We start from the raw sequence: 72089 nt of genomic DNA, 5'->3' as shown, positions 1-72089 counted from the left end.
CTCATACAGACTATAGAAGAGCGTTTACAAAGCACTAGGGAAAATCTGACGGAAGTCATCAATGACCGACAAAGCAATATACAAATTCTAAAATGCCAACGGGAAGACATTATCAAAAGCATCAAAGGGGGGTCTAGCAAACAACATTTTGGTTTACCATTAGACTAAAAGGGAACATAAACTTAACACACAGAGCCAAACTAACGAAGTCCCCTACTTTATTTTAGTTCACTATTCCAATATTAAATATGGCAGGTTGGTAAACAAAGGAGTAGAAAAATCAATGATATCCCCACACCGGGAGACCGTTGCAGTGAAATTGAAATATTCTCTTTTCCGTCAAGATATTCTCATAACCAGGCTTCAAATCCAGAGCTATCCCAGTATCCAGAAACAAACTGTATATTCAAAATAGATATATGTAAAGGATACGGGTTTACCTACCAGAATGTTCAATACGTTTACTCGCTTTTCATTTACGACATCTTAACTCTGTTATGAACCTATACTTTCGACACATGGGTACTATTAAAGAAAGTGTTTAAAGTCAATTGCTGAGAAGTTTTTCAAGCCGAAAAAAACTTGTTGCTGACACAAATAATCAAACTGGTCAGAAAAAAGTGTCTTGGAGGTGCAGTTTTTGTCGCAATTTTGTCGCAGAAACCTGGTACTGCTATACAATGCAATGAAAGTCTTCCTTTTCTTTCTTTTGGCTTGCAATGGCATGTGTAAGACGAATATCGGCTATATAGAGTCAAAAACAAACTAAGACCAAATCAATTAGAATACAATAATGCACTGTTTCGTTATGTGCAATAAAATCAACTTTGGCCAATAACGAAGTGTTGTTTTTGCTATTTTCTTTGAACTGCATTTATTGCATTATTGGTATTATCTTTTTAAATTTAATACATAATTTCTGTTTCTAAACAAACTGGTAGTTTTCGTTGTAGCCAGGACAAGAAGAAATTTTAGAAATGTTAAGTGGTGTTCTTTCAAGATAATGAACAAATCCATGTTTATTTCAAATTTTGACAAGAACTGAGATATGGTTATATATAACTTAAGTCTACTAAACAGTTTTGTTTAGTATTATATAATCGATATTTTACTGCAAATGTTAGATATTAAAAATAATTTCAGAATGTGTTTTTTAAGTATTAGCTTTCTAGTTTTACATTTCGGTAGAGCCAAGGTCAACGTCGGCCTTTCATTTTGGACTGCTAAAAAATGAAAGTTATTTGCTGGTTTTTTTTTAAATATAGCTATTGATTCTAGTATGGGATGAAATTTGAGCTGATCTTTTGTAAAAAGTTAGGAATTTTTCTCACCAGCAAAGGGAAGTAAGCCATACAAAAATGATACATTATTTTTTTCTTAAAAAGCATGATTGACCTTCGACCCCATTTTGTTAGAGAAGTGACCATAATCGATATTTACGACATAGCTATTTCGATTGAGCTTGAAATACGCTTTCCATCGATATATAATATAGCCATATTATATTAAATTCTCAAATATCGATAGCCTGCTATCCTACTATTAATAGTCTTACTTTAACCTTGAATTGATGTAGGTCATGCTGTTGAAAACCCTAATAACATTAAGTCATTATTAAAAAAAATGTTTTAAAATAATGCCCCTTTAAAATGAAAGAGATGTTAGATTATATCAAACACTAATTCTTATTTTGTTTTTATTTTGTTCAGCTGAATATCTACCTGAAATAAAAAAAAAAACTCTATAATTCGAACTGCTATTGATTGTCCTATGGTATATTAAAAGTGGAGGGGCAGTTTTAATCGTTAAAACACCATAAGGTTCAATGTTTCAAAGATATGTAACTCAATTTTGTCACTTACAGAAGAATACAAAATTGCTACAAAAATGTCAAGAATGTGGCACGTTTTCAGATCAAACAAACTAGGGGCTCTAAAGAGCTTGTTTGCTCACCTAGTAAAATAGTCTTTTTTTTCTCGTTCATGGGCATTAACTTAACAAGGAATCGTCCAATGAATCGAACCCATTGGAAGTATTGTAGGACTTAGGATCATTTTATCAATTGAAAAGAGTTTATTTCCATCTTTAACAGTTTTTAAGTTTAAATATGAAGTCGTCATACAAATTTGACACTTGGCAAATAATGTAGGCTTTGTGAAAAGATGGTTTCAAGAACGAACGTTTCTTTGTATCTGATTTGAATTTGTCAATTATAAACTCAAAGTCGTAACAAATGTTTTTGTTTTACCTTCCAAGATTGATAAGTCCAATAATAATTGTCATTTTTAAATTTTGACCATGTTCGTAGAACTCTTCAAGTATAATAAGATACTTTCATTAAATTTCTAGTGCCTTTTAGAGTTTTTGAGTACTTGTAGATGTTATTGACTTGCAACTCATTGTGGTCTTAATAAGAACAAGAGCGGTCATATTTTATGCTTTATCTATATAATCGACACAGTATTTAAAGTATATTCTCCAAAGGTTCTGGTGATCAAATTCGGCAATAATATCTTCATGATATTATGCGGTTTCAAAGAAGATGTTTTAAGAAAAGCTCACGACGACGATAGACGACGGACACGATGACATTTTTTGGGGAAAAAAAAAGAAGAAAAAAAAGAGTTATTTTACAAGAAAAATGCGGGAAATGTATAAAGAAGCACCGTGGGAATAATTGTACAATATTTAGATACCTAGATACAGGGTAATCCTACAGAGACTAATTAACTTCAACTTATATATAACATAAATGTTATGGTATATCTTAAATTGATTTGAAAGTTAGCTGTAAGTCCAAATAACTAAACTTATGGCAAGGCATGTGAAATTATATAGTTGAAATTTCTGTTGACCGATGTACATATTTTTAGTTTCCTTTTGTATAAGTTATCATTATTACTATTACCGTCTTTTTAGATTATGATGGATACAGCAAGTACAAATTCTGACTGTGACATCTGCGAACTGAAAAATAAGGTAAATTCTGCTTTGCAATGGTGTCCCAAACGTGAGGAGAAACTCATGAATGTACAACCAATCACTGTTTATCAAAAGCCACAAAATATTATACCTTAATTGCTTTTGAAAACTATCAAAAGTTATCTAAATCAATGCTACAGGTTAAGAGTTTTTGAGAAGATTATGAAATGAAATACACTTCTGTACTTATCATGGCGTGTTATGCTGCCCTGCATGTGTTTCTATATCCGGCGCTCACGATAAATGCTCTGGAATTCTACCTCTTAAAGACGAAATACATACAGCAATGTCATCATCACTCCTACAGACCAATGAAGAGAGTTAATTAATAAAAATCTGATGAAAGTCACTCTCAGTCGACAAAGCAATACACAAATTCTACAACGCCAACGGGAAGATATAATCAAAAACATCAAAGGGGTAAAGGAAAAGATAATAGACCACCTGAATATGCTAGAAAATAAACTTCTAGCAGATTTACAAATCACTGAAGAAAGACAAATATTAAAAATGGTGTTCATTGTATCTAGAATGCAAGAAAACGTTAACAATATAAAATGCTACCAACAGGATGTGCAAAGCGTCAAAAAATTTGGCTCTGATCTCTAAACATTTCTTGTGACAAAAAAGCCTTGAAATTTAAGTTAAGAAAGTCAATATTGATTAACAAACTAAAACAGAAGGCAGTGATTTAGATAGAGTGGAGCTCAAATGTGATGTAAAGTAAAATGTTTCAACCTTTATCTCGGAATGCTCTGCGTTAGGGACAATATCAATAAAGCGAAAACCTTCGATTTTATCATTGACATCACATGATAAAAAGCAGGGGCAGATCCTAACAAATGTAAGAAAAGAACCTATTGCCATCAAAGTACTCAGGTTATCATAGACAACAAGCTTTCGATTGACAAATGTCAATATTGGCGGTAGTGCAAGTTTGTCGAACAAGAGGATAATTTTAGCAGACAGCAGGAGAAATCGTCTTTTATTGGTTAATCCAAATGGTTTAACAGTGAAAGAAATAACAGTGCCTAATGATCTGTATGATGTTACCGTACTTAACAACACCACTGTTGCAGCTTCTACTACAAACGGTGTAGGAGTCATAAATATTAAAACCAAAGAAGTCGACAAAACAATTAGTATCGGTAGCTAAAAAAGGCCTCAAAATAAATGAAGTGAAACTATTCATAAAATACGGAAATTTACCTAATCTATATAAAAATGTAAAACGGATAACAATAAACATAAAATCCGACGACAACCACTGGACTACAGGTTCCTGGTTTGAGACAGGCACATAAAACATATGGCTGGATTAGATATGTTCGTGAGAGCTAAACCCTCCCTTAACCTGACAGTGGTGGTAAAATACAACAATAAAACGAACTATAAAAACTGTTGAATTAACTCTTGAGATCGATACAGAATATCAACGCTTTAACGGAAAGATCAACAGACAACAAAAAGTCTAAGCGCTCAATGTCACCTTATATATTGTCTATTTTAATTACGCATCAGAAATTGGTGGCGACACAATTACAAGTTAAAGCCTTAGAAGTTATGCACAATTAACCATAAATGTATCTGTATGTGGTGTAGTTGTTTCGTAGATTTGGGACCTTTGGCAATGTACATCCTTAGATAAATACATCTTTTGACATACTGGATATACTGGCACCAATTTAGTCTTTAATATGTATTAATGAATGTAGAAAAAGTATAACTTGGCTCTTACTGAATTAGTTTTGTAATTACTGTACATTCTTGGTCTAAACTTTGTAAGTAATGAACAAATATTGGAATCAATTTCTAAGTGCTGAAGCTCCTTTGGTAGACCAAATGGCGCCCCTCAATTAGTAAAACAGAAAATTTTTCACTTTTAAGAATTTGTTTTAACCGAATTTAAGATGGAAAATACTGATCTCATGATTTTGGTATTAATTTGTTGTTAAAGCTAATAAACATGTGAACTCATATTTAACTTAAAAAACTTTTCGTTGTACAAAGCACCCAGAAAGTTGTAGTTTTAATACTGTCATATCGTTCGTTCCATTGTGTCCATCTTGTGTACAGGCAACGGAGAATTAAATATTGCCAAGATTTTACTATTCTTGGACGAAAGCTCTACTATTTTCTTTTAAAGGGCTATAATTGTAATTACCCATTTTCTTTTCATATAAAACTTCAGATATCAACACCAAAAGGTATAAACAAAAAAGTCTATTCAATCAATAAAATGCCTTTCACTAATTCTAATATTCTAATGAAAATAATTGCATTTTTCGAACAAATGTCTTTTTTGCTACGTCGTAACAACGTCTTATCATAGACGTCTTTTATAGACATAACTGAAACGTCTTTTTGCTGGCTTCTGACGTACTTGCACCGTCTTTAAGACCTCCTGACCTTTCAACCCCTTGCCCATATAACTTACACGACCTTTCATTCCTCCTTAAATCTCACTCATGACCTTTCACTTCTTTTTTGATCTGACTCAGTTTCGTTTCTGCATCCATCCAACCCTCTTGATCAGTATACTCTTCTCACGACCCCGTGTCCATACTTTAATGTAGTTCTCTGTCGACTTAAACAGAACAGTTGCTGCTTCTGTGAAAAAAAAACACATACTAAAACCAGTGCCTCAAGTAAAAATCAATCTTACAAATGTATATGATCTTTTCTAAAGGTATTCTCCTTGAAACACTGATCTTTTTTGTCAGATTATAATTATAAAACTTTCATGTAAAAAAAAACATCTAAATGACAGACAAACAAATCATTCTAAGCAAAAATTACATATTATCTTTTAGGTAATTAAGTTAAAGGGGCATTAAAACTTATGACAAACACATTTTACATCTGCCAGGAATTAATTTTTTTTCCTTCTGTATCTAAAGGGAAATTTGACATATTGGCATTAAAATGAAGTCAAACTTTTTTCAAATATTCTTAACCACATCTCAAGTCGATTAGTGACATTTTCATTAATGAACATATCATAACATATAATGTAATGATATGTGGTGAACTGACAATAGTAACCAATAAAAAACTTGAAATGAAAGAGGTTGAATCTCAAACATTGATTAAGCTTTGAATTTTGCATTACTTGTCAGTATTTAAAAAAAAAGTAATCAAGGGAACCAAGATTTTAGCAGAAATGAAAATAATGTAATCCAGGGACATGGGCCAGACATGGAAGAGTAATCAAGGGAACCAATGTTATAGCGGTAATCAAAAGAATGTAATCCAGGAACAAAGACCCGACATGGAAAGCAGACATACACAACAAAGAACATAAAGTAACTAAAATCATACATACAAAGTAACAAAACTAAATGAGCAACTCGGACTCCACTAAAAACTGGGAGCATGGACCAGGTGTACCGGTAGGGTAAGCGTCCTCTGCTTTTCTAGAAAACAGACAAACATAACAAAAATATATTGTAAGGCCATAAAGGTGTGAACAACTGGTTGTGCACAATGTATGTGATTTGTGGCCTTTGTTGTTATTTAGTTTTCTTGTGATTCTTATATCAGGGAAGTACATATCTATGATTTAAAAAAAAAAAACAAAAAGGTTTGCAACACAATACGTAAAATGATTTGATTGATTCGTTCAATAATAAGCTAATCCAAAATAAAGAGAAATTTCAAAACATTGACTTGATTGTGAATAAAATTAAAACAGGTCTATCTGCCAGTGGCTGATAAGCTGAATACTTATTTTCAACCAGGTATTGTAAATGCAGATGGCTAGCGTACCCACCTATGCTGCATAATTATGACTGCCTAGCTCTCATGTAGTTCCAACCAGCTAGCACCATCATCTGAAGTTTTCCATAACCAAGCCCTTCCTCACTTTTTTTCAATCGGCCATGGCTATCAATGCTAAATAAAATCCCAATGAAATTAAATATTAATCATGCATGTATTATGCTTTTTCTCAAAAGTTATGTGTTAAAACTATGAACTTCATTTTGAGTCTCAAACACTATTAATATTCAGATGGTTTTATCGAGCGTGCCTCAGCAAACCAGATTACATATTAAATATGAAAATATATATTTATTGATACAAAAATCTACATGTACATTATATGTCATAAGTTGGAAATACTAACCAGCACAATAGTCTGTAATTATCTGTACAAATGTATTAAAAAATAATGCATGTATTGCCAAATCGGGATTATATTGAAATATAGGGAAGCAACCAAAAACTGCTTACAACATATGTCGGTAAAAAAACTAAATAAAGCTTATGTTTATTATTATGAATTTCATGCCAACTCTAAATAAAACTTATTTATTTATTATTTATTTATGCCCCAACTGTATGAGGCCACAGACTGCATTTCAAATCAATCAATTCATATATATATAGTACATATATACTTATCAGCTAAAGAGTAATCAAGGGAACCAAGGTTATATCAAAAGAATGATTACCGCTATAATCTTGGTTCCCTTGATTACTCTTTGATAAGGTTTAAAAGAATAATATAATATTTTTTTTTACCAGTTTTCTCATAAAACTATATATGGTAACAATACAAACCTCTTTCAAATTGGACAATTTGATTATTCTTCAACGTGTAGACTGAACGTGCATATCCACTTTCTGTGATAAATACACAAACGTCGAGGGACAGTGGTAAATATAAAAACGAATACGTTAAAACGTGGCATTATGTTAAATTGTTACTTTTGTATTTTAAATTTTTTTTTAATATGAAAAATTCTTCCAAGGCTAAAATGAAATAATTGACACGTATGTGTTCCCATTCAGGCAACAAACAACGACAAAAATCTAATTAAGTCACTAATTAATGAACAATTCACCATTTAAAACAGATTTTGTAAATGGATAAAAATTGGTTTCACTTTACAAATAAAATCAAACTTTCACATTCTCGAGCAAAAAGATGTGAATTACAATTGTTTATTTTTAATCTATAAACTATGTTAGATATCTTTGTACGTTTGGTTTTATTTAAACACTAGAATATTAAGTTATGACTTGTTGCAGAAATTATTATTTGCCTCCAATATGTTCAACCTATGTTAAGTTAACCCATTGTAAAATATGTTTGCATATTTTAAAAAAAAAATACAAGTTGACTCAAAGATATGTTCTGCGATAAACTGGTCAGTTTTTGTTGCGGCAAAAAATGACTTTTTTTTTTATCAATATTTAATTTTTTAAACACTTTTTATACTCAAATTCTTTACTAGTTAAGAATATATTCCTAAATAATTGCAGTTTGAAATGTGAAATATAATACCTGTTTAACTTAAGCATTATGAAAATTTATCTAGTTTTATCTGAAGAACAAAAGTCATATGCTGGATAACGTGAAGGAATATTGTATCTACGTATAAATATAATCTTGATTCAAATACGTCTATATATCAACAAATACAACATCACGAGTGATAACATCTTTTCATTGGCCTTTATCTGTAGAAAATACTTCAAAGGTAAGTAAATGTCAGTGTTAATAAATGTATCAAAAAGTAATAGTGATAAAAGTTTCCTAATGGAAACTAAATGTAAATAGGTGCGTACTGTATGGATATTATAAATTATCAATCACTGTGCCTTTTCGTGGCATCCTTATCAGTCTATGTACTAATTCAAATATAAAATGTATATTCAATGAGCAAATGAGTGTTTGATCCTTTAAACTCACTCAATTTCCGCTATATAGATGACGTATTATCTTTTAACAATACCAATTTTGAGGATTTGATACGTCGCATTTACACCAAAGATCTTGAGACAAAGGATACTACAGACACTGTGAAGTCAGCTTCATTTTTCATTCAACTTTTCATTTATCTGTGGCAACATCCTTTCAGCACCTGCGTATGGAGTGTTCATATCACAACTCATACGTTATGCCAGAGCTTGCCGAAACTACGCAGACTTTTTTGTATCGCGTTAGAATTCTAATAAATAGGAAATAGGCTTCTGGAACATAGTTATGATGCTACAGGATTAAAGTCATCACTACAGAAGTTTTATGGTCATCATTAAGAACTCATGGATCGATACGCTGTATCCATCTGCACCATGAACACCGATTTGTTCAATTCAACGTGTCATAGTTTTCTTTTCCTCTTCCGCCTACCACGGACTTGACTTTTTATGAACAATTCGACCGGTATTTTAAGAAAAGCAGAGGACGCTCACACTACCGGTGCACCTGGTACATGCTCCCAGTTTTAGTGGAGTCCGAGTTGCTCATTTGCTTTTGTTACTTTGTTTGTATATATGATTTTAGTTACTTTATGTTCTTTGTTGTGTATGTCTTTTTTCCATGTCTGGTCTTTGTCCCTTGATTACATTATTTTTATTACTGCTATAATTTTGGTTCCCTTGTTTACTCTTTGATAAGGTGTAAAAGAATGATATAATATTTTTTACCAGTTTTCTTATAAAACTATATACACATGTATGATACACTACAAACATTTTAACAACTTCTTTCAAGGTGGACAATTTACGAATAAATGTCCTATAGATATGCAAAGGGAATTTTAGTATCTTGAAGAAAACAATAAAAACAGTTCGATGGCCCAAAATTTGTTTTTAGAATATGGAAGAATGTAAGGCAAGATTTGTTTAAAACATTTATAGACCGTATTTTATACTTTGCAAAATAACGAAATGTTTCCTATTCAATCTATATTAAGATTTGTAAAACAATCGCCAAAATGAAGGCTCTGTCATAATGAAATCATGTTTGCTGACTCAAGTTTTCTAAATTGAAGTTTCAAAATTAGTCATCATATTTGAGTAAAGTAAAAAAAATCTTCAGATTGAATCAAATATATATGTTATAATGTTATACAGTTTTTCAGTATAATTTTTTTGAAATTAAAGAAAGTAAATGCAAGTAAATATATTAAACTGCTGAATGGTCTTTATGTAATGCACTTATATGTTTTAGCAAACATGCCACGAACGTGTTGACAGAGAACATTAAAGTGAATATGGACTAAATTAACTCCGTGTTACATATTAAAGCATAATGCAGAGAAAGAGAAACTAATTAAACTTATCTATTTTTAGACATGTTACACTCGGGCATTTAAACTGTCTTTCTGAATGTACAGTTAGATTACATCGTCTTAATACGTCATAAAATCCCGGATTACAGAAACATCAAGATTCATTCTTCCTGCTTCAATTGGTCTTTTTCACTTCAAAGGTTATACCCGCATGAATATTGATACTAAAAGGTTTTATATACTTTTATGTAATCAAATTACAACAGTTTAAAAACCATAAACGACGGAATTATTATATAATCCGAATAACTTTTTTACCAAAATAATCTTATTTATATTTAGCTTGGTCGTTAATGACTGCATCAACGTTCGATTAAAAATGCCTCAGCAAAGGTCATAATTATCATGACTATCCCAAAGGATGTAAGTGTATCTTATATTCATTTTACAGGTTCTAATTTTGTTAAGAACTGATAGAGTAAATGATGTCCCATGATGTAGACCTAATGCCTTTTTTAAAAGAAAGATAGTGGAATTCAAGATTCAAGGGCTTAATTCATTAATTTTGTTGTGCTGCCAAATGCGCATTCCAATGTAGACTTGAATGCGTAAGCTCAGAAACGTATAATTATGCATCTTTCAAAGTAACATTTAATGCACGTTTAGTACAATTCAAATGGGATTTGTATCCGTTAATTGTATAATTAGTAGTACTATTATTCGAATTTATTCGCATCGCATGTGCTTGCATTATACATAGGAGAGAAAGGCATATGTTGAATGGACATGTGTGACTTTGAACTTGAGAGTAAAACTGCCCGATAATAAGTATAATAGTAAATGGACATTCTTCGCTTCTTTAAACATTTCTACTGTTTTCAAGTCTGTTGGGGCAAGGCTATGTTGCCAATAATTATGGTGACACGTCATATATTGTATGGCCGCCACCATGACTAGACGGACTAGCTTTTTTTCCAATATGATCAGCAATTCCATCTGTCATTAATATCTTTCCTCTTAAATCGATTTGATCTTAGATGGTTCAAACTGTTGGTGTCTTGCGAGAAACAAATTTTGCTCACCCTTCCTGAACACAAGATTGTACTATGCTTTGTGTTGGGTTCATGCTGTTCAATTTTTCGGTGATAACTTTTTATTCTTTAATATCATATTAACAAACGCTCCGACCAAAGGTGAATAAAATCCGCTGAACAAATTGCACAACAATTAACTTTTACTTTACTCATATCTGTACTGTCCTGTTACCAAAAAAAAAAAAATAATGATAAGTAACAGGAATTTTAAGGGTATATTTTGCATGGTAAATATATTTTTTCGCGTGCACTTCATTTGTTTCAATTTTAATGTTCTCACTAAAATGCATTGTCATTGAATTTCGAATCGCTTGAATCTGCGATGTTCAAAGCGATCGGAAATTCAATGACAATAAATTATAATGTTAACATTACTACTTCTTCTATTAACACCCTAAGATGAAGTTCGTGGGTACTTTTAATCGTTAAAACACCACAACGCTCAACGTTTCAAAGAATAATCAAGGGAACCAAAATTATAGCGGTAATCAAAAGAATGCAATCCAGGGACAAAAGCCAGACATAGAAAACAGACATACACAACAAAAAACATAGAGTAACTAAAATCATATATACAAACAAAGTAACAAAAGCATATGAGCAACTCGGACTCCACTCAAAACTGGGAGCATGTGCCAGGTGCATCGGTAGGGTAAGCGTCCTCTGCTTTTCTAGAAACACCAACCGAGTTGCTCATAAAAAGTCAAGTCCGGGTAGACAAACGAGGAAAGGAAAATTATAACCCGTTGAATAAATCAGTTTTCGTGGTGCAGATGGATACACAATAACGATCCACGAGTTCATGATGACGACCATAAAACGTCTGTAGTGATGATTTCAATCTTGTAGCAACATAACCATGTTCCAGAAGCCTATTTGTTAGAGTTGTAGCACGATACAAAAAGTCTGCGTAGTTTCGGCAAGCTCTGACATAACGTATGAGTTGTGATATGAACACTCCATAGGCAGGAGCCGAAGGGATGTTGCCACAGATGAAAGGAAAGTTGAAAATTCTGAATGAAAAGTCATCACGTTTGTCGGAAAATTTGGTCAATAGTTTTCCTTTACCATCGATTTCTAAGTGTAGGTCAAGATATGAGGCTGACCTAACAGTGTCTGTAGTATCCTTTATCTCAAGTTCTTTTGGGTAGATGCGATGTATCAAATCCCCGAAATTAGGATTGTTTAATGATAATACGTCATTTATATAACGGAAACTGAGCTTAAAAGATCTAGCCAAACGATGTTCTTTATTTCGAATCAAATCAGCTATAAAGTCGACCTCATAAGAGCGAAGGAATAGGTCAGCAAGTAAAGGAGCACAATTTGTTCCCATTGGAATGCCGACCGTTTGTTGAAAAACACGTCCAATGGCAATGCATGTAAAATTACATAGTTGAAATTTCTGCTGAATAATGTATATATTAGTTTCCTTTTGTATACTACAAGTTATCATTATTACTATTACCGTCTTTTTATATTGTGATGGCTACAGCAAGTACACATTCTGACTGTGACATCTGCGAATTGAAAATAAGGTAAATTCTGCCTTGCAGTGGTGTCCCAAATGTGAGGAGAAACTCTGTCATGAATGTGCAACCAATCACCGTTTATCGAAAGCCACAAAATATCATACCCTTATTGGTATTGAAAACTATCAAAGGTTACCTAAATCAATGCTAAAGGTTAAGAGTTTTTGCGAAGATCATGAAATGAAATACACCAACTTCTATACTTATTATGGCTTGTTATGCTGCCCTGCAAGTGTTTCTACATCCGGCGCTCACGACAAATGCTCTGGAATACAACTTCTTAAAGACGTAATACATACAGCAAAGTCATCATCACTCTTACATACCACAGAAGAGAGTTTACAAACACAAAAAACACGAAAGAAAATCTAACGAAAGTAATTAACGACCGACAAAGCAATGCACAAATTTTAAAACACCAACGAGAAGACATAATCAAAAACATCACATGGGTAAAGGAAAAGATAACAAACCACCTGAATACGCTAGAAAAGAAACTTATAGCGGAGTTACAAAACACTGCAAAAAGCCAAATATTAAAGATGGCGTCCATGATATCTAACGTGCAAGAGAAAGTTAAGAATATAGAAGGCTACCAACATGAAGTGCAAAGCGTCAAAGAATACGGCTCTGATCTCCAAACATTTCTTGTGACAAAAAGCCTTGAAATTGTTGAGAAAGTAAATATTGATTTTCAAACTATAACAGAAGGCAGTGATTTAGATAAACTGGAGCTCTCAAATATGATATAAAGGAGAATGTTTCGACCTTTATCTCGGAATGCTCTACGTTAGGGACAATAACAGTACAGAGCAAACCTTCGATTTTATCATTGACATCACATGATGAAAAGCAGGAGCAGATACTATCAAATGTAAGAAAAGAACCTGTTGCCATCGAAGAACTCAGGTTATCATTGACAGCAAGTTTTCTATCTAAAAATGTCAAAATTATCGGTATTGCAGTTTTACCGAACCAGATGATAGTTATATTAGACAACAAGTTTGATCGTCTTTTATTGGTAAATGAGGATGGGACAAAACAGAAAAGGATTCCAGGGTCTAATGATCTGTATGATTTAACCGTAGTTGACAACACCACCGTGGCTGCTTCTACTACGGTTGGTGTAAGTGTCATAAGCATTGAAACAAAAAAGTCAACAAAACAATTAATATCGGTATGTGTTATGGACTTGAGTATTAACAAGGGTCCCTCATTTGCTGTGTTCCTGGCAAAGGAGTATTATCTGTAGACCTATCCAGCAATACCTTTGCCACATTAGTCATGGTTTCATCAACCTTTGGTTGGTACTACTGCACAGTGCACGACCACAAAATATATGTCTCGAGACCAGACAATAACACTGTCACTTGTTATAGAATGAAGGGTGACAAGTTATGGGAGTGCAGTAGTAAATATGTGATTAACTTCCCAATCGGTATAACAGTGGATACCATTTCTAACGTGTACGTGTAAACCCTGTTTCAGAAGCTTAATTGTAAGAAGTCTACCGCAATACAAAAAGTCTGCGTAGTTACGGTAAGCCCTGGCATAACGTATCAGTTGTGATATGAAAACTCCATACGCAGGTGCTGAATTAATGTTTCCACAGATGATAAGAAAGTTGACAATTCTGAATGAAAATTCATCACGTTTGTCGTAAAGTTTGGTCAAGTTATTCCTATATTGCTGTAGACATTGTACAATAAAAACATGCACTCAAAATAAATTCCTCTATCGTGGCGATTTCACTTAAAAACAATCTTTTGACTTTTTGTGAAGAGATCGACGTTTTATTGATGAAAAAGTGTATTTGGAAAAAGGAGATAAAAGTGAGCAATTCGTGGTAAGGAAAGAAAAAAGAAAATGAAAAATAGTGATATTTCATGTATACATGTATCTTGAAATACTGCTTCATAATGAACGATTCCAAACAGACTCAGAAACAATTAATTCTAACAGGGCGGTAGAGCTTTCGCTTTCCTAATCAAAATCTTAAAATCCAGTTGTATTTCTAACATATATAAATAGGAGATGTGATATGATTGCCAATGAGACAGTCATCCACCAAAACCAAGCAACGAACAATTAAACTTCTTCCAAGTCACCACATGGTCTTCAATGATGGATAAAACCCATACCATAACGCAAGCTGTAAAAGGCCCCAAACTATATGAAGTGAAACCATTCATAAAAGACGGAAATTGACCTAATCTATATAAAAACGTAAAAGGGATAACAATGAACATAAAAAATAACGACAATGCTAAGTAATGGCCTTAGAAGTTCTACACAATTAACTTTGTAGATATCCAGAAATACATCTGTATGCGGCGCAGGTGTTTTTGAGATTTGGGACATTTGACAATGTACATCATTAGATAATACTCAATACATCTGGATATACGTTATTACAAATAAGACCAATGTAGTCTTAAATATGTATCAATGGATGTAGAAAATGATAACTGGGCAATTATTGAATTAATTTACTGTACATTCTTGGTCTAAACTTTGTTCTCGATGAACAAATATTGCAATAAATTACCAAGTGTTGACGATTCGTCTTGTAGACCAGTGTTACCAAGTTGGCGTGCCTCAGCTGATAAAACCGAACAGTTATCATCTTTCAAAATTAAGTTCAAACCGAGTCTTAGATGGAAAAATACTGATCTCATGATTTTGGTATTTAGTTTTTGTTAAATCTAAAATAAAGTGTACTCAAATTTAACTTCAAAACTATTCGTTGTACAAACAGCCAGGAGATAATAGGGTCTGTGGTAGTTTTAATACTATCATATCGTTCGTACTTATGTATCCAGCGTACAGGCAACGGAGAATGAAATATTTGCCAAGGTTTTAACATTCTTGGCCTAATGTTCTACTATTTTATTTTAAAGGGATATAGTTGTAATTTTCTATTTTTTTTTTTATAAAAAACTTTTACTTCAGATATCAATACCAAAAAGTATTAACAAAAAAGTGTATTGAATCAATGAAATGATTTCCACAAATTTACATTCTAATAAATATTTTGAACGAATAATGAAACACAAACCATCTTTTAAATGTTTTCTTTTTCTCTAGACACAGTAATTAAGTTGTTAATATCAAGATTCGTATGTCGAGTTAAATTGGCGAAGAAGAAATACAACACCTACAAAAAAACAGCTACAAAAAAATGATTAGTTTAAATTATTGATTGAAAAAGCTGAAAGTTTGGACGGCTTGATATGTTACCACAGGCAAGTTTGATTGGCAGAAAGTCAGACAGATAGATGTTTTTTTTTTGTTACAGTTGTGCTTCCGTTTATGCGCATGTATATCACCTATTTTCATTTCCTTTTATACACTTGTTATACACTGATATCAGAGAAGGAACATTTGCATTGAGTCTTTAGATTTGTTAATTTGGACATTAACAATGTGATATACATTAATTTAATTTTCGTCGGAGACAAGATAGATACTCTTAAAAAGGTTTTGGAATGATTTTTAATTGTTTTTGTCGGTCAACGAGGAATTAATATCATGTTTTGCATTCAAAATAACTCGCGTAGCAAGCAATTATCAAGTATACATCATTTGCATTGAGGTTATTTTGAATATATAAAAAAGTGATTCCGTCGCATTTTCAAATAAAATTTTTAATTTAAAATATAACTAGTAATCAACGTTACAATTATACGATAAAATAACGACTGTGTGCCTGACCAGATTAAACCTCGTGTTCTAAAAGAACTATTGCCATTGATATATCACAAATTCTTTGACTTATTTATTAAAATGTACCATCCGAGCTCTCTCCAATTTACAAGTACTGGATCTATATATAATCCTGAAAATTATAGACTAATGTCCTTGATATGCATTTGCTGCAAAATCTTAGAACACGTTGTAGTTAGTGCCATCATGAACCATGCAGATGAAAATAATATTCTATATCCACTTCGACATGGCTTTCGGCAACAAAGATCTTGTGAAACACAACTTCTAGAATGTATTGATGATGTAACTAACAATTTTGAAAACTCTTTTCAGACAGATTTATTAATCATGGATTTCAGTACGGCATTTGATAAAGTCAGTCACAATTTACTCACTCTCAAACTTAAGAAATATGGTATACAATGTAAAACTAATAAATGGATACATAGCTTCCTATCTAATCGTACTGAAGCAGTTGTCCTTGAAGGTGTAACATCTGGCTATGTTGACGTTCAGTCAGGGGTACCCCAAGGTTCTGTACTGGGACCCAGTCTGTTTTTATTTTATATTAATGATATTCCAGTAGGTCTAACTTCTACAATACGTCTATTCGCCGATGACACCATAGCCTATCTAGCAGTTAAATCTAACTGTGACTGCAAATCACTACAAAATGACTAAGATAAAGTAGGAGAATGGGAGCAAAAATAGCACACGGCATTCCACCTCGACCAATATAATGTTCTTTCGATTAGTCTAATTTAGTTAGCATGCGCACAGAAAAGCGACATTATCTTCAGCGTGTAGAAGTTGGTCAGGTGATTGTAGAAGTAGAAGTACAGATTAAAATGCATTTTATGCAGTCTTGAATATGTCGGTGAAACACAACGAATGTGCAGTCATTGCTCGGGAATTAAAACAACCAAATTCCAGACAGTTTATCAACATTTTAATTAACATGATAATTCAATCTTCTCTATAAAAGTTGTTATTCTTGAAAAAAATAAACCATCCAACGAACAGTCCTTCCCTAAGTAGAAGCTACGGTAGGGGAAGAGAGGAATATTGTATACACAGACTAGGTACACAGGCAAATATTTTTCACGTGAAATTCATGTTAATCGAGCTTCACAAGAAAATCATGTGAAATTCACATGACATTAGCATGATTTTCATGTGGAATTCACTAAACACGAATTTCATGTGAACATTTTGTGTGAATTTCACGTGAAGGCTCCATTCACCCGAATTTCACTTGAACTCTGTCACTTAGTTTATTTGCTCAATTCAGGTAAAAATCATGTGAAATTCGTGTGAAAATCATGTGAAATAATTTTGCCTGTATATCGCAATACCTTACGGGTGCAATGACATCATGCATCAAAAGTATAGGAAACCTTTCAAGCCGATATAACAATAACATAAATATGATGAATTTATTTGACAAAATTCCAATACGGATAAGGAGTCATGGCCATCGCCATTATACATATCCTAAGATGGATGATGTCTCCATAGATGGTCTTCTTCCTTTCATAAAAACCTCTTCGACTTCATCACTTTCGAACTATATTCTTTACCTCTCATTCTGCTGCACCCCTGTTTTGGAATCTATCTCATCATTAAACTTTTGGCCATCATATTTTATTTTGGTTTCCACAGACTCATTAAATCAGCTTGTGTTAAAGGTGAAGATGAAGAAAAACGATAATTTCTTCCACTACCGTTTGTCCACAAAGGTATAGATACAATTAGTTTGTCGAACATCCTCCGTCACGAACAAATTCCCCAATATTTCAAAGGCTAAAAAAAAGAAAATACACCTAGATAGAAATAGATAGTTCTTGGCAGAGATTCCTAAAAAAAAACAATTCCAAATCATCTTCCAAATATACTTAAGACATAAAGATGTTTTCAAAATGCTTCATCTTTTGATCGTCAACTTATTTGTCCAGTGTGGTTGATGAGTTTTTCAACAAACAGTCGGCATTCCTATGAGAACCAATTGTTCTGACCTATTCCTTCACTCTTATGAGGCTGACTTTATGGCTGTCATGATCCAAAAGAAGGAACATCGTTTAGATAGATCCTTTAATCTCAGTTTCAGCCATATGGATTACGTATTATCGTTAAACAACCCTAGTTTCGGGGATTTTCTACATCTCATCTACCACAAAAGAACTTGAGATAAAGGATACAGAGCTTACCGTAATTACTTCTTGTATCACGCTAGACTTCTTAGAATTAGGCAGGGTTATGTTGCTGCAATATTGAAATCATCTCTACAGTAGTTTAATGAGATTTATCATAGACTCGTGGATCGTAACGGTGTATCCATCTGCACTATAAAAACTGATTTGTTCAAAATGTCATAGTTTTCCTTTCCTCTTTCGTCTACCCTGGACTTGACTTTTTATTTGCAACTCGTTGGGTGTTTCCATAAAAACAGAGGTCACTTACCCTACCGGTGCACCTGGTCCATGTTTCCAGTTTTTAGTGGAGTCCGAGTTGCTCATTTACTTCTGTTACTGTGTATGTATTATTTTGGTTACTTTATGTTCTTTGTTGGGAGTGTCTGTTCCCGTGTCTGGTCTTTGTCCCTGGATTACATTCTTTTAATTTCCCTTGATAACTCTTCTAGTGTCATTTTATCATAAAACTTATTATTTTGAATCTAACGAATATACAGCGTTACAATTTTACGATAAAATAACGTCTATGTGATGAAACGAAAAAAAAATGTCTCCCAATCAGAAAAGATGTAACATTAAATTTTACTTGTAACCGTGAAAGTCCAAAGGTATTTTCTTACAAAAAGCAAAAATTAATTTGTCTTGTCTTTGAAATCTTTTAAGGGTTTATGGTCGTCGTCATGAACTCGTGGATTGTTATGGTGTATCCATCTGCACCATGAAAACGATTTATTCAACGTGTCATATTTTTCTTTTCCTTTTTAGTCTAGCCCGGACTTGACTTTTTATGAGCAACTCGGCGGGTGTAATTAGAAAAGGAAAGGACGCTTACCCTACCGGTGCACCTGGCACATGCTCCCAGTTTTGGGTGGAATCCAAGTTGCTCATTTGCTGTTGTTACTTTGTATGTACGATTTAAATTACTTTATGTTCTTTGTTGTGTATGTCTGTTTTCAATGCCTGGTCTTTGTCCCTGGATTGCATTCTTTTGATTACCGCTATAACCGTGGTTCCCCTGATTTTTCTTATCTCTATACAGTGTGATTAAGTTGTTCATATCAAGATTCGTATGTCGAACATAACTTGTGAAGAAAAAAAACATGTACTACATCAACAACAACAAAAATAAAAATGTATTGATTTTAAAAAAGCTTAATGCATGGCACATGAGGTTAGGGCAACTAAAAATGCTTGAAAGCGAAGGCTTAGTATATTGCCTCATGTAATAAGGAGAAAGACAGACAGATAATTCTTGGTAAAGAAGTGCCCCGTTTACGAGTATGTATTTCATCGATTTTCTTCTCTTTTTTATCGAGTGTTTTGATCACTCTTTATAATAAACACCGTTCCAATTATACGATAAAATAACAACTTCTATGAGATGAACCAAAATAGAAGACTCCCAATCAGAAAATATGTTATATTCAAATTTACATTGTTCTCTTATATCAGTTTTGAAAAAATCATGTCGTTTCGTTTCGTTTATTGCCTACATAAAAAAGTCAAGATAGCTTATCGTAGAAATAAATGTTTACAAAAAGTCGCTGTCCTAAATATATTCTGACTTACTTAGAAATGTCATGATAGCAGTAGGATGGCAGTAGGATTTGAATATGATTAATTCAAATGATTGCAATTACATTTAACTTTTATATTGCCAACAATGGACATTGTTTCAAAATGTATATCCCGTTAAATCTAAATATCGAAATGAAAATATTTAAAAAAAAAATTAATGCATTGAATATACATGTATATTAAATAAGGCGGATAGGATGGACAACCAAGATTTGGAATGGACGAAACAGTGATGGGAGATGTGGAAGATGGAGGAAAAGAGGTAGTTGTAAAGAAAGAAAGGATAATAGATAAAGGGAGAAGGGAGAAAATAAAAAGTAGTTGTAAATAGTCTATAGTGGATTTTACAGATATCACTTTAAAGGAGAAGATCATGTTACTCTGCAAGTCATAAATATCGGAACTAATCTGTTAAATATTCATGAAAATTAAATTGAAACAAAATGATTTCCTTTTCTTAATTAATTAATCGAGATTTATTATTAGGAAATTTGAATTTCCCGCGCCTATGGGCGCTACTATGATCGGTTGATTTGTGACGTCACGAAGTCGATTTGTAAAGTGAAAGTAAATAGGTAATTGATTACGATGTCCGAAGAAATCGGGAATTGGGAAAAAGAGAGAAAAAGAAATTGGGACTTTCCCCCTCTAAATTCAACCCAAAATAACTAGAAGAAGAGATTGAGGCACAACATGTAAGCAAATGTCAGACATCATTGACGAACAACGGGATTTGCAGCCAGATGGCTAGTATTTTTAAAGAAAATCTTATGGCTACTTCCATGACTTCCGAAGAATGTTCTTTTATCATTCGTGCAATCGTAAGCTTGACAAATCATTATGTTTTGGTGATTCAATAAACACGATCGTAGAAATATTTTCGGAATATTCTTTGTTTACTTATTATTTGCAGTACTTGTATCAGCACCAAACCGACTTGGTGACGTCACGAGCCGATCGGAAACTATCGGTAAAAATCAATAAAGTCTGACTATGATCTTCCTTCAGATAGGAGAGTTCTACAAGATGGCTATCCACTTATATTTCAAGGATTTCGAACTTTGCATAGCCTTGAGCATTTTATAAAAGCGCATTTTGCATTAAAGGTTATTTATTTTGGTTTACGTGGGTATGATTTATCATAAGAGACTAACTTAATGCAAAGGTGGACTTTCCCTTTAATGTAAGAGTAATCAAGGGAAACAAGGTTATAGCGGTAATCAAAAGAATGCAATCCAGGGACAAAGACCAGACATGGAAAACAGACATACACAACAAAGAACATAACGTAACTAAAATCATACATTCAAAGTAAAAAAAAGCATATGAGCAACTCGGACTCCACTAAAAACTCGGAGCATGGACCAGGTGCACCGGTAGGGTAAGCGTCCTTTGCTTTCCTAGAAACACCCGCCGAGTTGCTCATAAAAAGTCAAGTCCGGGGTAGACAAACGAGGAAAGGAAAACTGATTCTTGGCTGATTCTACTACAGAGGGTGTGCGAGTCAAAGATATTGAAATTAATCAAGTTGACAAAGTATCGGTATTGGTAGAAGTGATGTGCAAGAGGTTTCCTCATTTGCCGTGTAGCAATATATGTTTGTTGTTGTAATTTTTTGGGGTAAATAATTATGACTTATCTCCCTTTGGAACATAGCCTTTTTAGTTTGTTTGTTTGTTGGGGTTTAACGTCCGAGCAGCAATTTTAGTATAACAAGTAAAAAATTAAAGAAAACTTCAAACTTCTAAAGAGAAATGTATAAAATAAATACAAAAACATGCAATAGTATGAAGCCAATGATAACCATATGCATCACATTTGTTAATTCTATATATGACTTAACTTCATGTTTTCTTTTAGAATTTTGGCTAAGGAATCAATAATTTTCATTGGATTTTCAATTTGTGATAAATCTTATTTAATATGCGCAATTTGGAGTGGGAATAGAAATATGTAATTTAAAGTAAGATGTTCTATCATATAGCAACAAATTTCTGCCTATTCAATTCAATAGAAATAAAACAAGTACTATCTTATAAAAAGACAGCCCACATGGTAAAATTTGTTCTTTTTACATATAATGTTCTACATTTCATTCAGGAAACAACATGTGGCACGCAATTTCAATTTCCAATACAGTTTTTTTCGAACGACACTAAGTTATCAGTATTTGACCAATCGGGGAACAAAATTGCAAACAGACGATTTGCGTTTCTTTAAGGTCAAATAGGTAAAAAGCAAAACTATGCCGACTGCGTCGGAAAAAAATATGCATCAATATTTTACTTCGTTTCTCGCTTTTTTATATACAATGTCTTGTATATTCCAGGGAAAATGCGGAGAACGTTCCAAATGTCGATATTCTTAATGCATACTTGTCTCTGGTAAACGAAGTAAAATGGTGGGACATTACAATGCCTGTCTTTTGAGCAAGAGAGAATTAGTCGAACCCGTAGAAAAAGTACAAACCGAAGTCAATTAAAAAGATGACAAGAACAAAATTAAGGTTTTATAGATCTGCAAAAAAAATTGTACCAAACTCTGGTGTACACGTGGCTGGTATCAAACTTTGTCAAACTTGAACGACGTCCGTTTTGAGTAACTATACATTTCAATGTTCTATAAATGTTAAAGCAGTGTACAAGTGAATTTAACCGACCAAGAAAGTAAATGAAAACTTTGCCAATATATTCATTTCCTGGTTAGCAGGACTGAGTGAAATTCAAACTTTTTTGGTCATGTTTCAGTTAAAAGTGTAAAAAAGCAACGCTTACCCTACCGGTGTTATTGGTGCATACTCCCGGGTTATTCATTAACTATTTTTTCTTTGTGCGTATTATTTCTGGTTATTTTATGTTCTTTGTTATGTGTGTCTGTTTCCCTGTTTTGTCTTAGTCTGTGGAGTGTACTCTTTTGATTTCTACTGGAATCTTGGTTCCTTTGATTACGGTTTTAAATATATTCTTCTCAAATGGAGGACTATTCAATTTTTCGAAAGGTTAAACCTTCCTGCATCTTTGTTCTCTCTCGGCAATTTCTCAATTTTGAATTTTATACCATGTTTGATATAAAAAAAAGTAAGCGTATCATAATTATGTTTGCTGTCAATTAAAATCAGACCTATCAATTAATCCATTCTGTCCTACATGCAGTGATTGAATGGAACACTCGAGAGGTCATTTCCATTCAGTCGTACATGCTGAATGGAACACTCGATAGGTTATTTCCATTCAGTCCTACAGGCAGTGATTGAATGGAACACTCGACAGGTCATTTCCATTCACTCCTACATGCAGTGATTGAATGGAACACTCGATAGGTCATTTCCATTCAGTCCCTACATGCAGAATGGAACACTCGATAGGTTATATCCATTCAGTCCTACATGCAGTGATTGAATGGAACACTCGATAGGTCAATAATTTCAACATGATTTGTGTACTGATATTTACAAATTGAATGCAATTATTAAGAATTATTATTTTCCCTTGAGATATTACATCAGGCTTTTTATGGGCATTCACGGGTTATGTCGAGAATTCAAAATTTTGTTTTTTGTTTGTTTGTTTGTTTGTTTGTTTGTTGTTGGTTTTTTTTTTTTTTTTTTTGGGGGGGGGGGGGTGTGTTTGTTTTTTGTTTGTTTTTTTTTGTGGTGACTGTGGTACATTTCTTGTGCAGTTTTGAACTTATATTCATTTATTAACGTAGAATGAGATTTTGTATAGATATATATTTTCAAGGGCGTATCAAGTGATTTTGAAAAGGGGTTCCAGGTAAAAATAAGGGGTTTCTATGCTATTCGTGTTTCTACTAGTTTTTTTAAGAAAAAAAAACTTTGCACCAAATTAACACATCTTTTCAACAAAATGGGAAGGATTACACCCTTGAAATCTTGTGCATATCTTCATATGGTAGTCTGTGTTTGTGCGAAGTTTGGTTTAAGTCCATTTAGCGGAGTTCTGCGAGGAAAAAGAAATTTAAAACAGAAGTAAAAAAAAAACAATTTGTTCCCCAACTTCGTTGAAGGAACATAAGTATCGAATTTTTTATTGGTGTACTTCGTTTTTAATAACGTAAATAGACGGCCGATCAAGCTTTGAAAAAATAAATTATGGCTAAACAATTTTTTTATATTTGCACAGCATATTGATAACCGAATATATATGCGTAGTACTACTGTGTAATCGTATTAAAACCCGAATAAATTTCACTGGAAATGAATCCCTCGTATTTCACATTTTTAAAAATCGTTATCAATGTACTACATGTACTATACATCTTCCATGTGGTTATTTACATGCCGGTGTTGGCTAATACAGTGAAAGAAGGTCGTTTATGTACATACAATTACAGTAGAAAATAAATTGATAAGCTATATGTTGATACTACTCATGTTAAAAGTCAGGTGTCTTGATCTAAATACAAATGCATATAGTTGTTACCAATCACGGAAAATTCAATAGATTTTCAGGTTGGGAACCATATACTTTGATATGGAGGGATACCAGACGAGATTCCTCAGAAATGAGGGGTGCTCGGGATATTTGCTATTTTTTTGGTCAATATTACACATGAAAATGGCAAATTTTCTAATAAAAAATGGGATGTCAACTCCCCCTGCACCCCTCAAGATCTGCCACTGGATTCGTAACCGCATTTGATGATAATTCAGTTTTGCTTTAAATTACCAAGGACAAGGTTTTATCATACATTGTAGCAAGTTTAATGTGTGGATGTGAGTGTGTCTGCGCGCGCATCCCTCCACCATTTTCACCCGAACGTCCTTCAAATATTTCGATAACTCTTTAAGAGAATGTATTTTTTAAGGCGCGGATCAAAGGACGGGTGTATCGGGCGTACGCCCCCTACAGTGTAAAAACTAACATTCATTTTTTAGAATGAAATATTGATTTTTAAATTTTACTCCCAATATTGTCTTGACTCGCTTCGTTCGGCATTTGATTTTATTTACACCCTAACCTGAAACTCAAGATCCGCCCCTGATATTTATTATTTAATTAATTAAGGCTTACGGGACATCTTATAACACAAGACTTTATATGTATGTATACTCAGAAAATAATTCGAACAGTTAATGCCATTTGCATAGTCCATTGCATTTGCAACAGAGCGGGTCAATATAATAGCGTCCTGACACTGCCTTACTAGTTACAGACCTCCATAAATAAATCAAATAACATTTTTAAGCACTTTATTAATTTTTATGCATGATTCTTACAAAGATTGACATTTTATCAAAAATAAAAGAGGTTTGTAAATAAAATTTATACAAAACTCGGTCAAGACGTAGATACAAATATGTAGTTTTAGATTTTGAGTTTCATACCAGCCGGCCCTTGTTTACACCTTCACAGAAATTTCTTCAAATAGGTACATTTACAATGCGTAGTGTGAAATAGGCCATGGCAGGACGGTGGGTGATTAATGTTGTTCTCTATTGTTTCTTATCAGGTAAGGAAATAACATTTTTCTATCATGTAATCAGTATTAGGATTCTACATTATCATAATAATTTGTGTGGTGACCCGACTATAGTACTTGTATGGTAATATTCGTAGAAGAGGCGGGACCTTTTATTAAAATAGATCCATCAGGAGATCGGATATCTAGGGTTTTAATGCTCATTTATGCCCTGATTTTGCACACAGCAACAAAATATATCAACCAAAAAAAAGGGGGGGGTCATCCTTCGGAACCTTTTTATACGCCATTTATGGCCCGACAGCATGCATAAGTTTCAAATACATTGTATATATTTGACCTAAACAATATTAGCGTGTCTTGTTTTTTTCGTTTACGAATGTTTATAAAATCAAATAAACGATGCACAGCAGATCGTCCTATGTTTATACTGTAAAACAAATATTCAATGTCGTACATATATGATAGATTGTGTCAAAGTTTGCATTAAGTATAAAACAACCTTGTAAAGAATGAATTATTATTCGTGTACAATTTTACCACAGGGGATTGTTAGTACTACCGAACATGCACTCTGACTATTATTATATATTATCTGATAGTGGGAGCAAGCCTGTGTGGTTGAATTGTAAGCCGCTTAAGGGGATAGACCTAGGGTAAAGGACATATATCTTGAAATCAGTGTTATGTTTGTATCATATTCAATTTCACAATAGGCTATTAAGCTTTCATTTGAAACCGAATGAAATCAGTCCAAGTTACTTTGATGCTTACATGAGATTGATGTAAAATGCAGAATACAAACGTTCCAATGATTTGTAAGAGTTGTGTACTTACCTCAGGTCTACCTCCGTAAGTCTTAGTAGCTTCGTTCTACTCTTCATTAGTAAGCCTCTCCGGAATAAAAAAAATCTGCTGGTGCATGTATTGACCAGTTCAGGTCCCGTTTGGACAGAGACTGTAATACCTTTGACATTTACGTATTGAAATAATTATATATGTTAAATGGTTTACTACATGTAAATGTACGTTCTGACCATTTAATTCAAATACACTTATCAATACCCCATGAAAAATGCTTTACCCGGAAGTACATTAGAAATCGGTTCCAGACAAGACCAGAATGTTCATAAATATTCCTATGAAAACCTTCCAAAGCCAACATTATATACATGTAAAGATAATAATATTACTTCAAAAGCCAATCTCAGAATATAGTCAGTCTTTGATTATAGAACTTCGTACAGTTTAATGAAATGATCCTAGGAATAGATGAATAAAATTAACATTTTTCGTGTAACTGATATAAAAGTATTCCTACATGCTTGATATTCACCTACTTGTGCACTTCACACAAACCCCCAGTTATTGTGAAGTTTTAGTTGCTTGTTTAAAATTTTTATATGTTTGTGCGTGTGTGCGTATGATCTCTTTCGAATTCATGATTTAAATCGTGTGTTTAATTTGTTACTTCTGACTATTATACCATTTTTGTCAAAATACTTTTGAGTTTCGTATGCATCTGCAATTACGGTGTCGTTTGGTTGCGCATTCAAGAGCTGCATACAAATGTACATATGCATGATCATATCCTGTGTTTTTTTTGTTTGTTTGTTTGTTTTTTTTTTGTTTTTGTTTGTTTATTTTTTTTTTATTTTTGGTTTGTTTTGTTTTGTTTTTTTTTCATGATTTCATGCATAGAAGTCATTGACATTATTGGTCTCGTCATCAATTGTTTCAGTATTGTGCAAATGCAACTTGCGCCTGTCGCCTAGTTTACTTAAACTGATACTGACGCTGCATTTATATGGGACCGAGTGCTAGCGATTTCATACAATATGTATATGTAATGGATCTTACACATGAATGATTAAAAAAAATATCGCTGTTCCGGAAATAAGGTAATTTGGAGATAATTGTTGGAGCTGTGTGGTTTTTATAAAGAAAATAAAAATGCAACCAGGGAAGTGAAATTACACTTAATATACTAAAATATGCAGGGATATAGACTGTGCTATATGTAAAGAATGTCTCGCATACACGTATATGTAACACTGCAGGTCAAATCGTCACCAATAGCAGCAGGGCGGTGCATAAAAGTTGTTATTCAGAATAAAGTGTATTAGTATTTATATTTACGGTAAATGAAATGTTTTTGACAAAATGAATTATACAAGTCACATTTATATTTTTCAAGGCACTGAAACACTTCCGATTAAAGTTTTTGGAAAACTATTTTGCATGGGTTTCAACCGAAGATAGTGGCTCTTATATGTACTACTTGTAGCAAGTTCAATACGAATGGCTACATTTCTCGTAGTGTTTAATTATACTACAAAATGAATTGTGAAACATTTTACAGGGTTAACAGATGGACAGATTGCCAAACAAATAGATTTAGATGATATCGCTAATAATTTATTGGTTCGAGTGAAAGTAGAAGACAATCTTCAGTTTGATGGCAGAAAACATTTATTTCGGGTTACTCTAGAAAATAACGGATCACGGTCATTATCTGGGACGAATTGGAAAATTTATTTATACAGTTTTTTCGTGCTTGAGGCAGACCATATTCTTGTTGACAAGGGAAACTATATTCTTCCCGAGGGTTATATTTTGGAGGATTATAATCTCAAAGTTAACCAAGTCAAGGGTTGTCTACATTCTCTTACACCAGTTGATGGGTTTCAGGAGATCAAACAGAAAGAAAGTCGAGAAATTCACTTCTTTGCTTCTCTTTGGGCTGTTTCAAAGACTGATATACCTCCAAACTGGTATATCGTTGCAGACGGGTTATCTCCCCGCGTCATTGGTAGCACTTCCGGTGACTTTGTTGACGATTTCACTGAACCTTATGAATGGAAGAGAGGTAAATCGGATCTCTACAATCCGTATACTCCACTTGAACGATTTAATCGATATGAGGCTACCAAAGAACATCCCCAAATGAAAATAACTATTCCGACGCCAAAAAAAGTTGTTGATTATGACCGCTACGAAATATTAGATATGTCTGGGGATGTTTATATACTATCCAGCTCATTGCAGAATGAAGTTTCCTATCTCTCTAGTAAGTACAATACACTATTGGTAGTGGTAACTATCTGTTTTACCCCACCCACATTTTTATACCATTACATTTGAAATTACAATGAAAATCTACAATCTAATTAAGTTACAATTTTACTTTCTCAAATATAGTTTTTATCCTCCACTTTAATTTGGGTATATTGATAGCTAGGGTACCCGTCCTTCCTTTCTTCCGTCCGTTTTGCAGTGGCGTACCAATTTCTTATCCGTTACTACTCTTATACTACCTAAAGTAATATTACGAGGCGTTCAAAGTATCTTAATTCGTACGTTTTCTCATTGTGCACATCTTTTTTTAGATTTTGATCCAAATCAGCTTGGTATTCAAAAGGTGCATATTTTTAAATAGGGAGTTGGGTACATGTATGAAGTTAGTGAGCATTGCTCACAATTTTTTTTTCTAGTTCGAAATGTCTCTTTTTGTCACTACTAGTAATTACCATTGCTCGCATAACAATTTCTATTTCTAAAGATAAAACCGGATTTCAGCCTGCCAATTCTAAAGTGGACGGAGCTGTTAATATTCTGCTTAAATTGGATAATGCCATTCAGTCAACTGAGGGGTACGAACTAAAGACAGACGTCAATTTAAAAGAAATAAATATAACAGCTAAAACAGAAACTGGTACATTCTATGGAATTCAGACGCTCTTGAGCATGTTAGTGGAAAACGGGAATAGAGTTCCAAGGGTTCGTTTGTACGACGAACCTCGTTATGAGTTTAGAGGAATGCATATTGACATTAGCAGAAATTTTCAATCGAAGACAACCCTTTTAAGGACGATTGACGCAATGGCTACATATAAATTAAATAAACTCCACCTCCATGCAACGGATGATGAGGGATGGAGAATAGAAATAAAAGACTTACCGGAACTAACAGAGGTAATGCAGATGTACACACCCATGAAGTTATCCATACCTAGTGACAATTTTAGTAATTAGTCTCCTACCAGCGACTTCATGCAAAAACTTTGTTTTTCGGGGTTTTTTTTGGAGGGGGTATGCTTGTGAATATACATTTGATACTTTAAATCAGTACATTATTTTACCATGACAAGTTCAAATGTTGCCGTTTGATTTTTTTTATGGGTATGACCCTTAGATTTAGATAAAGATATACAAAATATCAGTCTCCCGGAAGTTTCATGTTAGCAAATTATGCATGAAGTTTGCATTCTGTTCAAAAGATTTTCTTTCTTTAGGGGATTTTGTATTGCCATGCAATATTCTCAGAATGCCTGTACGTTTTGTTATGCGCGTACTTTGTTTTAGAACCATATTTGTCCACAATAAATTGTTTTCCAACTAGTTTTCTAAATCATATCTGATTTATTAAAATACATGGAGTTCAACACATTTTATTATGTAGCAGAAAGAATAAATAGAATAAATCTAAAGAAGCCCTTCGGTAGAAAGGTTTTAAAAATATCTTTTATTTTATAGACTTTATTTTCGAATTTTATAATTATCATGTTTCATGCAAATCCCAGTTTTGAACCGTTTGAATCATGACTTTTGTCCATACATCATGCAAGTAGTGAGTATTGGATTGAGATTCTTACACGTATCAAAGCAATCTAAAAACTTCTTTTATTTTATAACACGAGCAGTTTTTTGCAAATATTTCATTTGTTTTGAATTCACATGTTCGAAAAAACATTTTTTCCTTTACAAAACATATAATTATATATGTTTTTCATTCGTTTTTACATGTATTAGACCAACTTGTGAAGCTATGAATAACATAACTATATGTATAAGTTAAAGTGAAAAACACATATTTGTCTTACGATTTTAAACCAATATATTTTTTGTAAATTTTTTATACACAAATCCTCAATTGCCATAATTTCACTATAAAACATGCTTCTACGGTTTTAACTGACAAAAAACATATGCATTATTTTCCGTGTATGGATAATAAGCTGTCTAAACCACCTCCATTTTCCATATCAGTTCTTGCTTTTCATAGAAATCAAAACGTTTGGTGCTTTCCATTATACCCTTTTGTGCTAACGATGGGGTAGTCGATGAGCATGCGTAGAGCATGCTCCATAAACACTTCCGCGAGGAAAATTCTTTTGTTCTACCCAAGCCCTACCTCGCGGAAGTGTATATTGAGCATGCTCACCAACTTACCACAAAAGGGTCTATTATACGGTTCGTTCCACTTAAACCACAGATTCCGTGTTCCATTAATGGTTCGTACCATGTGTTTTTTCTAAGACAACGAACCTGATGAACCGGAAGTTGTAAATAGAAATTTGGTTCGTACCGGTTAACGGAAAACAAGCAATGTTTCCAGATCAGACACAATTATAACACATTTGTACATACACACGTAGCATTAGCAGCAACAAAATAATGTTAGGTATTAAGAGCTATGCAGAGAATTATAGTCCGAACTTTCTTAATAGTGAAAATGTATCGGGTATAACCCATTAGTATTTTGAGAACCAACCAAATCATTGACAAGTGGAGAAAAAAAATACTGGTTGTATATGCGTTTGCGAATAAAAAATGGCGGGATATATTTTTCAATAGAATTTAACTGATCTGCTTGGACTAGTTTTTTTTTCTTTCTCAACATTAAAGAAAACTTTTATTGATTTTAAAAGATATCACTTTCTAATTGGTTTTAGGTTGTTTTGACAGTTGGAAGGGAAGGAAAGAAATTAAAATCCCCCCCCCCACGCATTAAAACACTTGTATTAACATAATGCATTAATTATTGCAACAGTGTTACAATATTCTGACAGATGACATCATGAGCCTGTTTCTATTTTTAGATTGGATCTAAAAGATGTCATGATCTTGAAGAGAAAACATGTCTACTTCCACAGCTAGGTTCAGGTCCAGATATATCAACTTCCGGAAGCGGCTACCTGTCCACTGATGAATACATTGAACTTCTGAGATATGCAAAAGCTCGCCACATTGAAGTTATACCAGAAGTTGACATGCCAGGCCATGCACGTGCAGCTATTATTTCAATGGAAAACAGATACAATAAATTTATCAAAATAGGAAATCAAACTGAAGCAGAAAAGTATAGATTATATGATCCAAATGATCATTCAAAATACCTTACAAACCAGTTTTTTGCAGACGGATCCCTTACACCATGCCTGAATTCTACTTTTCGCTTCGTAGACAAAGTTGTTAAAGAACTCAAAGCCATGCATGAACAGGCTGGACATCCTTTACGAATATTTCATTTCGGTGGTGACGAAATCGCGCGAAATGCATTGAGCAACTCTTCAACTTGTCAAAAACTGGGATATACCGGAAAGAGTGCGAGAACGCAGTTGAAAAACTTAATGGTTAAACGCATTGCAGATATCGTACACAAATACCACTTGGATTTACAGGGTTGGGAGGATGGATTTATTGAAAATGACGGAATGCCGTTTCATAGGGAAAATTTTCCTAACTCTGATGTTATCAGTAATGCATGGGATAATGTTTGGGAATGGGGAGAAGGAAGAAGAGCGTACAACTTCGCAAATGCAGGATACAAGGTATGTTTAAAAAACACAGATAAATGATTAGCGCGCTAAAGAACCTTGTTTAACCCCATATTTATACCGGAAATGGGCCTGTGATTTGCATTTGTTATATGAAGTCAGAACCTTTGCGGTGGTTTCTAAATTTCCGGTCTTTATTTTGATACAATTTGTTATACGGACTTTCCTTTTTTACTTTTTGACTATTGCCTAGAGTTTATCTGTTCGGTAATTTTGTACTTACCCTTCATTTATAACTGGAATTACGGTGAGATAACCTGCACCACTTTGGCATGAATTTGCACTAAGCCTCCTTATTGAATCTAAGATTTTTCATATAAACCAAAATCCTATTTAAAAAGAAGGTCAAAATAAAATTCTCGGAAACAAAATATATGTATCAATATTCGCAACAACTTTTGTTTCAAAATCAAATTTAGTACCCAATACCATGAAGAATCATGGAAACGTCTGGTTGATTCACAAAAATTAAAAAAATATAAAAAAAGTACTTGTTGTCAAGTGCTAAATGATATTTGATTCTTGATACCATTCCTAGAAAGATTCATAAAAACACAAAGCATTCAGGGGTGTTGTATATTAAAATTACTTCTTTGCTAACTGTTTAATTTTACTCAATATGATATGCCTACACGAACCATCATTTCGTTTAAGTACAGTGTTTGTATTTCAGTTGAGAAGTATAAAAGCATAGTTTATTTCAGTATATACTTCATTTGAATGAAAAATTGTGAACTTATTTTTATATGTGTTTAATGGCAAATCAAACAATATACATTTATCTTTAAAAAAAACCAGCTGAAGCATTTACTCGCTTTGTTTATTCCAGATCCGATGTAGACTGTGTGATAGATCACAGTGATATGTTTGGCATTTCAGTTATTTAATTGATTCAACAAATAAGATCTTTTTTAGGTTGTTATGTCACATGCAACACATTTATATTTTGACCATCCGTATGAACCAGATCCGGAAGAGAGAGGACTATATTGGGCAACACGATTTGAAGACTCGTACAAAACATTTCGATTCCAGCCGGATACATTATATGAAAATATTGGTGTCAATAGATTTGGAGAGAAGCTAAAAAAGGAAGAAGTATGCGCGCCAAATAATACAAAATGCCCACCACTCGAGAAACCGGAGAACATCATTGGTAAATACTACATATTATAATACGCTCCCGAAGGGAGCCTTTATGGTTGTATTATCAACTTGGTTCTGTTTCCTTATGGCAAGAAAAAGCATCAATATCCGGTTTGTACCTGCATTTTCAAGAGCCGAAAAACATCATAATGGCAGCTTCATTTGCGTATACTTGTAAATGTGTGATTGAGAGCAAAACCAGTGTCGGAAAATATTTGCTAGTTTCGATAATTAAATAAAATCGAATCATAGATTTTCCAAGATATGGTTGGCATTGTAGTCTGCAGTATGACGTCCAGATGTTTACGAAAATTACAAAATCAATATTACCCATAATTCTCGGGTCATAAAAATTGCGAAACGAACCAAAACGAAACGAAGATAATCGATAAAAGAAAGAATGGAAACGAATCAATTCGATAAAATGAATCAAATCGTTATAAAAACATAATTTAAGTATACAAAATGGAACGGAATGAAGCGAAACTAAATGCAACAAAAGAAATCTTTGAAGACGTTTCGCAAAAATAAGAACCATAATGTTAGACATTTCGGACCATGACACCCAATAATTCCTTATGAATGCCGGACATTTCGCCCAATAGACATATCAGACCACGACAATGAGTATAATGCTTTAGGATAAATATATATCATAACAAAATTTGCCATACTTGAAAGTTATAAGTATAAAATATCTAATCAGAACTGACACAAATTATCAAAGTTGTTTTTAATCCATGTTTTTTTCGGGAACGTTAAAAGGTTTTACCTTCATCATATTACTTAATATAAATATGAGACAGGTGAAACCTGAAACTCTCCCGAAAGACATAATTTCATACACCTTTTATTTTGTTAGCCCTGTTATATTATTCCTTATACCTTCGAATATGGTATAAGTCGTCTTCATATATTGTTTGAATACATACTAAAAATTGTCATTGTCCGAAATGTCAATGGACCGAATCGTCTGGCAATGATTAGCTGATTACATCATTTTCGTAAACATTTGGGCGCCATTTTTAGTTTTTAAAAGGCCAATAACACCAAAACAAAGAAACGGATACTTACAAAAATGTAAAGCATATCTTATGTAAATAGATAAACAATTTTTCAAATTAGCTGGAAGCATTTTTATTTTTTTTTGCGCAATATATGGAATAAAAACCCTTTCAATGAACCCATGATTTGATAACATCAAATCAGAAATATATAATCAATAAAGCTTTTTTATTTGTCCCTTCCGAATTTATCACGACCATGATCTAACCTGTGTGATATGAAACGGAACATGATAGAATGAATGTGAAAATGAGACCTTTGAATTTACTCGAGTTGATGACGACCATGGTAATTCTGTCCGATATAAAATAACAAATATCAAAATGAATGTAAAAAAACGAAAATGAATGTTGAAATTTGATCTTGCTCTCCGCCGATCCCCCAAACATTTCCGTTTTAAGATTTTTAGAATTTCATTTTTAAAACAACATCCTTAAAATGTAACCTGTAATACTTTTCAGTCTTTTAAAAAAAACCAACAAAATATCGAAAAAGGAGAAAAAACAACTAAAACTTCTAAACTGTCCCATATTTTAAATTGCAATGCAAATAATGGTGAAATCAAATCTTCTGTAGTTCTCAGGTCATGTGTTGAATTCTTGAAGATGAATGTTATGAATATATTTGTCTTCTTAAACTAATCTCGTATAATGCATCACTTCCAACTGTACTATTCTACCAGTATAGGAACATTTGCGCTCCGCCATATGAGGCTTAATTGCCCGATCCTAACTACCTCTCCCTATTACCACTGGCAATCGAAATGCATCAACCCTATTGTCCTTGTGTCCTATCCCATTTTTTTCGTTTTACCACCATTTCATGTTCATCGCCTGGATAGAGCTGAAATATTGCTGCTCGGGCGTTAAACTCCAACAATCAAATAATCAATCAATCAATCAATCAATGATCATTGACATCATGGTGTCCAATTTGACAATAAATGTACAGAGGTTTATTTAATACTTTTCAAAAAAGCTGCTGGCTAATAGTGTACAGAGGCTGAAAGAAAAATGACATTTGTGACAGTTTTCATAAGATATTTACAGAATTCAAACCTCACGCGAATTTCGTATGAACTATTTAAATTTCAATGTTTGTTTTGCACTATAAAAGGAATGCAAGGACATCTGTGGAGTGAGACGTCACTGAATGATAAACTGTTTTACTACATGGTTTTTCCAAGAATCCTGGCGCTTGCAGAACGAGCATGGCACAAGGCATCATGGGAAAACATGGCATCAAACGTCACAACTCGTGGTCAACAAATGACAGAGGATTGGGATGATTTTACACATACAGTTGGTAATAGAGAATTGAAACGATTAGATGAGATGGGAATAACATACAGAGTGACCCCACCTGGAGCAAGGTATTATTTGGGAAGAGTAGATAGTACTGACCTCTCAAATCATTAAGAACCCCTTACACTTACTGTACGATCGACCAAATGATTTTTTGCAAAACAAAAAAAAAATGAATCAAATGTATACTAAACATCATAATAAAAGCACCCCTTCTTTTCTGTCGTAACATCGTATATTCCAAAGAAATTAACGTCAGTTGTGCTATACTTTTGTTTTATTTCAAGAGAAAGTAAAAAAACTAATTTTGCCATACTAAATCGGTAATTGTGTCAGCCGCGTGTCTAAACCATACTGCATCAATTTTTTTGACTTCCAAAATAGTATGAATTGGCCATGGTGAATTAACGTATTTGTCACGTATCTTTACACATTTTCTAAACTGTTTTTTTTTTTTAAACTGGCTATGATCTGTGAAATATAACCAAATCATCAGCTTTGCCTACCTAAGTCGACCTTGCGGTTACAATATCTAGATTATTGTACAAAAGTTTACGTATGTACGCATTAACGCATATAAAACTACATAAAGCTGTCTTAAGTGTTCTGCCGTTGAGCAAGAATGAAAACTTGTTGGTATTCCATTACTACAAAGTAATTGTATTGTAGAAGTAACACTCATCCTTATTGGAGAAAACAAATTTCGTCCGTCATCTCATTCACCAAATATTGTAACGTGACTGTGACGTCATCAGCATTTTTTAATGATTTAACCGTTAAGTTTTGTTATTAAAACCAAAATGACTGATATATTATTTCTGTCTATTTAATAAAAATTTAATTCCCACGTGTGCATCACGTAATTGTTGCTATTTCTTCATATTCAGACGGAAACATATAACAACCAAGTTTGAATGATTTCAAATAACAGAACGCCATTGTCATTGGCGACTAGACAGATGGAATTTGATTTTTTTTGTATGCTTACCGTACCGGTTCACTTGGTCCATGCTCCCAGTTTTAGGTGGAGTCAGAGTTGCTCATTTGCGTTTGTTTCTTTGTACGTGTTATTTTAGTTATTTCATGTTCCTCGTTATTTTTTCACTGTCTGGTTTATGTCTTCGTATTATATATTTTTTTATGTCTGCTCGAATATCTGTTCCCATGATTATTCGTACAGAATCTACATGGATCGTTGACCTGAGTGTTAATTTTTGAACAATATAGAGGGGATTTTACAGTAGGTCAATTCTTTATAAGACCTCTCCTGGGAAAAAACAGCAACGAGTTTGTATTTACAATTATACGAAGCTTGATAAATAAATATATACTTTTGACGTTTTTGTATTTTCTTGTGCAAGAATAGTTCTATCCACTTATAAATTACACAAATATCTTTGGGTGCAGTTTTGTACTGTTGGGTATTGAAAATGACATTAAATAGAATTTTGAAAATGTACGAAGTGATTATTTTTGGAAACCATTGTAGACTGTTTTAATACCCTAGTATGTGAAAATATGGATGGGACTACCTATAAAAACTGGCTGTATAATTATCTTTGAGTTGTCAAACTATCTAAAGCATAAATTCTCTTTGGTTAAATAAAAATTGAATGAAAAAGAAAAAAAATCATTGAAGGCATGACCTACGAAGCAACTAATGTATAACATTTTTTTATTCTTTAACTCTAACAGACAAATGTTTCGCTATAATTAAAGTAATGTGTGCAAATTGTGTTCAGAAAATGCATTCTTATAGTAAAAAAACATTTTAAATAAAATGAAAATAAGATTACAAAAGATTTTGGAATCAAATGTTGACTGCCATGTAAAATTACTACAGTTACTTTCTTAGCACTACTGTTTAAAAAAAGAGAAGAAATAAGAGGTCACTTGCAGTTTTCTCAGTTAGGTGTCCCACCTTAAACTCTACTTCTTACGGTTTTATATTGTTCATTATTTGTATCAATAGATATTATAAAAGCGTTTGATGTATAAACAAACGAGATAAAAATGCCTTAAAACCATCAACATTCCTTAACATACAAAATTCTACTGATTAACATCATCTCTGTTATATGATAACACTTTTAAGTGGCAGATGGGCGACATTTCTAAATTGCTACCTTTCTAAGGTAGAAAGTCATGTCATGATTTGTATACTAGTAAATAATTTTATTGTACATTAAAATGTAAGCCACTTTATTGTTAGACTGAAATAATTTATGGTTCAATTTGTTTTATTTTTAGTTGCCGGACACTCTTAGCTTTAGTCATTCACTTGATGACATCACTGGTTATAGTGAACCTGATTACCTTTTTTACCAGCGGGTTGTTGCTTCAGTGAGCTAGCACAATTAAAATCCGGCTCTGAATGTCGGTTTAGTACAAAACAGGTTGTGTTCGATTAATAAAACGTTCTCGTCGTGTAGTGCATTCAATATCTTCCAGAGTCGTAATATTCAATTTTATCAGATAATCGCAAGTATTTTTGTAAGAATGTAAACCATTATCGAATTATCAACACATATTCTTATGTCTATTTGTTAAGACAAAAAAAGGTCCCTGTAATATCTGTCACTGAAAGCTTCTTTGCTTTTTTACCCATGCGAAGTTTTTTTTCTCTTTAAGTTTATATTGGAAGTTTATACTGAAAACCAAATGGATTTCTGCAGGTATTTTCCTACCATATGCAAATATATTATTTTGTTGCAATGCGTTGCAAATGGTCAACAGGTAATGCGTACAAATAAGGTATCTGGTCTGTCCGAGAGTAAAAATTGAGGTAGACTATCGTCTGGAGCAAGCATGAAAGCCTAATCCAGTTTTGCCCATGATTAACCAGAAATGCAATGAATGAAAAAATACTTAACTATATACAGCTAGTATAAAAATGCATGAAATAAAACCTTATGTTGCAGCCTCAAACTAATCAAATTTAAACAGGGTCAGATGGCAAAAACTATTCTTTGCAGTTTGTTTTGCAGGCAGAGGTTGCTTCATCTAGCGGATGTTGTTAAATGAATGTTCACATGGTTTCAACTGTAAATTGCCGCAAACTTTGTTATTTCATATAATATATTAAAGTGTTAAAGTGTAACAAGAAACAAACAGAAACAAACCACGAGAATAATAAAAAGAAAAAACAAAAATCAGAATACGAAATGACAAAGCAATCCAGACTCTGGTCACATGATTCCGTGGTTTCATGAAAAAGGGTCCTAATCTACCATGGAAATTTGTCACTAACATAGCCTTTTATTCAGTATTAAAAACAAAACATTTCGTGTTAAAATACCGATAAAAATGGCAAATGTTTAGGTCTTCATGATTAAAATCTTAAAAAGAACAAAAATACAAGATTTTGCATTGTTATGCAGCCTTTCGAGATCCTGAAAGTAAAGTATAAAATTCAGATCAGTCTTCGGATTTCAATACGTTCAGCATCGGAATTTCCGGAAAGAAAAATTAAACCAGAACAAGACTTACAAATGTTATTTAGATGACAATGTTTTTTTCATTGTTGCAGGGTAGAAGGAAATACAGCTACAGTGGAATGTGAATTCAAAGCTTTGTCTGTAGAATATAGCCAGGATGATGGAGTAGCATGGGAAGTGGTTCCACGTACGTGGAATCTGCCTAACAAGTTCAAAATGTTGCTTCGTACGAGGTAGTTATTTAATTTCTGATATATGATTTATGGTATTTATCAGCGTGAGACACTGAGTTCAGGTTTTATTTATTCTTACATTTGTACATATATGTATAAAATACAATAATTATATGAACCAAATGCCCTTAAGGAGGTATACGTAGGGTAAGGGGCACAATTTTTACAAATCATTTGAACGTTTGTATTCAGCTATTTTCATCAATCTCATCTAAGAGTCAAAGTAATTTGAACTGATTTCATTCGGTTTCAAATGAAAGCTTGATAGGCTTTGGTGAAATTGAATATGATGCAAACATATCACTGATTTGGAAATTTATGTCCCTTACCCTATGTCTACCTCCTTAATTTTGTATTGAATTCCCTTAAAACATTGGCATCTCATATGTTCAAATGCGGTGTATCCGTCTGCGCCACTAGAACCGATTTGTTTTCCGTGTTATAGTTTTCCTTTCCTATTTCGTCTACCCTGGGCTTAACAATTTATGAACAACTCTGCTGATGTTTTTTTTAGAAAATCTGACCGCGAAAATGAGCAACACGACGCGAATTTTTGTCTTTAACATTACGGGTTTTTCCGTTGTGTATATTATATACTGTAAACGTATTAGTGTTTGCGGTGTACTAATTTTGGCTATATTTGCGGTGGACATATAAACGTAAAACGCAAAAAAAGTAACCGCGAAACACGTATTTAATACTTTGGAATGTTTACTGTTTTTCAGCCCGCTATAATTGATACCCGCGAATGTAACCAATGGACGACAGAATCTGCGAAAATGTTCTTTTCACTCATTTTTTTTTCTACTTTTCATTCAGGAAATAATACTTGGCACGCAATTCCATTTTTGATACAGTTTTTTCGAACGCCACTAAGTTATCAGTATTTGACCAATCGGAAAACAGAATTGCGGTCAGGTGACTTGCGTTTCCATGGAAGAGCGTCTTTAAGGTCAAAGGATAAAAGCAAAACTATTCCCACTCTATCGGAAAAATTGAGTGCTTCAGATCTGTAATCTTATAATATATATAATCTTAACCTACTCGATAACAAATTTAAATTGACTGAAAGATAACCCTTATTATCCATTGTTTTATGAAAGGTTAAATATTATGTGTAAGTATCTTTCTGTGTAAGAATCAGGCAATGGGTGGCATTCCGTAATTCTTAATTTTATTTTTGTTATTTTGCCTCAGATATATTCAATATGTCTAGGAAACAACAGAAAAGCTATTCAAATTTATCTTGTAGCATCTGTGACGTAGGTATGTTTTGACTGCTTACATACGGAAAAGTGCGGGGAAATTTTCCTGCATTCAGACATAGAGACATCCTTTGAAAAAAAACACTAATGAAGTTAAAGTTATTATACTTTTAATCTTTGTGTACCTCAGATATGCTTTCATAATAGAAACTTGGTCAGTGGAAAATCACAGTCACAGTTACAACAAAATAAAACAGGAAGTCAATTGCCGAGACAAAACAAACTAAATAACGAACAACATCTCGATACCAATTTTAGAAAATCAAACACCCTATTGCTAATGTAAATGAAAATAATTAATTCATGACACTACCAGGATAACTGTATTAATGGTTCTATACTATTACCGGATTACAATCACTTGCAATATGGCGGAGCACGATATGCTTACTCTCTGGGAGCACTTGATGTTACTCCTGTTTTTTTTTTGTTTTTTGTTTTTTTGTTTTTGTTTTTTTTTGGGGGGGGGGGAATTCGTTCTGCTAGTTGTTTTGAGTTAATGGTGTCCTGTTTTGTTTTCCTTATTTTTCAGTTTTATATGTTGTATATTTTATATCGTTCGCAACATTGTGTATGTAGATCGTCCTTGTTTCCTTATTAAATTACCTTAGGCCCCATTGATGTGCAATTATCAAAGTAAACAAACGTTATTCTAGTTCGCTGTTAATAACGATTGTTTCTTTTGCAGATCTGCTGACGATAAAAGAAGAAGTAGAGCGATTAAGTTTAACCCAGGTAACTTCATTGCTTGTTAAAACGTATAAAGCATTGACGTCTTAAGAAACATAACAAAACAAAACCACACCACCAAAAAACTAAATAAAACACGTCCGCTCACATATCAAGCTATAATTCATTGATTTTTTTTCTTATTGTGTGTCTTTTTTCTTCTAATTTATTATTATATTCCATTGAAAAACTGTTTGTAATGAAATATACACATGTATTTACGATTAAATAAGATGGCAGTTTTTTTATTTTTTTTCGGAAGAAGATTTCTTTTAGTTGGTGGCTGATTAAGATTTAAACATATTTTCTTGGAATACGGATCGGAGTGTGTAGTATACACCTTTAGGGTCGTTTGCTTCGATTCGAATTTTCGGAGGAGGGTGACAAAACCATATTTCGTCATAAGTTGAAATTTTTGTACGGAATCTACGATGGTTTAAGATAAATTGATGCAATGACATAAAAATATTTTTTCTCATCGAAATCAGAAAACCTTATATATGTGTACGAATAAGGTTTAAAACACCTTTTTATCTTACAAGACAGTATATCACTTTATTTGTCTGAAGAAAGTGCACAAAACAAATACTCATTAGTAAGACGAATTCAACATGTTTGAAATTCAATTCTTTTTTTACATAATTTTACCATGTGACGCAAGTTTATTTAAGGATTGTTTTCGATTGCTGGTTAAATTATGGGATATAAACGACTTTAGGTCGATTCACGCTGAATAAACCGCGAAAACGCTTTATGTTTCAACGTGAACCGACCCAAAGTCGATAACCCATAATCTAACCAACAATTGAAAACAATTCCTATATTTAATTCAAAAACATCAGAAAACAAAAACGAAATCACAATAAATTGTTTTTTAATATGGTAATCAGCATTTTTAACGTTGATTAGTAATGTCAACTGTCAATCTATTTTGCCATTTGTAATTTATATGCATGCCTTATACATGTAGTTCTGATGTTAGGGAGCGGGGCTAAAATACCAAGTTAGGTTGTATAAAATGGACAATGTTCAATGTTTCTCGATAACGCTGGCAAATTTTCACAAAAAATAAAACATTACCATATAACCTTGATGTTTAACCTATGAAATGCTCCTATTGGCTAATAAATGAATGCTTTGAGTTCTTCGGGAACAGCATTTGTCTTCCTCCTATTAGCAAAGTCTGTTTTGATTACCGCTATAATCTTTGTTCCCTTTATTATTATTGATTTCATTTATTCTCTGAAAATCGAAGTACATGGATTTTTTTCCCCTAAGAAATATAGACGTTACACTCCATGATGATTCAATGAGTACAGAAAACAAGCTGAAGATAATTTGGGCAAGGCTCATATCCGTTTTAGCATGAGGGTTTATATAGAGGAGTTAGAGAAAATGGTCATAGTGATTCACGAACATGTCGAAGCAATAAAATATTTTTTTTTTTAACTCTGCGCATGTATCACACATGTTGCCTACAGAAGTTGAAGTGACAAATGTGTGTGTGTGTGTGTGTGTGTGAATTATCACATGAAAAATAGATTCCAACTCAGCATACCGAACTGTTTCAAAGCGAGGGTTGCTTGATCGCCCTGAAATGCATAAAATCAGCGATGGAAAGTTTCACTTTCTTTAATCAATCAATCAAACAATCAGATGGAATTTTTATCGTATATATTTTATGTTGCAGTTAATCAGGAGATGATAGACTACATGTCAGAGGAAATGAATATCAAATTTGAAGTCTTAGACAATTTAGTGGACGATGCAAACAGCTTCTTGCAACGCGTTATAATTGGCAACAACGGCAATGTTGATATTTTACCTGGTGATTGGAGTATATTTTTTTACCATATTCGAGCTATAAATAAATTAAAGTCACTTCCGCTTCCAGACTGTGGAATGGTGATTGACCACGTGGCAGGTAGTCTATACAAATTGTCGCCCTCAAAAGCTTCATTTAAAACTCTAAAAGCCTCTGAAAAAATACATTGTGATTTCCATGCAAAATATTGGTCTGTAGCAGTTACTGATAATATGCCAAACTGGTATGTTTGGAGTGAAGGAACAGATCCGAAGATACTTCGATCAACCGAAGGTGAACAGTTAAACTTTGTTGGACTATATGATACTGCAAATAAATGGAAAAGATACCAAGCAGATACGTACGACCCATTCCTTCCCAGAACGAGGTACGTTCTAAATGGTAATGTGAAAGACCTTGGTATTGGCAACAAAGTGGTAAAGGAAGGAACATACATCATACCCACACCTGTAGATATAGAAGTTGATACGGATGAGTTCCTTCATGTAAAAGCTGAAGATGGGTGGGTTACGGAGGAAAACACCAGATTTTCCAATGAAGTTAAAATGATTGCGGGTAATAAACATAAACAAACTATGAAAAAGTGTACAAGTTTTTTAGGTTTAGTCTCACTTAAGTTTAATCATTGTTGTAAATACAATAAGTATTCCAAATTGCATTTCCCATTTTTTACATTATTTTTTAAACTTCATGTAGATCTGTAATCATATCTTGTAGACTAAAATTGATCTATGACAAACATTATAACGGGCTAATATAATTTCATACGCGTTTGTTAAAACTTTGACCTTTCTTTCTATCGACTAAGTACTTTTCGTGCTATCAAAATAAGCTGCCTGCTTGTTTGTTGTAGATTTCTATTTAACTATACATCTATAAATGAAAAAAGGGTTTTTTTGGTACAGATTAAACAAAAAAAATAAATAAATGGAATAACACATAGAAAATCACATTGTTCACAGTGAGCGCTTTCAGCCCCTTGACTCTTCAGACAATTGATGAACGTCGTTAATGGCAACGTAGATTGTGACCCAAAGTTATTAGTGTACGGTAGCAGAGTACTTTCACTTTCGATTAAATGACAGTCTGAACTTTTAATAAAGTGATTTTCTTCGGCCGAAAGCGCACACAGTGAACGATGTGATTCTATGTGTTATTCGGCTGTTATTTATTCTATCATATGCACAAATATATGTACATATATATCTAATTCTTAAAAACAAAACGTAAGTAATTTTATCACTCTAGGAAATGTTTTACCACCGAATTTATTGCAGTTCTATTTGCTATTATAGGGCTTTTGTAAACAAAATATAAAAACAAAGGTTTCAATCTACATTTTTTGCAACTAATTTAATGTGTTATGGTTTTTCAGACTTTTTCAACTTGTCAATATCATCTGAAATGAAAGTATCGAAATGCATCAGAATAGTCTTTAAAAATATAACGAAGTTTCCACACCAGCTCGCCAAACCGGAAGGCTATATGGTCCGTGTCATACCAAACATGCAAAAAATTCGAATCGAAGCAAATGATCCAAAAGGTGTTTTCTACGCATTCCAATCCCTGAAACGTCTGAGTGTAAAGGTGGACAGTAATTCGTACAGAATATATAAAACTTACATTGGGGACGCCCCAAGATTCGACTTCCGAGGCTTATTCTTAGATGTTGGGAGAAATTTTTTCCCAAAAGAGGATATAAAAAAACTGCTTGATTTTATGGCGGAGTACAAACTTAATAGGATGCAGTTACATTTGTCAGAAGATGAAGGTTGGAGACTTGAAATTCCTGGCTTGGAAGAGCTTACAAAGGTAAGATACTGATAAAAAAAAGAAAAATCAACTTGAATATCTTCGTTAAGCATTTCACTATTTTTTTAAATCTAAGTATTAAAGTATATTTTTTAAACATGATATCATTGACATGAACGAATACCCTCAGATAAATGATCTTATCATTTTTTTCTCTCTTGCTATCTCGTTTTTACACTTGACCCTCGAGTTTTAGATATCTCTTAATCTCTATATCTCTAGGATCACTGTTTTATCAGTAAAAAAATGTTTTGCTTTCAGTTTTATGTGTGGGCGGCCATTATCCTACTCATTTAAGAAGGTAGACCTAGGGTAAGGGACACAACTGTTACAAATCATTGCAACGTTTGTATTCAGCATTTTACATCAGTCTCATGTAAGCATCATAGCAACTTGGACTAATTTCATTCTGTTTCAAATGAAAGCTTAATAGGCTTTGTTGATATTGGATATGATACAAACATATCACTGATTCAAGAGTTAAGTCCCTTACCCTAGGTCTACCTGCTTAAACGTGCTTCATTTACAGTTATCTATTTTAAAATTAATGACAGTTTCATCTGCAAAATGTTACAATGATCGTCTTAATAAAGAATTATTAATGAAGAATTAATGTACATGTATTGTCATATCCTTGTAAGTAGATAAGTAAATGGTCCAGAAACTACTGATAAAGGAAGCTATTTATGGGAAATGTAACTCTTTTCATATTAATGACTTAAAGTTCCAATTGAAAGTTCTAAAGGCAGTGACAAATGTAAGTTTACAATCTAATTGCTCTCAACTAGGTTTACAAAGGAAGCGAAAACGGTATCTTATCGTAGGTAACCGCTCTAATTGGTTCACTTACTTTCCAGTTATGTGCAACAGAACGGTTATTTCTGGAAAAGCTGTAGACGCTTACCCTATTGGTGCACCTGGTCCATGCTCCAAGTTTTCAATGCAGTCCGGGTTGCTCATTTACATTTGTTTCTTCGTGCTTTTTATTTTGGTTATTGTATTTTCTTTGTTGTGTGTGTCTGTTTTCCTAGTCTGTCTTTTGTCCTTGAATATTTTATTTTGTTTCTACTCGAATCTTGATTCCCTTAATTATTCTGTCACATAGAAATGTAAAGGATGTGATAAAGATACCTTATTCTAAGTATAATTTTGTTAAGTTGCATTATAGCTAACAAATGGAGTAAATAAGAAAGTTCATTTAGATAAACCCAATTTAATTGGTTATAGTAGAGCTTTTAATTAGACGGAGAAAAGTGGCTTATTGTAGTGAATCTTCCACAAAGTTCCACAAAAGGAAGTGAGAAAGGTACCAATACTTGTTATAGTCTTTTGTATTTGTCCTGCGTCCTCCTTTCCTTCTTTTGTATAGAAACAAGTCTTAAGCGTACCATTTAGATAGTACTATTTTTGTGTGTGAGTATAACCATGATCAGACATTTTTTAAAACAAATGTCTAGAATATTAAAATTGAAAGCAATAAAGTTCGTTTTGGCTTAATCTACAAAAATGTATTTCTGTAAACTCTACTTGTTATTTTTAAAATACTCGTTTACTTGAAGAATAAGTCTATTGTAGTTTTTTTTTTTTAAATGTCAAAATCTTGTGTTTTATGCATGCATGTGGTATTTTTATAGCCATTAGTTTCATGAAAAAAAAGTAACATGTCTGTATACTGAATTAGATAATACTTAAGGTGAAACAAGTGATATTGGTAATCTCACATAATTTTTATTTCACTCAATATTATGTATCACCATAAAAGGTTGGCTCACAAAGATGTCACGATATGAAAGAACGACATTGCATCGCTACACAACTGGGTTCCGGACCTTTAACTAACACTTCCGGTTCCGGTTTTTATACTGTTGATGACTACAAGGAAATACTTGAATATGCTAATAAAAGGCATATAAAAGTAATCCCGGAATTTGATATGCCAGGCCATGCACGCGCAGCTATAGTATCTATGAAAGAAAGGGAGCGGATATTCAAACTACAAAACAACTTATCTTTTGCGGAGGAATATCGATTACATGACCCAGATGACAAATCAGAATATATGTCTGTCCAGTGGTTTACCGACAATGCTATAAATCCCTGCATAGAGAGCACTTACAGCTTTGTAGAACATTTGATGAGGGAAGTAAAAGCTTTGCATGATGGAATACAAGACCTGGAAATATTTGGTTTCGGAGGAGACGAAACAGCAAAAGGGGCTTGGGAGAAATCTCCTAAATGTACTAACTTTTTGAAAGCGGATAACTCGGTAATCTCAACAGCTGATTTGAAAGAGTACTTTGCAAGGCGTGTAGGTCAGATAGGTAGTACATATAAACTGGACGTTTCAGCGTGGGAGGATGGCCTAATGCAAGGAAAGTCACCTTTTGATATCCGTCGAATTGTGTCAAATGAGAGGTATTTTAGTTAAATAGTGCGTGCATTTAAAAAAAATCTGAAATGTTGTTAATTGTCATGAAAATAAACATCAAATCACTCTGTTTAAAATCTTGTTTTAATCATCGCTTGATATCTGCGTTCGAAAATTTAACTGTTCAAAAAATAAAAATTCAACTATAGGTATTGAAAGCAAAACTCATGTAAAATCGAAAATCCATAACAAACATGTTCCATTTTTAATTAGTACTACCAATACGAAAACGCAATACAATGCTGCATTGTCTTATTTAGAGTGATTTAAGTATTTTTGTTTTATATTCTAGCAAAGTGTATGCCAGTGCGTGGGACAACGTATGGGAATGGGGTGGTGGTGATCGGAGCTACAGACTTGCTAATGCTGGCTACAAGGTATGACACGTCTTAACAGTCTATGTAAAAATCTGGGAGACCCTTTGATATGGGTGGCACAGGACAAATATTATACCAATGATTTTTTTTTCTTCTTACGTAATGTATAAACAATAGGTATGTCAAAATCTGTAAAGTTCGTTTTAAATCAACAATGATTTTACCGTTCTCTAACAAAGTTACCAAACTGTTCAAATTACAGAGTTATCTCCCGTTCTTCAATGAATTTCAATGCTTTCTATGTAATTTATGTCTCTTTTTTTGTTGTAGTTAATCCAAAACCAACATTTTCCAATTGTGAAATGAAATGGGTGATTTTTTTTTTGATTTTTTTTTTAATAAAATTTGTCATGTGCCACACACTACCTGGTTTTTTCATGGACACCCTCTGAACACACTAACTTGATGCTATAATATTGATTTGTGGTTGGTCTATAATGTAACGTCCATACATCTGTTACCGTAGTTTCTTATTTACACTTTATAATCAATGGTCTTATAACATCACATTATGTAGACGTTTTCTAATTCATACGTCATGGTTGTGCGCCAAGGAAAAGACACGTTTTTTCGTTGGGTAAGCAATGTTTCTTTTTTAATTAGGTCTTTGTTGTTAGGTGCTTTAAATAGTGAGCGGCATTAAAAGGCGGAGAAAAATATATGTTTCGTACTGTAGTGTTATCAAATGGCTATTTTTTCCATATAAAGCTGTATAGGCAAAAGGCAACGCCTACGGCCTATAGAGCAGATCGAGACCTAATAAAGGCTTTACATGAAATCCCTATGTAATGACATCGTTATTAACCAATTACATTTATTTCGGCGCAGTCGGTATAGTTTCGCTTTTTACCCTTTGACCTTAAAGTAGCTCTTTTATGGAAACGCAAGTCACCTGATTGCAGTTCTCTTTCCAAATTGGCCAAATACTGATAAATAAGCGGCGTTCGAAAACAACTATATCGAAAATTGAAATTGCGTGCCATGTGTTATTTCCTGAATGGAATATGGAAAATTATAAGTAAAACGAACAAAATGTTACTGCGTCGACTATCGTTTTTTAAAGATAGTATTTGTTTTAATTTGCCCTGTATTAATCTGTATTGCTGCTGTATAAAAGTTGATTCAAAATACTGCGAAAATACTAGTATATAGTACATATTTAAATAATCCATTTCTATTACATTTGTCATTGGTTAGTAAAGGAACTTATCTTATTCTACAATCAATTTTATACAAGTAACGTTAAAACAAATATTACTGTATTAGCGCAACGTGTATTTAAATTTTATTATGTGCATGAAAAGAAAAGGGATTTGTTTTGCATTTGATTTAAGGAGATATACCTAGGGTAAGGGACAAAACTCATGAAGTCAGTGATATGTTTGTATTATATTCAATTTCACCAAAGGCTATCAAGCTTTCATTTGACACAGAATGAAATCAATCTAAGTTACTTTAATGCTTACATGACATTAATGTAAAATGCTGAATACAAACGTTCCTATGATTTGTAAGGGTTGTGTCCCTTACCTTAGATCTACCTCCTTAAGATATTTGCTTTTCAAGTAGCAAACAAAAGCCGAAATAAGCAAACTATTACAAACTGAATATTACATATCAAAATATGTATCACATGCTGTATCAATCCGAGACTCCTATATCTTAAAAGGGCCACCGGCCTGCGGGGATATATAGGTTCAGGATTGAGATACCGCATGTGATACTTATTTTGACATTACCATGTTAATTATATCATATATTTTATCTATACTTTTAAGTATGTTTTGTGAAAGGGTGTGATATATGGTATGCAATATAGGTGTAGAGGTGCGTTATTTTTATAATGATATAGGGTTTAAACAAACACTTAAAATGCATATACAAAAAAGGTAAATTTTTATCTCAATATGTGATATAAAGTGATATTATAGACTCATCAATATTCATTACACACGGAGCAATGTCAATAAGCTTTGTTGACCGGTGCGATGAATCTTTGAAACAAATTTCTATGAAGATAAATGGGTTAACATACCTTTTTTTATTCTTGTTAAAAATGCATGTAAATTTTAGGTTGTTCTTGCCGTCGCTACTCATTTATACTTTGACCATCCATATGAACCTGATCCTTCAGAACGAGGTTATTATTGGGCTACTCGTTATACTGATACTCGAAAAACCTATGGTTTTATCCCAGAGGATATATATGCTAATGCTGACGTAAAGGGAAATGGTCAACCATTAACCCATAAAGAAATTTGTGGTGGGCCGACATGTTACAAGTTGACAAAGCCAGAAAATATCGTCGGTAGTACTTCATCTTTTTAGTTATCTGATATGTTTAACTATGTTACATTTCGGTAATTCCTTTGTGAAGTTGAGCACTTGGACTTTTCATACTCCCACTTAAGACAAACAACAAATAGACACAATTATTTTTTCTTCTGATGTTTAATGTATTCAACGGCAATAAAAAAATTGGAATTAAATCACCGATCACAAGACTGAACATTTATTTTAAAATATCAGTAAACTATTGAGAAAACTAAACAACTATACATTGAAAAGGATAATCAGTTTTCAAATTTTATAATAATCATATTTTGTTAATTCCATTTTTTATTTCAACATCCATTAATTATATATTTTTTTAAATATTTCTGTTATTTAAGTTTCAGTCCCTGTAAGAATCAGGCAGTAGGTGAAACATGGCAAGAAAACATATATCATTTTGATAGTGTAATTTTACTATTTGCACCATCAGAATCAAGGAAAACAGACAAGATTTTCCATATCGTGCTGGACCATTGAGTTACATTTTCATTGATATGCACTGAAAATGAACATTTCAGGAGCAGATAAATTAGTCAAAAACCTCATTTTTCTAAGTTTTAATGAAAAATTTCTGAGCAAGTTCAATAATGCAGAAATCAAATATTGGTCTGTTTAAATACAGAAAGCATCTTTGAGTGATATTTTATTGTGAGATCAGTGTTGTTTTGACATGCATGTTTTTGATTTTTCCCATTTTGCCTGATTCTTATCAAATACCTACACATAAGCTGTAATATTATATATATATAAAGTCTAAAGGAATCTGCCAACCAGCAAACTTAATGGGTATCGGATCGTCCAGTCATGACGATGCAGCACAAACAAAAATAATTATATAATTATATTCATTCTTTTTCTACAAGGGATGATGGGACAAGTTTGGTCTGAGACATCAAGAAAAACAGAGCATCTCCATGACCGCTATTTTCCAAGAATGTTGGCTCTTGCAGAGAGGGCATGGCACAAAGCATCATGGGAAGACATCCAAAGAAAGGAAGACAGGACTCAAAAGCTGAACGATGATTGGACAATTTTTGCAAATAGATTGGGATATGGTGATCTCAAACGTTTAGAAGGCCTTGATATTCTTTACAGATTACCTGTACCTGGTGCAAAGTAAGTTTTATCGGTATTAACAGAATTATGCAAATCAGGTATTCCTGACATATTGTTCATTATTGATAGAAAAAAAACTAATTGATGCATGACCATTCTCAAACATGTGGTACAAGTAAGTAAGTAAGTAAGTAAGTAAATCATTCATCATAGTGACACGTTGACGATACATAAGTGCTCAAAAACAAAGACTATTTTTTACACCCGGCCAATTGTACCTACAAGTCACTTTAAAGTTGAAACGTAAAATTTAGCCACATGATAGTCAAACATTGACGAATTTTCATATATATTTAACAGTTTTACCCAATTTCAAACATATATAGATAGCAGAAAAAGAAAATATAGATAAAAACTAATGAAGTTGCATGTCTATTCATGATTATATATCATAAGGCGTTGTTGTTTCATGGCATTGTTTTCGAGAGTAGTTTGCAGGTAAATGCTTCCAACGTTCAAAATTGTCAAGGTCTAAAATCTCTTGATTGACAAGAATGTCACCAAAATCTTGTACTCTGAGTTCGTTGTATGAAATGACACCCATCTTCAACTCCTAGATCGTCACAGAATCTACGTATCCATTCTTGCTGTTGATCATTAACAATTTCAACTTGGTATAAGTGCTTAACATCGAAACTCGGTCAATGTAAACTCTCCATACTGTAGAATAGTTTTTCTTTAACATATTTTTGTTAATCACGTCTTTATTTTGATAGTAAACACCCGAATCGTTTATCTTAAAGTCTGAGCACCAGTTATTGCGACTTCTATTGTTGTCGTGATTGAAGGCTTTTCTAGTGATAAGGAGTTGCACCAGTATATTCCATAATTGCGTTAAATTCATCCAGTGTCTGAATTGAGATGGTATCCTGCCAATGTCACCTTAAATTGCCAATCGTATCGATGTACCTTGTATGTTTTTTAATTGATTGGGATCGGCGCTCCCCCACACTCCGGCTAAGTAATCGAGTATAGTTGACACACATGAGAACAAGTGATACGATTTTAGTCCGAAGTGTTTATATTGGTGCACAGTATACATGTTTACCGAACGTACACCCAGCTCCCTTTGCTAGTAGTTCTGCATTTCTATCAAATGTGAATATAAAGCCCAGATATGTATTGAGTCTATTCATGCCAGTTATAAATTCATGATGTGTTGCCTTGACTCTCGTGTTTCTGAAGTGAATACATTTTAATTTCTTAAGTGTTCATAAGCATCATCTAGCGTTTGCAACATTCTTCAAGTTTATTTAGCATTTGTTGGAGATCGTTTACAATTTTCGCAATTGAGGCAACATCGAAAGCTCATACATTTCAATACCAAGATTTAGATTATTCATCTCCTATGCTACATGTATATCATCGATAAAAATAGATAATTAATAGCGGGGGGAGGGGGGCAGGTATAACCGCTTATCACAGTTCATAAAAATATAAGATTATAAACGCTGAACTATTTGACAGGCCGACAACAAGAATGCTTGATAAACTATCGTTTATTTATTAGACACATATATCTGTGTTACTGAAGAAATAAATCAAGGAAACTCATTTTCACCGTTGTTTTACCACGTGTTTGCCTTTTATGCCGCATTGTTGTACCCAAAATGATAGCAAGGGTTAAATAATGACATAATGGCCAGCCTGTGGTATAACAATAATAAAATGGAGTTTCCGTGATTTATTACGGTTCTTATAAGACTAGTTTCTTCATATTTTTGAATATACACAGTCTGTGTTGGTCTTGTGTTTATCACCCTTTTTTACCACGACTGTGGTCTAACGACCTTTGAAACACGTCATATCAGATTTATAAATGTAATACCTTGTTGATATAAGTTACACTATAGTGTATGTCTAGTAAAACTGTCAACAAAACAATCTGAATTTTCATTTACAAAATAGTCTGAATATAACATACAATAATTTTTTTGCAGAAGGAAAAATATAGAAACAATATCCGTTAACTTAACAATTTGAATATCGGTTTAAATAAAGGGAATCAGATACATGTAAAGAACAGTAATGAAAAAATATTCTAAGGATAACGGCTAGATTTGGAAAATACACACACAGACAAAAAAGACAAAATAAGCAAAACGAAACACTATAAAGTTAAAGAAAAATCCGGACACCACTTATATCTTGGTGCATGATTCAAGAGTACCGATAGGGTAGGGGTCTCACTGAGTTGTCCATGCATAAAGTGTAATGTGCAGGATAGACGTAAGAGGAAAGAAAACCAAGGACGTTCATTATTTAATAAAAAAAAATATAAATATACGATAAATGTAACAATCTTTTATTGCATGTTCGTAATTATAAGAAATTGTTCAGCTGACCTGAAGTTTCTTTGAAAGATCCAAAATCCACTACAGACCTTTTGGGGTAACTGTGGATCAATGATAATGTGTTAAAGAAAATGCTCATCAACTTACCACAAAATGGTTTATTATAGCCCCAATGCTTTTGTATTTATTTTTGCATTTTTATTTTTATTTTTTTGGTGGATTTAAGTTATGTTTCTTATTTCTTGTTTGTGTAGACAATGGATTTTCGGCAACTCTCCCAATATCAAGAAAAAAACTTAAAAATATTATAAACGAATTCAATTTTCTGTCAATTTCGGGAAAATATTGTCAAAATACCACACGCACACGTGCGCGCGCGTATACAAACACTTAAAATGTTATGTTGATGGATCTGAAAGATTACCATGAGAATCAAGAGATTAATATGGAGTAGGCATTGCCTAAAAGCGAGCGCAACAACATTTCTTTTTGATGAGTAATTTACTTCGCTTCACTGTAAATGACAATTACAGAACAGAACAGAACAGAACATGCATGAAGAGGTCGTTGAATATTCATATGTATTTGAAATAAAATTTATCGTTAAAATAAATTTTATTTTTCTAAAAATAAATATTTGATGAACTTTTTTATTTTAGAAAACCAGAAAATCTATTCAAGCTTTTGTATTCGGTATGGTTTACCGTAAGACACTATTTTATCATTTTGTAGTTATTCTATAGTGATAATGCGTGTGTTTTACCAACATTGCATCAAGATCAGTTGTAGCAATATTCGATGCAAAAGAAATTATTAAAACAAACTGACCGATTTCCTGATCTCTGTTTTAGAAGAGTTGGCGATGTTCTAAAAACAAACACAGCCTTTCCGGGTTTAGTTGTTGAGTATAGCCAAGATGGAATGAAAACCTGGAAGACTGGTCAAATTAAAGCTGCTTCAGATGTTATCCCAGAAACCTACCTAAGAACGAGGTATTTTAGATTTTAAGTAGCGCTCCAGCTAGGAATCATGCAGAAGGTGATTCATGAGTAAAAAGCCTACATATTTTTATTTTTGATATTTTGTTTCAATAGCCATAGTAAACAGAGATTAACAATAAGATTTTCATATAACCCGTGTTCTTAGGAGATAAAAGCATATAGAATGCACTGTAGATTTCAAAATTAAGGGACATAACTCTGTAAATGACACTAAAATACAATGGAACCTATTGGATTTCCAATGTTGATTATCTCTCAAGAGCAGGCAGAATTGAATGAATAATTACACATTTCATGGTATAGACCCATAAAACAATTTAATTATAAAAATAAAAATATGTAGCAATTTTGGGGGTGTATCAGATTTTTCAGATTGTGCATGATTCTTACTAAGACAGCTACTTAAGATAATGCCACAATTTGTGATAGGACTGAATGTGAAAATAGGAAGAGTAAATGCTGAATGGAAGGAACTCCATGAGGGAAAAAATATTAATACAAATGAATTTAAACGTCCACCAAACTGATGCAAACATTGATTGGCATTTGAACACAGAAATTTGAAGGTTTAAATACAGTAACTTTTAGAATGAATAATTGTTGTGAGGATATAAAACTATTAGTACTATTGAGCAAAGAAAGTTCTGTTCTTAACGGTAAAATGACTCATGTTGCATCAAAATTTGATACGACGGCTTCCTTTTTTTGTGTCATTTTTTGTGAAAATGTTAATCCTAAAAAAATTAAAACTGAATATTATATAAAAAAAATCATTTACAATGTACGCTAACAAAATGCCATTTTGTCTTGTAAAAATATGCATCTAAATTTCATATTATAAGTTTACTTAAGTATTGCGTTTTTACTACTGCTGCGTATACTATATAAAGACTGTAAGACACAACCTGGTATTTGAAATACTTCTCAGCGAATATAAAAAAATCTCGCTTAATCTCTATCATGCTAAAGTAATCTAGCACATATCGTTTTATCGCTAAGTGAAATGGCAGAATTAGTTAAATCTCACAATTAAATTTCACAGTTACACCACGTATTTGAAGCAGGACATTCTTTTTTTATAATATAAAATTTCAGGTCTGTAGATGGGAGACGTACTAGCAGGACAATATACGTAAAAGAAACTACATCATCAGCCAAAGAATTATCTTTTAATCTGTTGACTAATGTTTTGCAGTTGTTCGTATTATCATTTATAAATTTCATTTCTATGTAGAATTTAGACAGTGCGCGGTTCATCTTATTATGTAAGTTCAATGTATTGGAAGACATTTTTTTCTCTCTTACACTCAGCAGACAAGCCTATTAATATCTTGGACAGTAGTCAAATCAGATATCTTTTGAAAATCGGACAATTTCAAGTAAAACATTAACTTTCCCCGACTTTGCTAGATAATTGCATTTTGTGAGAGTGCCGAATGAGGTGTCTAGAGTAAATGTCGGACATTGAACGCTATTCATAGCTTGCAAAACAATTTTTTAGATCTTTGTTTTGTTAACGTATTTTTGAAGCATATACATTTTTTTTATACTAATACTGCAGATTATAACATAACATGTTTTTTGTTAATATATGCTCAAGTAACATGTTTGAGAATATTGCAGTGCACAACGACAAAAGGAATATGTCCAGGCACATAAAATAGCAATTTGTAAAAAAAAAAGAGGACAAACAAATTTCACATTATGACAAAAGTAAACCAATCGACCAAGAATACAAGCACAAAAATAAAATTTCAAACAGTCAGACGCCATGAGGATTCATAAAGTATGCTGCTTTTCGGTATGTGTCAAAAACAAGTTTCAAGATTTCTTCGGTGTACTTAATTACTGAAAGCATCTTGAACATGAAAGATCAAACTCTGAAGAATTTTTTTTTCTGAGAACATTCAAGATAAATTGCGTTGAAATTCAATTTGAATTTGCGTAATTTTTTCATGGGTGTGCGCTTTGTTTTCTAATTTTTCAAACACCATCACATTCAAATCTCGACACCCACCTAAGAAATTGAGCAAACAAAGGGTATTAAAACTCAAGTATTCAAAAAGAGGTTTTTATTACTCTAAAGATGAAAATAAAATGTTTATTAGATTATTAAACGACTATCAGCATAAATAATGTAATCTTTGATGCATTTTCTGAAATGTACTTCAATTTACTTTAAACAAAATAATTTCTTCTGATTGGTTGTGAATATCTGAATATTTAGTAACAGTCTTTATGAACTTCAGACAGGAGGTTGTTCATGTGTATTAAAAAAACACACCAAATACACTTTAATTTCTTATTCAAATGCTGTAATAAGCCACATAATCAGCCAAGGATGTTACGTAAATATAAAGCATATGTAGACTGAATACAAAAAAACAGCATTGTTTGTTCGTTGGCTTTCTCTACATCATGAATCACCACTACTACTGACGGTGTCAGAATTTTATATGGACTGGTACTTTAGTGTTTCTTCTGTTGGGCTAGGAATACCTGAAAATTTAGTAGCAGTCTTTATGAACGTCAGACAGAAGGTTATTCATGCATGTCAAAACCTCATCAAATTCACTTTTATTTCTTACTCAAAAGGCAGTTGCAGATCACAAAACCAGTCTTAGTTTGTCATTCGGTTATTAAGTAGCACTCCAGATAAGAATCATGCAAAATGTGATACATGGTTGGAAAGCCTACATGTTTTTATTTTTTGATATTTTGTTTGAAATGTTATAGTAAACTTAGAGTTACATGTAGTTTTTCATATAACCAATGTTCATGGGAAATAAAAATTATATAGAACGCACTGTAGATTTCAAAATTAAGGGAGATAACTCTGTAAATTACACTCAAATACAATAGAATGTATTGTATTTTCAATGTTGATTATCTCCTAAGAGCAGGCAGACATGAATAAATAATTACACATTTCACAATATAGACCCATAAAACAACTTAATTACTAAAAGAAAAAAAATATGTAGCCTTTTTGGGGGTGTATCACATTTTTCAGATTTTGCATGATTCTTACAAAGACTGCTACTTAAATTTTCGAGATAAAAATTGTATAGATAGTGTTTTAAATTTGCACTTTGTAAAAAAGTTACTGTTATTTGTTTGGTTTGATTTGGTTGATTTTAAATGGGAGATGAAATACATATCAAAGTACAGAAAGTACATGAAAATATAGCATAAGTAGACCGAAAAAGCATTGTTTGCTCGGTGGGTTTTTCTACACCATGAATCACCTTTACTATTGACAGTGTCTGAATTTTATATGGACTGATACTAAAGTGTTTAGTCTGCGATCGTTTGTGTAATAATATATCGTTATTCTATGTTCTTATGTGTATGACAAATGCGTACTTCTTTTTATCGTGCCTATAAATACAAAACAAAAACAGTGAAACATATCTTATCGGAACCCCTTTTAAACTTTAAACCTTGTGTTCGGTTTAAACAGGTTTTCGATTAATCAAGGTTCAAAATATATTAAAATCGATATAAAGGGACTTTTAGAAATGTCTGTAGAGCTTACTATTGTAAGAACAATCATTGTTGTTTAGATGGATTTTCTACACCATAAATCACCACTACTAATAACTGTGTCTGAATTTTATATGAACTGATAATTAAGTATTTTCTTTTGGGTTGGGAATACCTAAAGGGACTTTTAAAAATGTCTGGTTTAGACAGGTTTCACTGTATATGTATACCTTATTATGAAAGTTACCTTACAAAACATAAAGTCAATTATCGTTTCCATGTTTTAACTCTGATTCGGTGATTTTTCTCATTTAATGGCAAATCATTTGAGTCTGTATAATACTTTGCAATTACATTTGAACACATGTTAAAACAGGACAAAAAACACAACTCGTGCATCTCTGATGGATAACTTTTATAATTTTTAGTGAAGTCCGAGTTGCTCATTTACTTTTGTTACTTTGTATGTATGATTTTAGTTACTTTATGTTCTTTGTTGTATATGTCTGGTCTTTGTCCCTGGATTACATTCTTTTGATTACCGCTATAACCTTGGTTCCCTTGATTACTCTTCGATTACCGCTATAACCTTGGTTCCCTTGATTAATCTTCGATTATCGCTATAACCTTGGTTCCCTTGATTACTCTTCGATTACCGCTATAACCTTGGTTCCCTTGATTACTCTTCGATTACCGCTATAACCTTGGTTCCCTTGATTACTCTTTGATTACCGCTATAACGTTGGTTCCCTTGATTACTCTTTGAAACAGAATTCAACTCGTATCAGACTGATACAAAGCAGTAACTGATTTAATAGTTTCAGTAGTTGTTGACAAATGACAAAAAAAGGAATGAACTTCAATACAACATTTTTGCTAATGTGATTGTATTTTTTTTTATTGTATTCCACACAGGAATGCATGATGTGAACGAATGTTTTCTATGGTTTTAAAAAACACACTGACTTCAGAGGATTGATGAAAACTAGAGTCAATCTTGGTAAATAAAGTGAACATTACATCCAGTGCTAAACCTTGATATTTACAACAATTTACAGACGATCAAGAACCCTAGAAATACCGCACAATAAAGCAAAATTTTGGCCTCACTATTTTGCAAATTTAAGTGGCGAAAAGTTCAAGGGAACCAAGATTTTAGCGGAAATCAATTATAAAAATAATATGTACAAAGCAACAAAAGTATTGATCAACTCGGACTACACAAAAACTGTGAGCAAGGACCAGTTGCACCGATGTGGTAAGCGTCCTCTACAAAAAATGTTTGTCTTTTACTGTGCAAACACATAGAAGAAACAACTCGGAGCAGAAATGTCTATGAATGAATACACAAATTTTCATTCTCAATCCTTATTTGACCCGTGCTTAGCAGTAAAGTAGTTACCTTATTTTCAAATGTTTCGTATGACACAACTGGAAATTTAACAATAGACCTCGCACACCCGGGTGAGTATGCTACATCAAGATAATTTCAACCGCGTTGTGATAAGTAGTTGCGGAGAAAACCCAAAAAAATATTTGTTTCAGGAACGCGAGGATTGACACTATAAACACTAAACCTTACCCACTTTTATGGAAGTAGACCTAGGGTATGAGACATAACTTTTGAAATCAGTGATATATTTGAATCATTTTCAATTTCACCAAAGGATTTTAAGCTTTCATTTGAAACAGAATGAAATCAGATCAGAAGTTTCGTTGATGCTTATGTGAGATGGATGTAGAATGCTGAATACAAACGTTTCAATGATTTGTTAGAGTTGTGTCCCTTACCGTAAGTCTACCTCCTTAAAGCAGGATTTTGATAAAGTAAGTACTCATAAAACAACATGTCAAAACGCCTGTAGATGTATATAATACCCACTTTCACAAGAAAAATATGCAAACGTACACTTATGTTGTTTACAAAGCTTTTAAATTTGTAAGACGACGCGTCAAATTTAAAACAATTGGGGACGCCATATCTTTTTCTCGATGAAAGATACATATTGTTTTTAATCTTAACAGTTTGCGATAGCCAAGGAAAACCACAATGAAACCTGTAAATTTTTTTACTTTTAAATAGAATTGTTTTAGACGAGAGTTTGATTTAGTAAGGTTGAATTTTATAATTTTTTTTATGTAAAGAGACTTTAAAAGTGTCTGACAAGTTTTCGTATTGACCAGGGTTCGTTTACAGGTTTTACCATAGTAAGTGTAGTAGATACATAAACTACAAGAAGTATCTGTGCTAACGTTACTTCTGTCACTGAAGCTTACTATGTCAGAAATGAATAATACTTTTCGAAAAGAATCGATAAGGAGAAAAATCATTTTACAAAGGGTAAATTAAACATGTCCAGTACCACTGTAAAATATACAGTATTATGCATATGTTATGCATATCAAAACAAAAAAAAATAGATATGATTTCCTAAAGCATACCAAAGTCGTGCTTTTTCATATGTCATACAATTCAAATAAGATTTGTACTCGTGTATTCTAGCTATAACCGTCAGTATTCGTTCTATGTCCTGATATCAGATACCTTAAATGGTTCCAGCTAGAATCGCCAGACACTAGATGCCTTAAGTCGGTCTACCTAAAATCGAAAGGTAGTTTTAGTTTCTGACACAAAATGTCATAAATCAGTTTTGCTATTATATAAACTAAGCTCCGATAGTTGTAATCAATCGTTTTATCTAGAAAAAGACAGGACCGACACTGTTCTAGGACTTGTACACTATTGATTATAAACTGTTCCTGAACGAATAAATCAGGAAAATTTAAACCTGACGTCGACATCGGTTTCCATAGTAAATCATGTTTTGTTCTAGAATCTTACATCAGTTGTCATTTAGTGGGATTAAATTTCGCATTAGGACAAACTTAAATTTAATATTTTCATACTCAAAATTTATGACGTTCAAAACTAATAATAGTACTAAATTTACTGTATCTCTTATCATGATGTTGGTAAAATGCATTATAGAGAATCGATTAAAAATGTTAATGAAATAAAATTTAAACTAAATACTCTAAGAGGTCTGAATCATGTTATAAGCAACATTCTCATTATTTAGGAGTAGCCATGTCGTTTTCCTGGATAAAAATTCCTAACACTCATACCTAAGAAATAATCGTGTATATTTTCTTTGATCTCTTTCCAGTAGATTTTATGAAGTCCAAAACTAACATTAGTATTAAATTTACTCTTATCATAATATTGGTCAAATGCATAATAAATGATCGATTAAAACATGTTTATGTTAATAAAATAAAATTTAAACTAAATACTCTAAGGAGTCTAAATCACGTGATAAGCAGCATGCTCATTTTTCTAGGAATATTACTAACACTCATACCTAAGAAATAATCATACCTATTTTCTTTTAACTCTTCCCAGTAATTTTAAGAAAATATTTGAAAGTAACTGCATGAGAAATAATCTACATGGCTTAACAGATTTACACCAAAATTTGACACGTATATATTTTGGTGCTAGAGAAAAAAGCGATAAATTTGTTATTTGCGAAACTTCACACAATATCGGTTAGTAGATCAATAATCTTTACAGGTGTGAAGACGTCAGATAAAAACCCATATTTAAGTGGAAGTTTTCCTTAATATTTACCACAACTGCAATAATAAACCTTTGACATTCATCACAGGTAAGATGATTTAATTAAGTAACAAATGATCTGCAGAAAATTTAGACAACTGTAATGCATGTCGTCAATTATCATTCAATAATAATTCGGTTTTGTTTTGAAAGAGTAATTTCTGAAAGGAGTTTGTCTTGTTCAATTTTTTCTCAGCTCTCATAAATTAGAATTCTTTCAATGTGATTCACATTTTCTTGGAGAAGAAAACAGCCAATATTCCGAATGATAATGATATGGTACTCAATTCATGTGAACTTCGTTCAATATTTTTCATAAGATATAATAATTAGATGATTTTCATATGATAATTATAATATAATTTATCAATTATAATCGTAACCTAATTAACGTATAGTAGTCATATAACTATTATACGAAAAATTTGGCATGAAAACATTTGACAATCTCATATTAATATACAAATGATTTTCCTTAAAAAATCGTGTGAAAATCACATGTATACTGAAACATGTTACTATCATATCATGCTCGTTTCATACGATTAACATATGTCGCCAATCATGGTTTTCATGAGTGGTACTTTTTGCCTTGTAGTACAATAATTCGCTGTAGCATACAAAATGTTTTGATATTTTAGTTCAGTGCCATTAAAATCATATCATACCACAGCCTATCGAAAATTCAGCAAAAATCATTGAAATAGATAGTTATGAATTAAATCCTTACTCAGAATTTAAGTATCAATCCACCTAAAATGCAGACAGTGCCCAAGGTAGAGGTGATACATGGCGTAGAAAATCCACCAAACAAAAAATGAGTCTTAATTATTGGTCTAAATGTGCTATATTTTCGCATAATGATCCTTCCTGTGTTCAAATCTGTACTTTTGAGAAATTTATACCTTTATTCCCCACTAAAATCAACCCAATCAAACCAAATCAAGAACCATAACAAGGTGCAAATTCATTTAAGTCTATAGAATGTGTTTTCTCAAAAGTGCAACAACTCAATGAAAAACTAAGACTGATTATGTGATCAGTAACTGTTTCTGGACAAAAAATTAAAATGAACTGGGTGGGGTTTTGACAAGCATGAGTCACCTACCGTCTCATTTTTTGTAAAGACAGCAAAACAAATAGATACTCTAATGGCTATATGTATGTTCTATCTTCGGAGTGAAAATTTTGAATTGGAATCAATGTTCGTTATGAGATAATTTTTTTTTTGTATTTCAATACAGGTTTGAAGCACAAAAATGGACCACATACAGGCCAATATTAAAGATTTTTTGGGGTTTGCTCATGGAGAAGCCAATCTGGAGAATATGATGAACGCAATGATTTACATGCCCCGTAATATGTACACACAGACTTTTCAGTTATACTACATTTATATTCAGCCAGTCATTTTGTTCACGTTCATTTTGTTACAGACGGCAGTAATACGGCTTCTAAATGGCAGAGACTTCTTTCAGTTTTATGGGCTTCTTACACTATTTACATGTTTTGAGCTTTTCTCGTTTCTGCTTCAAGATATCTTCTTAGTTATATATTTTACGGCCCCATTCGACTATATTTTGTATGAATGGTGTTATACATTCAAAATAGGTACATCGTCTATTCCCATATTTTCGCTTGCATTTTCACAATGGCTCAGAGTCGGTCAGGGTTTACAAAGATTTATTGTCATCTACAAACCAATTACGCAGAAAAGCTACTTAAGAAGGCGGAATGTTGTCATATACTGTATAACTTCTTGTCTGTTATCACTCGTTGTTGCAGTGATGAACTTAATGTATGAAATTAACTTTGAACCCGTTTTTGTGAAAGATGTGAAAACAAACACAATCATCAGAACATGTCGCGAATCAGACGCAGACATGATGACGCAGAAATCATCTGGTATTCTACGAATTGTGACTAACTCCTATATTTATTACATGCCGTTCATTCTTTCAACAATTGCGTTCACCGGAACGATTTATCACTTAAGAAAACAAATGTCCTTTCGGAAACAGAACAGCCTCAGCCAATCAAATGTGGAGCGCTCGATGGAGAGGTTAATCAAAATAACCACATGGTTGGCAATATTGCTTGCAATATCGTCTTTGCCGACTATTACATTAGATATATGCATGTTATTCATTCACATTGATTTAAATGATATGACAAAATTGTCTGTCGTTGACACTGGCATGTCAATGTTTTCTATGTTTTCGACCTTCCTATTGTTACTTTGGATGACAAAAGATTTCAGGGTTGCAGTAAAGAGAATTAAATCTCCAATTTGTAATGTCATTAAAAAATGTAACAAATGTAGCAGTTCCAGCAGCTGAGGACGATCTCCGTAGAAGGGTGAGATGGCGAAAATACTACAAACGTCTGCCATATTGCGCATTACTTTCTCCATACTTCAACGAAAACTTCAAATTGTGGAAATAGATATAAGTCACAATACGGGAAAATAAGAATATCCAACGACGAAAAAGTTCCAGTAATTATAATTCTAATATCAAAGTTATGACTTAAAAGTGTTGTGACAAAAATTGTCCTATATTTAGACTTAAGTAGATCCTTTTTGAACAAATATTCCACTTGACACTTGTTTTTATTTGAAAGCGCCGTCTAGAAAAGTCTTTTATATTAATAATTTAAAGATTTTTTTTTGCTTTAGAGATGAGGAGAATGTAAGCCGATTTCACGACCTCGTCCACACAATTATTTTGTTTCTGTGCCTCGAGTGATTGCCAGCTACGCTTTCGCCCTCGTTTTGTCCTGAGATGAAAAGATTTTTCAATGAAACATAACAAACATAACAATAACACTGTTTTTTTTTCTTTGGAAAAGCAAAGGACACTTACCGAACCGGTACACCGAGTCCAAGTTGCTTATTTTCTTTTCTTTCTTTGTACTATTATTTAGGTTATTTTATGTTCTTTGTTGTGTGTGTCTGTTTTTGTCTGTTTTCCCCCCTGTATTGCGGACTTAATTTCCGTTCCAATCTTAGTACCCCCTGATTATTCTCCCTTTTTTGCTGGGTCATGTTTACTAACATTGATTCCCTTTCTCATATCCAATTAATTATATTTTTCTCCCCAAAAAATTCAACTAAGGTGCCATTTACAATGTCTGTTGATAAAGTACATCATTATATCAGTTTACAAAATGCTTATCATATGAGGCGATAAGCTGTATTTTAATTATATTGGTACAATCAAATTTCAATACTATAAAAAAAAAATTATGGCGATTGGCACTATGTCTCCGCTTTGCATGTGACTTATTAAAGATAGGGTAAAGACTATTTGGCACGTAATTTGCATGAGTGGATTATATTCCCATTTACGAACTGTTACTTTTGTAAGCTATCATATCATACATCTTTCTCAACGAGCTTGACCACAAAAAAAAAGAGTAGTTACTCCACAGTATTCAAAAAATCATACAGCAAAGAACACTAGCAAAGAGTTTCACTTACAACGTTATACTAGGGACGTAGCTTTTTTGTCAGCAACGTCCTACATTTGTAAATTCCCTGTCAAATATAACGAGAATAGATTTAATATGTCAAAGAAACAATAACCCCACCGGGGTGAAAATGTCAGCCCGGTGGAATTGTTATCTTTTTCTAAGAAGTAACGGGTTTTTTTTAAATAATTTATATAGTTAAAATGTAGTTATTCTTATTGTTAACACCACACATTTCATGTGTTATAGGAGCTATCGCATATTCCCGTTGAACAAGATGATACTGGAAACATAATTAAGAAGACAACAAAATATTTTCAGAGGAAAATAAATATACATATCTTTACAATATAAATATATCATTGTTTTATTGGTTATAATGGGTTGCGTTTATCTTTTTTTTTAAATTATGATATTTATAGAAGTAGTAAATTTATACAAAGGTGAAAAAAGGTATAGATTTGACTTTTTAAAATTACATCCTGATTTTCCTTTTAACTTTAACTTTTGAGTACTGCCTAGATTTTACCAGTTCGGTTGTTTTGTTTTTACCCTTTATAAACTAACTTAATAAGAATAACTACAAATTACCAAACACTGATTCGATTCATAATCAAGACAAGTCCTAAATAAATCTGGCAGAATTGATATTACACCACCGGACCAGCTGGTACCGCTGTGGTCCTGACTTGGTACAGGCACTTCAGACGAAATGGTTGATTAAATCTAGGTTTTACAGTGTGCTAAAACTCCTTATTTTTCATTGCAGCATGACTATTCCAGTGTTGATTAAAAAGCATTTGTATGCAATTGTCATAATCGGTAAATCAGCGGTCACATTAGCATGAAGAACATTTTACAAAAAACAATCATTACTCATTGTTTTAGAAGCATCTCAGTAATTTATTTTTAATATTATAGTTTCCTATCTATGATAGTATTTCTTGTATGTTTTGCCTTTGTATACATTGACACCTTACCAAATCTATACTCAAACAAATGGCATTAATTTGTCAACACCTTTATAAAAATCGTTATCAGTTTTTTCACCTGACTGATAAACCATAAAGACTTGAATTTATTATGTATAAGATGAATTGGATGTCGGTCAGCAAATAAAAAGTTCGGTAAAGACCGTTTTGCCTTTTGTCTTTTCTTGTATTTATGTCAGTTTGTCATTACCAGAAAATCATTCCAACATGTTTATATAAGCACATTAAATGTGTCGTCATTTTGTATATTTTTTTTTCAAAACGCTTAACAATATTTTACTTAAAACACGTGAAAGACAATATACGTCGTCAGATTTTCTTTCATTTAAAAAAACAGTTCATGGGTAATTTTGTTTGACTTAACGTCAATGAAAAAATATTGAGTATGGTAAAACGCAATAAATGCACCAGCGGATAATCTAAATACAACATGGTAAATACTGTTAGAGATCACAAAATGGACTTTACCAGTGAAGACACGACTTTTTGTAGGCGCCTACAAAAAAGGAACACCTACAGTAATACATGTATAACGATGTTTTCAATATCAAATTAAAAAAACATATGATGACACACACCATATAAAGAAAATGAAAAATTAACTTAAGGAGGTAAGGGACATAACTTATGAAGTCTGTGATATGTTTGTATCATATTCAATTTCACCGAAGGCTATCAAGCTTTCCTTCGAAACAGAATGAAATCAGTCCAAGTTACTTTGATACTTACATGAGATTGATGTAAAATGCTGAATACAAACGTTCCAATGATTTGTAAGAGTTATGTCCCTTACCCTAGGTCTATCTCCTTAAAGAATGCTCATATTTCCTGAAGTCCAGATCAAAATAATGACAATATCATCAAAACTACCAGCATTGGAAAAAAAAACAGTACCAGTGAATTGGATTTGGAAATGGGAAAGTCAAGTACCTGATAGGCAAAATTTGATAAAGTGAAAAAAAGCAATACTCAAAAATCTGTCAAGCGAAGTTGATAAATATTTTGGCATTTTAAATAAATGTTTTTATATCTTTATACCAAAGTTTCAGTGAGTAATTTGTTGCATTTATTTAATCTAGTATTTTATTACGATTACGAGCACGCATTTGTGAAAAGTAAATACCATATGAAGACTGTTTCTAGTGTAGCAAATAAATCAGCAAAAAGGTCGACGAATAATTTAAATATAGGGCTTATCATCACGATATCGAAGGATATTTTGTTAAGAAAGAACTTAAAGAAATTTAGCTATGAACCGATATAGAAGGGAAACAAATCGGTTTTGAGGAGACAGCAAAAAGAACTAAATAATATTGTGAATTTAAACATTCAAAGCATTGATCAGATCGAAATGTGTCCATCTTATGTACTCATGCCGTCTTTAATCACTGAGGATTACTAGTAATTAATTTAGAGCCAGATTTATCAAAGGGCCATTTTATTAAATATGACAACCTTTCTTCATTTGGTTCAGAGGCAGTGTTGTATACAAGGTATAAAGGCCTAATTATTAAAAAAAAAAGTCATACGAATCTTGAGAGTAATGAAGTCCACTGATGATGCTAAGAAGCACGTGAACAAATACTTGTACTTGATTGGCTGGAACTGAGGGGACTAGTCTAATTTTTGAAATGTTCACAATAAGCCTAACTCTACCAACAAAATTCTTACTCCCAGTTGAAACTCAACATGCAAACTAAATAATATATATATCCGACATAAATTAATTTAGGCCCTTAAATTGGGTTGTTATAAATATAAATATATAAAATATAGTATAAGGCCGGAACGGTCATGTGATCGGTGTTAGTACTCAAACAGGAGCTGATTCACGATGTTCTGTAGTTACATCACTCTCTGTAGATATTTGTAGTTGAGTGTTGAAGGATTCATGTATAGTTCTTTTTGTTATGATTCTTATACATGTATCTACGATGGCCATAATTTTTTAATAAAACTGTCTCGGGATCTTTTACTTGCTTTTCCTTTTCTTATCCAAACTTTGTTGATGTTGCAGCACTCCTTCTTTTCGGTTTTAGTAGTGGGATTATATTTGTGTCCTTTTTTCAAACAAACCTAATAATGTCTCTGTGTACAGGTTATAAGATATAATATGGCCTTAAGATGCATATTAAAATCTAGAATTTGCATCACATCATGATGACGGGGAACTTTCATTGGTGCTCATATCTGATTCACTAGATTTCCCTTTTATATTATTTCTATCAAATATACGGCTTGCTTTAGTTGATATATTATATATTTGTATTTTCAATTTTCACGTGTTGTGAAAGTGAAAACGTCTTCTTGCAAATTTAAGTTTAACACAGCTTTGTGCATTGATTTTCCTTTTCAATTTTACTACATGCCGCTTTAAGTATGCTTGGTGATCTATACTAATGACAAAAAGGTAGCGCCAGCCGTTTGGGATCGGGGAGTTCGAATAGAATGTTGGAATAAATCTGTTACTATCTTCAATTATTTGTTTGTAATTTTAAACTTAACAATACAATGGTAATGGAAAAGTTGTAAAATGTACTAGGAGCTTTTTCTGTTGGAACAACAAAGAATTATTCATAAAAAAACTTCACTTAACCGAAGAATGGTAAAAAAAATAGTTATTTTTTTGGAAATCATTGACGTTCTGAGGAATCGAATTTGAGAGAGTATTAAATACTTTATGGAAGTGAGTGTCTTTTGGACCCAGTTGCTATCGTAAGTGATTTGTGACATGTGTAAGGATCTAGAACAATTTTTGACGACTCTAGCTCAAATTATTTAAGACAACTGATATGTTGACCTAAAACAATTTTTGACAATTTCAGTTAGAATATCGAATAATAGTTTTTTTTTTATTATTATTATTTATTTGTAAAAGTTTGATAACTGCAATTTTGATAGGGAAGAAAGACAACTAATTTTGTTATATATTTCCAAGGTAAATGGCTTAGAATCATGAACAACTTTATGAACTTTGCCAATGAATAGGCAAATATATTGTAAATTAGCAGTTTATGATAGGTGGAAGACGTATCAAATATCCTCTTGTATTACAAATCTTCTCAAGGAAACAAAAAAATCAGAACAATTCTAAGGTGAAAATGTAATAAAATGTGCACAAACCATAGTTTCTTTCAAGGGATAAAATAGGGTACTTCACTCCTCCATAGTAGAATAAAATTATGTAAAGCTATCTCCAATACTCTGAAGCACTTTAGCAGCAAAGAACGAAAACATATAGGATCTTTCAACCCATAGTTTTCACTTCTGGATTCTTGGATTGAAGTATAGAAAATTACAGATCGTTTGTTAGAGAACCTTGAATTGAGTTTAGGAATGTGAAAAGTAAGATCGGTGGGTTTAAACGAATTTAAAACTTCATTCTTATTGCATTTGAACCAAAGAGACAACGATATATATCTTTTGTATCAGATGTAAAAAGATTTGACTGATGAATTGATTGAAACAAAATATCAGAGATTCAGATCCTTGACCTTAAGTAACTGCAGTCGTGTAAATGTATGGTAAGTTAGTGTTCCATTGTAACTGCATACCTAAAAACGCTTTAATAAGTATACTTGTTTGACATTGTATCCATTCGACACCAATCTATTTAACTATTAAAGTGAACTGCAGCTACAGCCAATAGTATCTTATTCGATTAAAATGTGTTAAATAACACTTCATAATACTAGGAATTTTTTTTTAAATCGACTAATGAAAAATTCTGATGTTTTAGAAAAAAGGAGGAGATGTTGTTTTTGCAAGTTGTACAAGTTATTAGTAAGTAGAATAGTAGAATTTAAATCTTTGCTGGCCTAGAACGTCAGACAAATAGCTGTACCTAAATGGACGTTTACCTCTCAGAGATGGGTCCGGTTACTTTCAGTATAGTCGATTAAATTACAATTACTTTGCCAAATGTACGATTAAATTAAATCAACGATTTCAGCGTTTTTGAAATAATTGATTAAATTGATGAGTACATGAGTAAAGTAGTCATGATTACATCTGATTTTATATTTAAAAAAATATTCATAATTATCTGTAAAGGGACAAACACAACGTTAATCTTCTTTAAAATAGCCTCTTTCATGCATACCCTGTGTCCATCCCAGGGTTGGTAAAAACCTGGGATTAATATGTATTACCCAGCGGACAATACTGGTATAATATGGGTTTTACTGGTAATACTGGGCAATATGAAATAATTATAAAATGTGAAGTTAAACTTCAATAAATAAAAGTGTTTTATAAGTCTTTCAAAGGCCATATATAGTACTGGTAAAAATATACATAATACACTATGTTTATATGAATGCACAATGACTATGAATATTTATGAACTGTTCTTTTTTTTAATTAGCACATAGGGATTTTTATTCTGTTTGATTTAGTTGAACTGTCAACAATCAAATTTGGAATTTGTTTATAACTGAGAATGAACCTGACACAAATGCATAATGTGAACATTTTTAGTGAAATGTCATAAGAAAATATTGAATAAACGTTATCACCAAAGTTTGTTTCATTTTTACAACACAGATACTTACTCCGTTATAAAAGTTAGGAAATGGCAAACATATTTGTTTACTTAAGAATTATAAGCATTTTCATCAATACAATTGTGCCTGTCATTTTCCTGAAGTGTGTGACTTTTTTTAAATTGAATTAACAATTAAATTTGACAATATATTTAAAAATAATGTAATAAATTGAATATACAAACTAGGCATACAAAAAGTGCTAAATTTGTATTACGTTCTAGAATGTTAAGAGGAACAAGCAGCATTAAATGTTTATATATATTCACTAAATGATTTTAGTATCCACATTTTGTAATACATAACAAAATTTAGATTAAACACTTTTTACAAGAAACCCACATGTAAGATTTGAAGACTAGAATACTTGGTAAGCATTTTTAGATATTTTTCATAAACACAATTTGAGATTAATTTCTACTGTAATTGTAATAAAAAGTAATCAGAAGCAATCACAATTGTGGGGTATTTTGAAATGTAATTGATTAAATCAAATTACATGTAATCAGATTCTGGGATGATTAATAATTACAATAATTACTTGAAAAACGTAATCAATTACAGCGGATTAATGATTACAATTACCCTATCATTAATTATATAAGAAGTATTGACAAAGCTTTGATATAAATCGTAGGTATAATGCTGAATGTGTACAAAAAAGTAAAATTTTTTTATCTTCTTGTATTTAAGTAACATACATGTACATTAAAAAAGGTAACACGAACTAAATAGAAAATGATGAATAGAATACTTTTAAGTCGTTTATGTCGCATGCCGTAAATCACCATTACATTTTCTGCCGTACTAGATGGTCAATATTTTGCACGATAAAGACTTGTGTTGAGCTGTTAGAGTAGAAAAGCAGGCTATAATTTTCGTTGTCACTCATATTTATTGAGATATACATGTAGCTTTGAGGAAATAGCTCAACATCTGTGATCCATCTTACCCTACTCGGACACATTTGTCCGACTCCGAACTCTTAACATGTCTGCATAAGCAATCAGTTATTACCAATTTAAAATATTTGAAATGAATTAATCAAGGTTTAAACCAACGAAGTGCGAACGCAACCACCAAACTACCGAGATGATGAACAGAAACCTCGAGCTCGAACCATCGTGCATACCACAAGAAGGAACTAAAGAAGAGCCAATGAGCTGGGACCGAAACAAATAGGTACATTAAGTGCCATCGTTTAAATTTTCGCAGTTCACTAAATTTTTCTTGTAAAAAATTACCATCAAATCTTGTAAATTTTGCTGTCAGTGTAGTTAATGGTGTGTTTGAATGTTGATATTCAAGGAGTGACTGTTATATGTTTTAGTCTATAAAATAAAATGAAATAACCTAAATCACGTGAATGACTTATCTAACTATTTCAAGTCAAATTAGAAGAAAAGTCATTTATTAGAATGAACAGGATAACTAAGCATAT

General features: G+C 32.6%; 1 protein-coding gene and 1 long non-coding RNA gene across 6 annotated transcripts in view; both read left to right on the top strand.

Moving 5' to 3' along the window:
* LOC148601736 (uncharacterized) overlaps positions 1-3299 on the top strand; it is a 14079-nt gene extending 10780 nt beyond the window's left edge. For all 3 annotated transcript variants that reach the window (XR_015917130.1, XR_015917129.1, XR_015917128.1), the window contains one exon: positions 1-3299. This exon is cut by the window's left edge and continues 369 nt beyond it. This is a non-coding gene — a long non-coding RNA (uncharacterized LOC148601736).
* Positions 3300-25408: 22109 nt separating this feature from the next.
* LOC148601735 (uncharacterized) lies at positions 25409-56737 on the top strand. Of its 3 annotated transcripts, XM_088554375.1 has the most exons (17): positions 25409-25580; positions 27913-28620; positions 29113-29525; positions 31433-32164; positions 33086-33326; positions 35498-35753; positions 37936-38028; positions 39215-39355; positions 41309-41355; positions 43040-43729; positions 44550-44986; positions 46749-47401; positions 47707-47791; positions 49865-50099; positions 50989-51241; positions 54387-54527; positions 55632-56737. In XM_088554375.1, the coding sequence occupies exons 1-17, from the start codon at positions 25532-25534 to the stop codon at positions 55768-55770; spliced, it is 5313 nt and encodes a 1770-aa protein (XP_088410501.1). In that variant the 5' UTR covers positions 25409-25531; the 3' UTR covers positions 55771-56737. The 3 variants fall into 3 exon arrangements, with proteins under 3 accessions (XP_088410501.1, XP_088410502.1, XP_088410503.1); XM_088554376.1 differs by lacking the exon at positions 37936-38028 and having other exon boundaries at positions 25410-25580; XM_088554377.1 differs by lacking the exons at positions 27913-28620; positions 29113-29525 and having other exon boundaries at positions 25414-25580.
* Positions 56738-72089: the final 15352 nt, after the last annotated feature.

The sequence above is a fragment of the Perna viridis genome, chromosome 12 (genome assembly GCF_037379345.1).
Source record: "Perna viridis isolate PV_CMFRI_1.1 ecotype Kerala chromosome 12, ASM3737934v1, whole genome shotgun sequence".
NCBI classification, from domain to species: Eukaryota; Metazoa; Mollusca; class Bivalvia; order Mytilida; family Mytilidae; genus Perna; species Perna viridis.
The sequence above is the reverse complement of the archived record's forward strand: the minus strand, read 5'-3'. Positions and strand labels throughout refer to the sequence as shown.

Coding starts and splice junctions, on each gene's coding strand:
- LOC148601735 (XM_088554375.1), top strand. CDS start 25,532: ATGGCAGGACGGTGGGTGATTAATGTTGTTCTCTATTGTTTCTTATCA. Junction 33,327..35,497: donor GAAACCGGAGAACATCATTG/GTAAATACTACA, acceptor GCACTATAAAAG/GAATGCAAGGACATCTGTGG. Junction 47,792..49,864: donor TTGCTAATGCTGGCTACAAG/GTATGACACGTC, acceptor TGTAAATTTTAG/GTTGTTCTTGCCGTCGCTAC.